The sequence below is a fragment of the Castanea sativa genome, chromosome 2 (genome assembly GCF_040712315.1).
Source record: "Castanea sativa cultivar Marrone di Chiusa Pesio chromosome 2, ASM4071231v1".
Taxonomy (NCBI): Eukaryota; Viridiplantae; Streptophyta; class Magnoliopsida; order Fagales; family Fagaceae; genus Castanea; species Castanea sativa.
In genome coordinates, this window is record NC_134014.1 from 23,500,230 (window position 1) to 23,571,210 (window position 70,981).

Sequence of the window (70,981 nt, forward strand, 5' to 3'; positions counted from 1 at the left end):
CAAGAGAGACCTATATATAGGCACGTGTTAAGAGTGTCATATTAATAATACGAGTGTTGTACGTACAAGTAATATGAGTACACATCAAATAAAGTATATGAGTATGAGCCTATACAAGCATGTAGTCTAATAAATACTATAATAGAAAAAAAATACAAATTAAATTTTTTTTGATGAGAAAATACAAATTAAATTAAGAGAGGGTGAAAGTTACATTGATAATTGATTAATCCTTAAAAAAAAAAAGAGAGTAAAAGATTCACAACTACATAAGAAGCCTTGTTGTATAAGTTATGTGAACGGGGTTGTGAATCTAGAATGTGTATTTGAAGTAAATAGGATTGATTCCCCAATTCTTGTGACAATGTCTCCTTACAGCTGGACTTATTTGTTTTATTTACTGATTGAGTACAAAAACAATTAGCAATGATATTTGTTTTAATTACACACTTTTTTGAGTTATAAAATAAAAAGCTTCCACTCCACACGTTAAGGAGAATTTTCATTTGAGTTAGGAATGATGGAGATTATCTCACATTTTTCTACACCCCATGCCCAGGTGTAATGTACAATGTGATCAAATTGTCCACATTTTCCTCATGGAAGTGTGAAACCATAATGCTGATTGGTGGACTTTTAATAGGACCATGTCGAGAGAGAGAGAGAGAGAGAGAGAGAGAGAGAGAGAGAGAGAGAGGTTAGGAACAAAACAAATGAAGAAGACAAACTAATGTAACTAAGTGTGTTGTAATTGATCATGAATGAGAATGTAATAAACAATTAATGTTGTTTCCAAATTGGTATACTATATTGAACAGGTCTCTATGTTATTCAGCGTGGGAATCATAATCTCACAAAAAAGGACATTGACAAAATGGTTCTAGTTGGTATCCAACGGCTACGAATCCCAGTTGCAATTTGAATATCATACTCCCAGTCCCAGCTTTTTATGGAGCTTTTTAGACTACTGCTACACAAGTTTTTCTTAAGTATACATACACACATACTACAAAGAGCTTATCCCACATTCTTCCTGCTCTGCTCTTCAAGCTCATACAACACTGCAAAACCAGAGAAAGTAAGGTTATACTTTCAACTTCACTCTGCTACTCTCTGTAACCTTTTCCTTTCTTTTTATTCATATTACCATCTTTAATGTAATTTGCTTATGCAGTCAATAACTGGGTTCCCATTTATATAATTTTTTCTCCTTACTATTAAGAGCTTTGAAGTTGGTTCCAAAGATTCACAGCAAATTCTGTACTATCTCTTCAAATAAATGTATCTGTTTTTCTTACTTGTACTACCAATGAGATGCATTTTCTAGTCCTGTGGAGGTACATTGGAGAATCTAACTTCAAAGCAATTTGCTAATGCAGAGAAAATTCCAATTTCATTTTGGAGATTTGTTAGAAAAACTGACATATCTGATATGGGCTACATACCTTTTTCTTTTATGACACTGAAGATTTCTCCACAAAATACATCTATTCTTGTAGCTATTCCTTATACCATGGAAAAAGAGGGTAAAAGTAAAGTAAGAGAATACATTGTGTGTAATTTAAATTCAACAATCTTCCTGTGATCTTAGAAACTTTTATTACTTATGTGGACTAGTTTCTTTTACTTAGTTTGTAATATAGGAATTTATTTATTCTATAATACATTGATGTTTTATTACTTCTCTATCTTTCTTTCTATTTTCAGATCTTTTAGTTTTCTTTTTAGACGCAGTAATTGGAGAAAAAACGTAATGTTGTTGGTTAATTGATTATGTTATACTGACTGAAATGGCAGAATGAGAGTGTCCACTGGAGCAGTTGAAGCTGCAGAAGTAAATATTAGGCCAATAAACTCTGAAGTTGTTTCTCAGGAAGAAGTATCTGGGTCATTGGAGCAAAAGAACCTTATTGATTACTCAGCAGAAAGGAAGAAGTCACTGCAAGCCCGTTATTCATATGGCATTATCTTCTTGGTAACAAATCTTATTGCATGGTTTATCCGTGACTATGGGCAAAGGCTTTTACCTCAGCTTCATTGTAAGTCAATGTTCTTCCTCTCATCTCCTCCATGTTGTAGATACCTGATAGAAACAATTACAAATAATGAAATGGATATCTAATTGCAGATCTAAAAGCTTGTGGAACTGGGGGACATGATTGTTTTCGAACATTGGGAGTTCTTCGCGTGAGTTTAGGATGTTTTGTATCTTTCCCCTAAGAGTTGAAGAAGTAAACAACTTGCTTATTGAGGATATCTACTATATCTGAGTAATTAGACCTGTGGCAATAAAACTACTAGCTGTACAGGAACCTTTTATTCATCAGCTAATCATGATTACCTTTTATTATGATATCTGTCTGAAGCCCAGATTCCATAAGGGTTGCACATAACAGTTTTAATGTTCTTTAATCTGACGTCAATAGCTCAATTTAATTCTCAAAACAAAACAAAACAATGTCTGCTTGAAGTGGTTTGAGCGAAAAATGGATTTATATTCCAAAATCCAGGTTTCAAAATGTCTACTTAGAGTTGAGCCCTTCCTTTCTCTAATCAGAATCTGACCAGAAATCGAAACTGTAAAAGTCCAGTATACTTCTAATGTAATATATGAAACACAGATGATTTCATGCAGGGTAATTATATAGTTTCATAAAGGTATATTATAATATTAAGTTGTATCTTTTTCCATCTTCATGAATCAACATCCTTGACACAATCTCAGATATTTTTCTTTCTTATGTTTCTTAGTACTATTAGTACAAGGAAATTGTTTGAAGCTCGCAATACTTGGCATTCCAGATGGTGGGCATTTAAGTTTTTCCTATTCATTGTATCAGTGGCAGTTCCATTCTTCTTGTCTTCAGATTTTATTCAGTTATATGGTATGTTGAACGTTTTGTTTTGGTCACAAGAAAATTATATTTTGTTAAAATTTCAGTAAGAAACAAAGAATATTTGATTCTGAATCATGCTATTACCATCTCAATTTCTCAAAATAACAATGGTCAAAGAAAAAGTAGCTCTAGTTACTCACTTCAAGCATAGAAACTTACCCTTTGAGCTCTATGAAAGGGGTCTCTAAATCTAAGACAGTTGAATATTCATCTCCTCCTTTAAATTAAAAGCTATAGCAGAATCTTTTCTTGCTCTATATTGAAAAAAAGATACCAGAAATCAATACATTTATTGGTCTATTCTTGCAGGTGAATTCGCTCGCATTGGCGCAGGGTAATCTTCAGTGGCTTCTATCTAAATCAATCAAAATATAGTTGCTTCAATTTTTTTTCACTATCTAGGGTTCAATAGTTTACAATGCATTATCTCAACGTTCTCAGGAGATACAGAATCCACTATTGCAGTCTTAGAAAACCAAATTTCAGGCATCTTCGCACAGAGTAAATGTGCCAGAATTCACATTATTTTTCACCATCTTGCACATTGAAGAAACCTGAATCTTTTTCTGTTTAGAATCAGTACTGCAGTTTGGAACCATTGTGCGTCTATGTTCAACACAATAAGACAAACTTATATTAACTACGGCTCACCTGTTTCAAAAGCATATCCTCATTTTTACTGAAGATGAAAATAGAACCAAATTCTAAGATTTTGATATTTCTGGGAACTGGAATTAACAAAAGCAGTCCCCCAACTTGAGAGCAATTTGTCCAATGAGACCTTGATGGACACTGATAAATAGTGGTTTCACGTATTTAGAGTACTGAATCTGCCATTGTCTAAAAAGATTTTAAAAGAAAATATGGTGATATTTTCCACATAAGAATAGAGTTTCTTCTGACAATTTTAGATTCTGTGTGGATCTCAGAACGAACAAGTGTCTGGAAGATCTTAAAAGAGGACTCAATTTGCTGGCACTTCTTTCCCTTGTACTAGTTGAGAATTGAACAGAAGCAGATAGAAGGAAAAAAAATCTGTTAGATAACTTACATACCCCATATTGAATTTGTTGGAGTTTTTGAATTTACATTATCACTGACACCAAGTTATGATTTATTTGTTATAGGGTTTTTCTCCTCCTCCAACTTGTAAGTGTCATCCAGTTTATCAATTGGTGGAATAATTACTGGATGCCTGATAAGGAAAGAAAGCAAAGGTATAAGCTCTTGCTCAATGCAAATGACAATATCACTCAAGAGTCACTTGGAATAAGATTTATTTTAGGGCTAAGATTTTATTTCCTAGATCTGACAGAGTACAGCCAACATGTTTCTTGGATTTGACATGGCATTGGATACACTTCTTAATTTGTAATATTTAATTTAAAATCTTGAAACATATTCATTGCAAATGGAGAGAATCATATACGAGTCACTATTAGGCAGCATGTGGGTCCATGCCATTCGTATCAAGAACTTAAGAAGATTGGTCGAAACATCTGGACTACAAAAGTGTCTTTTGAACATTTCTCTTTCCAGATGTCTAATAGTGTATTCCATATAGGCTGTTGGTTTAATATAGCAAGGGTCCATCTCTTGATTTTGAGAAATTAAGGCAGGTTAAAATTCTAACAAATCTGCTAACATATTATTCTAGAGGTTTTACAGATTATCATTGTTTCTATAATTTATAGTTTCCATAATAAAATTTTACATATTTACTAAGCTTTTTAAAATTCTATTCTAGATTCTGCATTATTATTATTATTATTATTATTATCATTTTTTAAATTTTTAATTGGATATGTAATAAAACCTTAATATGTTGTTTTGACTTTTAAGTGGAAAAATTTGCCTGTGTAACATGTTATTGCAGCAAACTATTCAGTTTATGATATGATCTATGGTGATATCCTTACATTTTATTTTGGAAGAAAGGCATATGATTTCTAAAAGTATAAGGTGCTCTAGTTTGATGAATTTAACATATTCTCCAGTATAATGACCACCTTCTTTTTTTGGGTACTCCAAATTATCAGTTAATTGTTGATAGAATCTTCTTTTGTATTTTACAGCTGCTCCCTTGGGTTATTCATGTCAACACTTTTCTACATTGCTTCCATATGTGGAATTGTGGTGATGTACCCATTCTATGCCCCAAGAACGTTATGCACACTCAACATATTTTTCATCACATGGACCGCAATTCTGCTAATTGTGATGATGGTTGTATCCTTGCATTCAAAGGTATGCCCTTCAGGAATTTCTTTCAAAAGTACTGTCTAATCCAATCAGTCTTTCAGTTGGAAGTGGTCAAATCATGTTCAGATTTTATATTTATAGATCAGATAAGACCATTATTTTGTGGTATCGATGGTTACAATTATCAAAGTAATAGAGGAATAGTGGATATTATTTAAAAGTACTGTCTATTTTTATTATCAAATGAGGGGAAGAGAGAGGAGGGTAGGATGAATTTACAGGTGTTTGAGATACCCTAGAAAACAAAGTAATCCTCTTGAGGTGGGTTTAAAACTAATGCTTATGGGTCCTAACAATATATTGTTGCTTGATTCTGTGTGACATTCTATGTGTTCAAGCTTTATTGTTGTATCATAGCTTTCATAGAGTGATTGTTCCCCTTTCACCTTCTTTCATAATTTTATTATGTACATGCTTGTTGCAGGTCAACCGAGGTCTTTTATCTTCGGGGATTATGGCTTCTTACGTTGTTTTCCTCTGTTGGTCTGCGATCAGAAGGTTAGGACTACATGCTCATACAATGACTGACTGACTTTGATCAATTAGAATATTTTTGGAGAGGGATGGATTGTATCTCTAACCTGTTTTCAGTATTCTATACTATGCTCTAATGAAATAATATAGGAATATATTGATGTCATAGGTTGATGCATCTATAAGGAAGGCTTTGTCATGATTGCATCAGAAGTTCAAGTGAATGTTCCAAAACATGTTTGACACAGTAGTCCCTCGGACAGTTTTACTTACTACACGTCTCAGATGTGAAACCTTGATAGAGCATCCTGTTTTTAATTTTTTTTTTCAATTCAAGAATACCATTTAATTTTCCTTTTAGAAAGGCTAGCTTGGTTGTTTTGAGATAAAATATGCTAATTTTTGTAAATCATTCACGTCTGGAAACTTGAAAAAGTTAATCAGTTCCTGGAAACAAAAAAAGAAAAGTACTGCCAATTAATTTGTAGACTCTGCAATATAAGATCCTTAATATTCAAATTTTCTTGTCAATTGTCTTTCCACCATCTCCATGGTTTGAAGTACTGCATTAAAATTTTAGAGCCCATCTAGTGAATTCAATCCCCTTGCGTGTGATTTTCTCTAGTATATGCCATGCAGGCATGAGGTCTTGCTGGACATAGACATTTGATCAAGGAGTATCAATTACACATTTTTATGAAAAGTAATAAATTGATTCAAGCACTTGAGATTAATAAGTTCTACTGGTAATAGTAATAGTTTCTTTGAACTTAAAACATGATATTTTTTTATATAAGATTTCAATTTATTCAATAGATTTTTCTAGAATTCTACACTCTTTTCTTGAGTTTTTTAAAAAAAGGCTCATAATGATTGTAGTTTAAGGGAGTATGTCATTTTTTTTTGGCCAACTTAATGGAGTATGTCATTTGATTTTAAAGATCGATGATCATTTCTTTAGCCTCTCATTTAGGGATGTAGCTATTGACATTGCTCACTGCCCTGACATTTTGTTTCTGCAATTCTCATATGAGTTGCTATTATTGTTGTTGTTGTTAACATTTATTATTATTATGGTCAGTATTTAATTAATTGAATTTGTGGTTTTCATTGGCTTAAGTCCTGATCTGGTCATGATTCCAGTGAGTTTGTTAGATCATACATCTTTCTATGTAACTTCATTTTAATTTAAAATTGGATTTTCAGTGAACCTGCCTCTGAGAAATGCTACACAAAAGAGCAAGTGAATGGAAATGGTGATTGGACTACCATACTTGTAAGTGACTGAACCCTGATGCTTGTAATAGTTGATCCTGTCTAATTTCAGTGTGCATTGTGGACAATTGTGCTTTATAATTCTTTAGGCCGTTGAAATCGTCTAATTTCGTTTAGACGATTGCCTGCATTTCTTAACAATCATCATAACCATGATGATACAGCTCTCATCCCAATAAAAAAATACGCCTATGTTGTTTTCAATTATATAATGAAGTCTAAGGGGGTACATAAACACTCATGATCATAATGATCCATCTTGCGTGTTTTGTTGCATTCAGAGAAACAATCCACATCTTGTAGCAGAATCATTCTAAATTGAGCCAACAACATGAATCAAGCAATAAACTAAAAGCTTCATTTCATGAAACTTCTAAAATGATATTGATAGCCTAATGTGCAGAAATTAAAATGTAACTTGTTTCAAGCACTCCATAAGTTAGAATGGAAATTTTTGAGACATCCAAAGACTCCTGCTACAAATGGCTGTCTGATAAGTGTTGGTGATTTAACAATTAAAACATCTGTTTCCAACTATTTATCTTATTGCTCAATGCATCAAATATTTATGCATAGTAGGAAGTGTTACACTCAGAACTTGGAATTTGATTTATCTGGTAAAAAATGTTTCTTTCCTCACATGGTATATTGTCCTTCCAGAGTTTTTTGATGGCAATATGTGCAATTGTCATGGCAACCTTTTCGACTGGGATTGATTCACAGTCATTTCAGGTCAGTTTCTTTTTTCATTTGTTATTACCAACCCTCAGGGTATTCAATAAACTACAAAATTTAGTCACTACTAAAATCTGGTTGGCAAACCCTACCATCTCTCAGTAAAGCCTTTGTGGGTACAGTATTTTTTCACCTGAAAGTGTTAAGTGTTAGAAGTTCAAACAACTGCAACTTAGTTTTCACTGCATGACCTAGTTCAAATAATTTTTCTTATAAACCTTGTTTAATTGTTGAGAAAAGGCAGGAATACATGTATTATTTCAATTTCATGTTTGTTATTTAAGCAACTGGAAAATGAAAACAGTGACTCGTGTGAGTATATAATACAATTATATATCCTGGTTGAGGTAAGATTTTGATTTTCTGGACTTGAGTACAAAAAAAGAAACACACAAAAGAAATCATGTCTTCTTATCCTTGCTATCTTTCAGAGGGCAGACATAAATTACTTATGAATGCCCTTGGGGGCATTCTAATCGCTCTTAAGACTGACCACTATTTCAATTTTTGTCTACTTGCTAAGTTTTATATGAATTTCTCATGCCTTCTAGTTTCGCAAAGATGAAGTCCAGCAGGAGGATGATATTCCTTATAAGTATGGATTTTTCCACCTGGTATTTTCTTTGGGGGCCATGTACTTTGCAATGTTATTTATCAGTTGGAACCTAAACAGCTCAGTGAGGAAGTAAGCAACATGATAACTCACGCCTTTGTCCTTTAACATTTTCCATTTGGAGTCTTTAATATCAGATGTATATACTATATATGCTTATGCCCTTTAGAACAATCAGGTGGAGCATTGATGTTGGCTGGGCAAGTACATGGGTGAAAATAGTCAACGAGTGGTTCGCAGCAACATTATACTGTAAGTAAATCCATAGTTTTGTAATGTTTTTCCATTTTCTCACACAGAAATTTGACTCAAATCTTTTTAAGGCATATTTTTCTTGCTGTAATTACTTTTGCAACATGTTATACTCTTTAAGCGCGTAGAACTGAGTCTATTGAAAGCACCTGATGCAATGCACTAGAATCAGGCAATAATTTGGCCAATATATGAATACTGATGCAATTATGCAAGTCAACTAAGAAATGGTGTTGGTTTGGTTGTACCCACTACATTGAGGTTTGTTCAATCAAACACCTTCAATAGCACTGAAAAATTGGGCTAATATATGAATACTGATGCAATTAGGCAAGTCAACTAAGAAATTCCACCAGTTTCAGCTAAGGAATTCAACATTGACTGCCATGATATATATTAGTGTTATTATTATAATTTTTTAAGAATGTAACACTATTGTGGATTAGCTTGCAAAAGGATTTGATATAAAATTGGGAGCCAGGATTTGATACATGTTTGTGATGTAATTATTGGCTCTTCTTTGCTTAATTTCTAATCCATAATCTTTATGCAGTATGGACCCTGATCTCCCCTGTTGTGATACAGAGCAAGGTCATGGACCATGATGAGCCTAAGCAGCAGACAGATGAATCAGCTATTCCATGATATATATAAAAAAACAGGGCTTGCTTTGGCTTTTTCCCTTGTTATGTTGTAGTCATTCCTTCTTTAATTCGTCATTTTCAACCAACAAAAAGGTCAAACATTCACCAAAGAAAGCAAATCTTAGACTCTTAGTATAGCAAGTAGAGAACAAGATGCCTGGCAATAGAGATTACCTATTTCTTAATTACAGTTTTTTTTTTTTAATTTTTTTAATTTGATCTTACTTTAGTGATGGACTTAAGCATATGAAAAGCTTTGAAATAATTAATTAAGCCAGGAGGCTTCTTTCCTCGATGGGTTCGGTGTCCTGGCAAAGATCATTGTTAGTGAATAACTTGTGGAATACAAGGTTGCACTACCATACAATGACCTTAAATAATGAGTTGCATTTGTTGCATGTAGAAGTGCCAATAGGCTCCTAATGCAGATAGCGTTCAACAATTTTTTTTTTTAATAACGGGAAGGGGGAATTTGAAACTATGCCAACTAGTTAAGTTATAAGGCTCTTAGTGATAATGCACAACAATCATTGCTAAGCTTTTGTTTCCCAAACTAACAACAAGCATGACGGCATTTATAACAAAGAGCAAAATATTCCATTATTAGCTTGAGGCACGTTTTGGTATTACGTAAAAACAAAAAATGGGATCTAAAAAATTATATAAAATGGAGGGGGAAAAAAAAACGCCATGCCAAATTTCCACAGGTTGCAAACACACTGATGTGATATCACGAGAATATGCAAAATCCCCCCCCCCCCCCCCCCTTTTTTTTTAAGAAGGCAGACTTCTTTCCTGATTTCATTTACAGTGAAATGGTATGCCGTATGCCCATCTAATCTTCAGTGGTAGCAACTTAATGCTCAAAAATTATGGGTTCTTGATGGTGTTAGATTTTATTTATGAGCTAGTGTAGATCCAGATAAAGACTTGTAGAATATGCCATGCGCTAGCAACCTCAATATATATATATAAAATCTTGCCTCCAATGGTCAAAGTGATGAGAGGGAAATCCCTGTTTTCATGTGGGCATAGTACAAGATAATTGGTTACAACGTAAACTAATTTTACTTTTGGTCATGAATGGAATGGACATTGTGTAGATTTATATAATTAGTTTTCCTTGACCTTTAAATATATTAAATCATTTCTATGCTGTTCCGGATTATATATGTTATGAAATGGTTTTGGTTTAGTTGTACCCGCTACACTGAGAATACTTTCCATCTCCAACCTCTGCCTAGAAGCAATTCAGCTTCCAGGAGAAAACATGGTAAAAAATTGGATGGTTCTGACACAAACATCAATTAATCCTGAGAATGATCTCTGTGGAACCTACACAAACATCAGACCCCACTAACTCCCTGAATGCCATTAGGAATTCAAAGAAATAATTTCCAACAAATATATACTAAAATGGAATGGTTCACACTCCACTAAGATTACCCTCAAGGCCTGAATGACTACACCAGATTAGCCTCAAAACAACTCCCTTTGAATTTGACATTCTATGATATATATATAGCATGGCTTGTAGCTATCTCATATTCATCCAAAAATCCATAATCTTTTTAATCCTAGAAGACCCTAAATCTTTTTAATAGACAAACTCAAGATGTCATCAGCTTACATTTTCCTCACAATGTTAGTTGCTCTAGTACAAGTGGGGATGGTTTTTGCTGTAGTTGACCCTGTAGCAGCCACTGGAAAAGAACCAATTCTTGAGTTATACATGCATGACATTCTTGGGGGTAGTGGCCCTACAGCAAGGCCAATCACTGGCTTGCTGGGTAACATCTATGATGGTCAAGTGCCCTTTGCAAGGCCAATAGGTTTCCTTCCCCCTCAAGGTGGAGTGGCTATCCCCAATGCCGATGGTGCCATTCCTACAGTTAATGGTCTCAATGGCATCCCACTAGGGACTGGCTTAGCCAATACAAATTTTGCGGGAAAAACAAACAGTCAGAACCAACCTCAAACCCAACTGGGACCTGATGGTTTGGGACTAGGATTTGGAACAATTACCGTCATTGATGATGTGCTGACCTCTGCACCTGAGTTGGGGTCACAGACCATTGGTAAAGCTCAAGGAGTTTACGTGGCAAGTTCAGCAGATGGAACTACACAGATGATGACGTTTACAGCCATGATTGAAGGAGGGGAATATGGTGACAGCCTAAACTTCTATGGTATATACAAGATAGGAAGCACCATGTCATATTTGTCATTGACTGGTGGTACTGGCAAGTTCAAGAATGCATGTGGGTTTGCCGAGGTGCGGTCACTTATCCCACCTGGCCAACATGTCACAGATGGTGCAGAGACATTGCTGAGGATAACAGTGCATCTAAGCTACTGAGAATGGTATGAAAATCTAAGAGCAAATGTGAATTGTTTCTTGAAGGTGAACCTGGGCATGGTTTTTTGTTTGTCAGTTTGGTTGAAGTGAATCAAAATTGATTTTGTAAGTTTCTTCAGTTTTTCTTTCTCTCTTCTTCTTCATTTTTTTTTTTGATAAGTAAGTTTCTTCAGTTTTTCATTTGTAACACTGGCCAAAACAGCGAAAAAGAGTTGTTCCGTTAATATATGGTAATGTAATTGATAATCCTTCATGATTTGTTTCCAGCAGTGTTTTCCTGACATAAAAAATGAAACAGAATGCTCCTATAACAAGGAAAAGTTTATCATCAATACACCATGCACCACGCAACATCTGTATATCTTTCAAGGTGTCATTTCATTGAGCAGAGAAAATTTGTCCCAAGAAAAGAAAAAATTACCAAGGAAAAAGCACATAATATACATCCTTGTCATGAAGTGTAACTAAATATAAAGGCAATTTGGCGATTTCCAAATTACTTGTAAGACTGAGAGCAACTCTACTTTTGCAATTAACAGTGCGCTTGGGAGAAATTGTAGAAGTTTCAATCAACTTACTAGATCTAAGTTGCGGTTATAGTTACATTTGGAACACATCTATGTTTTACAATGAATTCTACAATGCCTCATGGGAAGAACTGGCCAAAAGAGAAGAACTACGTGGTTACTACAATGGCTGTCCAAGATGTTCACAAGTTAATATGGAAAATAATTGGTTTTTGTAGATTGTAAATCCAACACAATGCTAAGAGAATAGTTTCCACAATCACCAACACCAGAAAAAAAGGATTTTCTGAATAACCTTTATTAGTAATGATTCAAAAAAAAAAAAAAACCATTTATTAGTAATGACAAATTACTCCATTTTAATAAAGGGACTTCTGTTAACTCCAAAGTTACCTTCCTCTTATGTGTTTTTCAAAACCTGTCATACCTAGACAAGTCAGCTGTGTTCCAGAAATCTTGCTCTGCACTAGCTTCTATTTGTTCAGCTAAAAAAAGAAAAGAAAAAGAAAGCTTAAATCATATTTCACAGAAGAAATCACTTCTAGAAAATGATTCAATGGAGCTTGGCATGGCACAAGGTGACTTAGAGCAAAAGACGCAGCATTGTTCAAGACTTGATAAAATTGTAGCAATAACATGTTTTTGAACTTTCCCCATGACTTCCAAAATTGAATAAAGTTAAAATTTGAGGTTTACCTGTGCCAAAAGATGTAGCATTGTTCAAGACTTGATAAAATTGTCGCAGTAACATAATTTTGAACTTTCCCCATGACTTCCACAATTGACTAATGTTTAAAAATTGACTTACATTTTATAAAATTTAAGTGGCATACACATCCAATGAGTTTCGAAACTCAATTTTTGGTTCTTACTCTATTCTTATTCAAAGAAGAGTTACCATTTAAAATGGAACTCGTACCATCCACATTTTATTTATTTATTTATATTTTACAGGCATACCTGTAACATTGAAGTTAGTGGTTGGACTGTATTAAAGAAACATTAATTCATAATTACAAATCATTATTGCATGGAACACGTTGAAATTATTTTTGTTATTTTTTATTTTTTTAAAGCCAATAAGCTTTGAGGTGTAGAGTAGAACAGCTGAGTATGTTGAGGTAGCAACATGAGAAAGATTAGGAAGTATATCAGAAAAATAGGAACCTGTTCCGGTTCTTGAAAAGTCTTAGGGCCCGTTTGGTAATGTTATTCTAGTAATGTTATTCTAGTAATGTTGCTTGTATTTTTTGGAAATACGTGTGGGTGAAAAAGTGTGTAGAAATACGTGTAATGTTGTTTAAAAACTGAAAATTGTTGCTCAAAAGCTTATACCAAACGGCCACTTAGTAGCTCATGTTGTGCTGATAGGTGTGATGCAGAATTGTGGTGGAGATGATTTAGGAGAGTTCAAGGATGGTAGCATGTCAGACTGTATGAAAACATGCCAAGAATTATCATAAAATTAAGTTGTAGTAGATTCCATGTTTCTCTAGCATATCCACCATGAAACAAAATTATCCCAGCAAACTGCTGCTTCTATTAATTAAAAGTAAATCTTTATTAGCTGCAGGAAAAGACTTCTAAGTTACACACAGTTGGGATGAGTCAGTTCGATTTTGTCATGAATAATATCTGGTGGAACAAAGCAAACATTAGACCATGCTTCTCAATCCCATCAAACCATTCATGCGTACGTATGTTCATACATACATACATACATACATACATACATATATACATATAAATATAAACCATTCATTCATATATACGTACGTACATATGTACATATAAATATTGAGGTAGATAGGTAAGTATTTTCTTTTCTTCTAAATGGTCAATAACTAATACACTTGCAACAAAACAACTTCAACAGCTTCACCTTCTCCAACAACTCCATCTTAAGCTGGCCATTCCTCTATATATGAGAAGATCCAGAGGCCATTTGCATGATCATCCATAAACCTTCATCTTTCAATTCTTACAGAACCAATAATCCTCCAATATACACACTTCAAGATGTTCAAGCAATCACCACCATCCATTTTCATCATAATGCTAGTTGCAATTGTGCAAATGACAACCGTCATTGCTGCAGTTAATCATGCAGTAGACAGCAAAGAACCAACACTTGAGTTATACTTGCATGACATTCTTGGGGGCAGTAGCCCTACAGCTAGGCCAATCACTGGCTTGTTAGGTAACATCTACAACGGTCAAGTGCCCTTTGCAAAGCAGATAGGGTTTATCCCTCCACAAGGAGGGGTTGCCATCCCCAATGCCAACGGTGCCAATCCAACCGTCAATGGTGTCAATGGTCTCCCACTAGGAACCGGCTTAGGTGGTACTGCTTTTGCAGGAAATAATCAGAACCCACCTCAGACTCAACTGGGACCTGATGGGTTGGGACTAGGCTTTGGAACAATCACCGTTATTGATGACATATTGACCTCCAGTCCTGATTTGGGATCTCAAACACTGGGGAAAGCTCAAGGAGTTTATGTGGCAAGCTCTGCAGATGGGACCACACAGATGATGACATTTACTGCTATGATTGAAGGAGGGGAATATAATGACAACCTCAATTTCTATGGGGTGTACAAGATTGGGAATGCCGTGTCATATTTGTCAGTGATAGGAGGGACTGGCAAGTTTAAGAATGCTTATGGGATTGCAGAAGTACGACCACTCTTATCTTCTGGTCAACATGTCATAGATGGTGCAGAGACACTGCTGAGGATCATCGTCCATCTAAAATATTGAGATTGTTTGATAAAACATCTGGTTTGTTTGTGTGGAAATGAATGTGGTGATGTTGTATTGTTTCGTTTAATGTAATGACTATAAGTCGAGATGGTTGAAAATTTTATATATCTTTTATTTGTAATCTTGTCATAACTTCTAAAGTTTTATGCTTATGGTGATTGCATATGAGAGACAATGTCTTGTTACTCGATTTCCTTATTTAGAAAAGGAATATGATTAAAGTAGAATCTTGATTATCCTAATTCAGATCTCATACTTCACAATCAAAATATCATATAGGATAAAATATTTGCAATGAAAAGTTGAAGTGTAAGCAATTTCGTTCCACATAATGCCTTTAAAATCTGCATTTCACTCAAACAACAATCTGTTTTTTACTTGAAAGTTTAGTGGCAAGAAAATTCAGTAGCTAAGCTCAGAATTGCAGCCACTATCATAAATCAACTACACACGCTTTGGGCTTTAAACTATGCATATAACTTGATAGTTATCAATGAGTTTCCATTCTCGTGGGTATAGAATTTTCTCCCACAGGTAAAAGCCCACCTAGACGCATTTGCAGCCTCCCTAGTAAATCTTATGTTTTACTCCAATACTGGTGTCTTTATGAGGTCTTCCTCTTCTAGTCAGTTTAAAAAGGAACAACTAAATTCAATCCTACAAAGCATATAACTTTAGAAGAATTTACAAGAAATCTCATTCAATCCCTGAACGTGATACATCTCATCAACAATGATAGAAGTTAACCAAATGTTCAACTCTGCCGTCACTGCCTTGAGAATTTTTTATTTTTTGGATGAGTAAGTTTTGGTCCCAAGGGTTGAATGCCTTGAGGGAAACTCTCTGGCAGTGAGAAAATCTAGGATGCAACTCTAATTCCAAACAAAACTGTGTAGCAGTCAACACGCTGGCCAATTGATCTGCCATTTCATGCTCAAACTATGGGTAATATAGTAACAATACACAACTCTAAGAAGTCTAGTGATAGTCAACATACCATACATACAGATCCCATGAATTATGAAAAGCTGGTTATGGTAACGCGAGAATGTACAACAGCATCATCAAGCCCATAGAGAGAATCTATCAAGTGCATTCGCAAGGAAGCTGGACCCTTGGCCAAGTTCATTCCCATCTCACCGGCAACCCCAAATATGGATAATGCAGAAACTGTTGCTTCCAAAGCGTGCAAAGGATCAACAGCAACAAAAGCAGCAATAAGAGCAGTGACTGAACATCCTGTTGCTGTGATTCTTTGCATCATGGGCACCCCATTGTGAGCACCAACAACTCTCTCCCCATCTGTAACAATATCAACAGCTCCAGATACTGCAACTATGGCACCACTTGCTTGAGCCAATGATTTCGCTGCTTCCACAGCATCAGTAGACTCGTGGGAGCTGTCTACACCCTTGAAAACAAAAACCAAGTCTTAGATTGGAAAATAAATGCAATAGACAAACTAATGACTATAAAAACTAGTCAAACACTTGGCAATTGAGATATCTAAAATCAATAAGCCTCAACACTCAAAAGTTTCACAATTGTTAGAGATGGCAAGCTGTGACTAGCATTAATAAAAGTGGTGCCAATAGCGAGTTTAAGTCAAAGTGATGTTTTTCGCAATTGTTGGCACCACACTCACAACAGAAAATCCTTGACAGCTAAATTTTTATTTATAGGGCAAATTACAATTTACCCACCTATGGTTTGGTCGAAATTTAAGTTGTTTACTTGTGGTTTGAAATTTGACACTTTACCGTGAGGTTAGCTCAATTAGATTTCTATCACCCACCTCTATTAAAATCAAAGCTAAATATGTAATTTTACTCAACTTTTATGTCTCTCTTCTCCAAAAACACAATAAACATAAAAATACAAGATTAAATAAGATAAAAAATTATCCATCGGAATGCTTTCATCATGAAATTTCAAACCACTTAAATTTTGGTCAAACCTTATATAGGTAAATATTAAATTTTAATAGACAACTTAAATTTCAGCCAAACCAAACGTCAATAATAAGTTGTAATTTGCCCTTATTTATATTATTGCTAACCTGGACTAAACCTGAGCTAATTGATACATATATACTAAATTAAATTCCTACATGGTATCTAATCTAGAATGTACTGATTATTTCACTGCTTCATATAAGTATAATAAAAAATTTACCTTAGTGGGTCCTAGAGAGGCCTTGGAAAGAGCAATAACCTCGGACGCATTACCTCGGATAACAGTGGGCTTAAGTTCCACGAGTTCCAAACAGGCCTTTAACCGGAAACCGGAAGCCCCAGCAGCAACGGGGTCGAGAACCCAAGGCTTAGCGGACTGAGACGCGAACTGGGCAGCGAGCTTCATGGCCGGTAGCCAGTCGGCAGAGAGAGTGCCGACGTTGACGCAGAGAGCGCGGGCGTGGGGTGTGAAGTCAGGAATCTCGTCTGCGCTGTGGATCATGGCGGGCGATGCACCGGCGGAGAGGAGCGTGTTGGCCATGAGATCCATCGACACCATGTTGGTGATGCATTGGATAAGCGGCGATTCGCTTCGGATTTTGGAGAGAAGCCTCCACGCTCTCGCGGGCCACCCGCTTGCCTCTGCTTTTCCTCTCACCTTGTCTTCTTCCATTCTTTCTCTCTCTCTCTCTATACATATATATATATATATAGCTCACCACTCAGACTCAGACTCAGACTCAGAGTAGGATAAATAATATAATACGCTTCATTACAGTTACAGATATACCAATTCCAACATCTTAGCTTTGGAATTTCAATCCAATAAATGGGTGACATCTGTCCTTAAAAGACACGTCCAACTTATGCTACTAACTCAGATAAGAATAAAATTTTATGCAATCTCTCAACCATTAAATAAATAAATATATAAGTAAAAAGAAAAAAAAAAATAGAGAAGTAAAAAATGGTTGTGAGAGGAATGAGAGTATAGAATATAGTCCTCTTTAAAGAGTCAATTCATTCTCAAAAAAAAAAAAAAAAAAAAGTCAATTAATAAAATTCTTGAATTACATAATGATCCATTCTATTGCAATTTTTTTCCCCTATATAAGCAAATTTTATTAGCATGTGAGCATTTTAACCCCTTGGCTATGTCACTTACAAGGATGGACAGACAGTCCATATCGAAAACATAAGCAAATTGAAAGGACAAGAATGAAAAAATTTAGACCGTATAGGGCAAAAATAAAAACACAACTAATATATTGTGACAAAAATATAATTTAGTCATTTGCTTAAAGGAAAATATTATATAAACAATATTTTTATAACACTTTCACTTAGAAATAAATTCAAATTAGAAGCAATAAAAAATTTACCATTCATGATTTGTTTTTGTTGCTAATGCGTTTTGAAAATTTTGCAATTCACACTTCTCTTTTTTAAATAACCAAAAGTATTTCCATCTCGTGTGCATTTGGCCCATGGCGAGTTTTGGTATCTTGTAATTACGTTGTATGCTTGTACCACTTTATCGGATTAGTACCCGACAAAGGAAAATGTTTGAGAAGAAAAAACAAAAGCAACAATTTGTTGGTGAGGAGAATCAAATACAGTGATAGGAAAAGAAAACAAGAACTTGTAAAATCAAAATGACAGTGAACTCTCTACTCCACACAATCAAACTGGCAAAGGAATTTATTACATCTTCTTCTCAAAAATAGAACTGGCAAATGCATCTATGATCTAACGGCAAATTCCCCAAAACCCAATCCAGAAATTCATTCAAAAAGAAAAGAAACAGAGAAACAATGCAAAACCAATCATCACCTTCATCGTCACCATCGCCATCACCCTCACCCTCACCCTCACCACCAACACAGCACCCCTTCTTCACCACCATTCCAATTCCCAGTCCCAAAGATCACAAAACCACGCTCTACATCATCTTAGCCACTTCTCTCTTCTCTCTCCTCTTCTTCCTCTCTTCCTCTTCCACCTCCACCTCCCAAATCCGACCCGATCCATATCTCTTCCCGACCCACCAAACCTCCTCCGAACCTTCCCCTCCCTCCATCGCCTACCTCATCTCCGGATCCGCCGGCGACTCGGGTCGGATCCTCCGTCTTCTCTTAGCCACCTACCACCCCAAAAACCAGTACCTCCTACACCTTGACCTCACTGCTCCACAATCTGAGCGTGATGGTCTCGCTCTTTCAGTCCAATCTATCCCCATTTTCAAAGCTGCCCAGAACGTCAATGTCGTCGGCAAGGCCGATTACGCTTACCCAAAGGGCTCCTCTGCTATCTCCTTCACGCTCCGTGGCGCCTCTATACTGCTCCGGCTTTCGCAGAATTGGGATTGGTTTGTTACTCTCAATGCCGCTGATTACCCACTTGTCACCCAAGATGGTACTTTTTTCAATTTTCTGTGTGTTGTTGATTCATTTTCTTATGTGGGTTCTTTGTGGTACTGTGTGGTTAAGCTTTTTTTTCGATTTTCTGAGTATTTTTGGTTCATTTTCTTATGTGGGTTTTCTTTGGGCTTGCAGATCTTCTTCACATTTTGTCATATCTACCCAAAAGTCTTAACTTTGTGAATCATTCAAGTTACATCGGCTGGAAAGAGTATGGGTTTTATTTACTTCTCGGATTTGTGTTATTTCAAATTCAACTGCCCAAATTGTATTTGTGTTTTTGGTGGTCTATAGGTCTAGGAAGTTGAGGCCGATAATTGTTGATCCGGGGCTTTATCTTATGGAGAAAAGTGGGATGTTTTATGCTACACAGAAGAGGGAGTTGCCTAATGCCTTCCGGTTGTTTACAGGTTTGGCATTTAATATTTATGCACCATAGGTGTTTGACTGCTTTCCGGTTTATTCAGTTTTAATGATTGTTTAGGAAGTGTGTTATGTTGTGCACTTTGTTGATTGTCCAATGCCAATACTTTGTTTGAGTTACATATACAACGTTGAATTAGTGTGGAGTATTTGAAAACTAATGAATGATAAATATGGCTGAAAGCAAAAATAATATCTAGATTAACTTCTATAGCTATCCTAGAAAGATCTTCAACCATCGAGCTAGGTATTTCCCTGCATGGCCAACTGACAATAAAACCTGTGGACCTTCATCAGTGGGGCTGATTCTGAAGAGCTTGAGAGAGAGAGAGAGTGCTTTCGAAGGATTGGACCTAGAGAGTGAAGTATATTTTGTGGGAAGGGGCTGAGGTTGGCTGACGGCAGGGGAAGGGAGGGGTTGAGCTATGGCATAGATAGGTCTGAGCAACAACTTCTGTTCGATCGTCGAAACAGGAAAATATTAAAAATCAAAATTGAAATCAACTGTGTTAGGAAAAAAAACTGGTCAAAACCGAAAATTTCAACGAGTTTTAGTCAGTTAATTTGAGGAGCCGAGTTTTTTGAATAGTCCAATTGTAGAGCTTTATGGTTGAAGGAAGGAGATAACAACATGAGATTCTACCTATCAAAAAACAATATGAGATTCTACATGGGCTTGTAAATTCTCAAATGCTGTCTAATTTCATTGGCAATGTCAACATCAATGGGGTTGATATTTGGGGGATCAAGAGGTGAAGGAAGGCATCATGTAGTTTTACAAAAAAAATTTGATGAATCAGTATACATATGACTGGGGGTTGAGTGCTTGAACTTCTTACTCTTAATGTTGACCATAGTGTTGGTTAGAAAGATCTTTTAAAGAGTGTGAAGTATATGGATCCATTAAAGAGATGAATGGTGATAAAATATATATATATATATATATATATATATATATATATATATATATATATTTCAGGTCTGGATGGCTTTACCATGAGCTTCCTTTATTGTTGCTGGGTGTGACAAAAGATGATTTTAAGAGAGTAATGTATTCTTTCTATAATGACAGTTTTGTTAATAAGAGCATGAATGCTTCCTTTAGGACTTCAATCCTAAGAAACTAGGTGCATCTAATATTGAGGATTACAAGCCTATCATTTTGATTGGTAGTGCTTACTAGAGTATTGGTAAAGTTCTTGCTTATTGAAGTTGGTCGTGGGTGTATGATCATGAATCATAGCTTCGTTACTCATTTGATGGAGCATTGGGTTTTTTGGATGAAATGGAAGTGAATTGAATTTTGCACTCTGCAGTTATATTCTCTATCCTTAAATGGGAGTCCCTTAGGTTTTTTTGGTAGTTCATAGGGTCTCTGGCAAGGGGATCCTCTTTTCCCTCTTCTTTTTATTTCTGTGATGGAGGCTCTCAGTTGTATGATCAACAGAGTGGTGGAAGGTGGCTTTGTGTCTAATTTTATTATTGGTTCCAATGGAGTTTGTTAATTTCCTATTTATTATTTGCAGATGACACTCATATTTTGTGGATCAAATCTAGAGTATAGATCGGCTTCTCCACATCCATTGTGTATTGCTTTATTTGGAGGCAGTGCTTGACCTCAAAATTAATTTTGGTTAGAGTTAGATTGTCCTAGTGGGGTTTTGTTCCTAATGTGGACAGCATAGCTATATTATTAGGTTGTCATGTGGGAGCTCTTCCTATCCTTATTTAGGTTTGCCCTTTGGATCTCCTTTTAAGGCAAGTTCAACTTGGGATGTTATTGTGGAATGGATGGAGAGAAGATTAGTTGGTTGGAAGAAATTATCTGTCAAAGGGTGGTTGAGTCACTTTGATTGAAAGCTCTCTCTGAAGTGTCCCTACCTACTTCATGTACATCTCATCTCCCCATGCACATGGGAGTGGCTAATAGACTTGAAAAGTTGCAAATTTTTTGTTTTTGTTTTTGTTTTTGTTTTGTTTTGTTTTTTTTTTCGTTTTTGGGTATGTGTGTGTAGGTTTAGGATAAGAGAAGTTGCCTACTGACCACCTATTCTAAACCCGCAGAAGTGTGAGCCTTATGTAATGAGTGCGACCTCTTTGTATTTTAGGTGAAGAAAAGAAATTCCACTCAGTGAATTGGAACACAGTTTGATCCCAGATCATTAGGTGGTAGATTGGGTGTTCAAAGGCTTGGAATCTTTAACCAAGCACCTTTTGGGAAATATCTTTGGCATTTTGCCACGTAGAGGGATTCTTTTTGCAAAACGGTTGTGGGGCTACAAATGGAAAAGGGTTGGGCCAATGGTGCTTAGCTAAGTATAAGGGTGCTTATGGGGTGAGTGTATGAAATTATATTAGAAAAGAATGGAGTAAATTTTCTAATTATGTGAAATTCATTGTCAGGGATGGTAGTGCTATTCTGCTTTGACATGTTGTGTGGCATGGCGATACGCCTCTTATAAATGTGTCTTCCCTGTCCTGCATGATTTGGTGATTGATAAACAAACCACCATCGCTCAATGTATGCATACGCTCAACAATACAGTCTATTGTTTTCCTACCTTTGCTCCTTTAATGATTGGGATCTTGAAACTAGTGAAAGGTTCTTTGAAACTCTTTATTCAGCTCATATTTTAGGGAGTGGCATGGATAAGATGTATTGGGTATTATCTAAGAAACACAGATTTCATGCAAAATCTTTCTATGGGGCTTTACTTTCTTTTATTTATTTATTTGAGATAGTTTCTGTGAGGCTTTACATGGAGATAATAGGGGGATTTTCCTTTAAGAGAAATTTGAATACTAAAGTGCCTAGAAAGGTTGTTTAATTTTCTCGTGGTAAAATCCTCACTATGGACAACTTTTGAAAGCAAAAGATCATCATTGTTGATTTGTGTTTTACATGCAAAAAAAAAGGGGGAAGACAACTATCTTCTCCTTCATTGCGATCTTGCATAGGATGTTTGGTCTATGTTTTACTCTTTATTTGGATTTTTGTGGGGCATGCCTTGATGACAGACATCCTAATCTGTTGGAGGAATGGTTTTAAGGGCTATTAAAGTGCGGACATTTTGAATGCTATCCCTCTGTCTTATGTAGTGCAGTTGGAAGCAAATGTAATTCTAGGTCTTTTGAAGGGATAGAATCCCTTTTGCTTCAGCAGAAGTCCTTTTTTATTAGATCTCCTTGTGATTGGCTTAAGAGCATTGGGGATATTAATGGGTCTTTTTTCAGAGTTATTGTTTCTTTGTAAATTTTACATCCTTGTTGCACGCGCACACAGAGCCAAGAGGTGTAGAGAACTTCGATAGAATACTAACTTACAGAAATTCAAACCATCTATTTTGAAGTCAAATAAATATGTTGAATTGATAGTGATTTGAAAAGAAAAAAAAAAAAAATCAAATATGAGCATATAGGTGAATTCTTTTGAAATTTATTATGATTTGAAGTGTTAGATTTGAATATGCTTTTGCCAGAGTTGCGTCTGATGAATATCATGGTTACATGATGCCATTGGGATGCATACTGGAGGTCTCAAACTGTACCTTAATCCCACACAAAACACCTAGTTTAAAACTGTTAGCTGAGGATTTCACTATCTAGTATTTCAGAATCAATATATATTAGATTTGTATTGTATTGAGGAGTTTTGCTTATGAGCAACATGGCTGTGTATGTGAAATATCCATTTAGACAGACATGCCTCCAACAGTGGAGCTTCTCGGTAACTAGAATGACTAAAAGTCCTCATTATGGAAATGATTATTGCCAGGGCTGTTCGTTAACTTTATTTGCTTCCAATAGTGTAGAGATTTCTGATCTGCAATGCCAAAAATGACAACGGAAGTAACCAAATAGCTCTAGCAATATCGAGACCATTCTTTACTTGTATGTCATTAATTTGTAACTATCATTTGCAATTGTGAGTCATATTGATACCATTTGAAGTTCTGCGAGTGAATAATATGTTATTGCCCTGACCGTTATTGTTTGGATGATTATGGTGCAACTGCAATGTATTGATCTTATGTTATCTAAATTGCTAGTTAAATGTAATTGTGTTGTATTGCACCATTCAAATAATAATTCTGTCTGTATGAATTCTTTTTCATTTTATTTGGAATTTTCCAGTCTCACACTTGGGTATGCAAGTCAGATTCTAATGACCTTTTCCTATATGGCATAAGCTGACACTTTTTTGGATTAGCTTTTGTTGATTTGTTGAAAGTGGTTAAAAGGAAAGTTGTATATAAAAAAAAATAAGTTTCTACAATGGTGTAGATAAGTAAATAAGCTAAAAGAAAAATGCTAATCCAAACGCATGCAATTGCTGCAGTCTTGTGTTAATACCAGGGATTCATTGGGTAAAGAAAAAAAAGGGTAATATACTATTTTGGTTCCTAAATTTTTCTAAAAATGTGTTTTCCATTGCTGTAAGTAAAGGGTTTTTTTAATAGTTTAGAGGCAAAAAATAGAGAGGAAAAGGGAAATTTTTAATAGTTTAGGGATGAAAAACAAACTTTTTAAAGTTTAGGGATGCAAAACAAACTTTTGGTAAAGTTTAGGGAACAAAATAGTATTTTACCAAAAAAGAAAAAAGTAAAATTGTCGCTACCTTGACACTATTAATCCACTCCCTCATGGCATTAGGCACTGCATGCTAGTGAGAGTTTTTAGGAGGACAACTTTATTTTTTCCCAAAGGAAAAGTTGAATAAATTGTTTAACTGACTCATCAGAGTTTGGACTATTTTTATGCAGGTTCATCCTTCTCCGTTTTAAGTCGTAACTTTATTGACTTCTGCATCCTTGGTACGGACAACCTCCCAAGGACTCTACTGATGTATTTTGCAAACACTCCATCATCCCTTTCCAATTACTTCCCTACCATTCTTTGTAATTCCCATAAGTTCAACAGAACAGTCATAAACAACAACTTATTATATGCCACATTTGACAAGTCCTCTAATGACGAGCCTCGCCTGCTCAGTTCTTATGATTTTGAGGTAATGATTCAGAGTGGAGCAGCCTTTGCCACACGATTCAAGTCAGATGATCCAGTGCTTGATCGCATTGACCGTGAGATTTTGGGGCGCAGTCCTGGGAATGTGGTGCCTGGTGGCTGGTGCTTAGGTGAGTCTGGAAATCACACATGTTCAGTTTGGGGAGATTCCAATGTTTTGAGGCCTAGTCTGGGAGCAAGAAGACTTGAAAAACGAATTGTTGAATTGCTATCAAATGGTACATTTCAGTCTCATCAATGTGTAGTTGAATGATCTAAGTCCTGAATCTCACTATAAAGAACCAAAAACCCTCCCCCCAAAAAGGAAAAAATGAGAGTTGAAAGGTTGAAAAATGGCTTGCTTGGATTTGCCATATACCCAAATGAAATTTTAGGACGAAGTTCAATCTGTTGATTTTAGGCGAAACAGGCTTTTTACCTCATTCAAGATGAGATTATTGTAAAGTGTATCTTACAAATGACTTTGCTATTAGGGTTTATCTGGTGTGCCCTTGTGCAAGAGAAATGTGCCCTTTTGTTGTACTCATTTGTTTAGTTTATGATATAAATCTTATATTGTTAGTACAATGTAAACTAAGATTTTTTTTTTCCTCGGTGGAGATCTGAGGATAAGATATAAGCATGTGTGATTTACTGCTTTTTGTGGACGACAGGTCGAGCCGAGTTTGAGACATTGATCTCAGCATCATGTAGTTCTAAAAAAAATAATCTGTTTGAACTAAAATTTGTAAATTTTATTTTAAGTGGACAAAAGGAACCATTTGGGTATTTCTCAACATTTAGGGGTCATTAATTTCAAATTAGAAGAACAGGAAATCTTATAATTTTTAATTCACTAGTCAAGGGGTTTCCCCCCCTTCTTTTATCCATGCATAGAACACATATAGTAAATGAGAGGCAAGAACAAGAACAAGAACTTTAAAGTCTTAAACACTTCTGGTAGACAATATATTTGGTTCACATCTAGTACACCTTAACAAATCCAACATATAGAGTCATACAGTAATTTAACTGGAGGTTTGGGTTCAAGACAATATTATAAAAAAAAAAAAAAAAAAAAGCTTATATTGTAATACACCAGTATAGAATTGAGTAATTTTAGAAATACGACCAATCACACATCCATTTTCACAATTTATTGACTTGTGTGATTGTGAGTGGCGGACAATTTATGCTTTGCGTGCCTTGTGTGACTCACTATTTTATGCCTTAGGTGTCAGAATGGTTGTGCCCTTATGCAGACTTGTATTGAATTTTTCAGTTCTTGCTATTTAAGTAACAAGAATGAGCTGAGATCCAGCATATGCATGCATAAACAAAGTCAGTAACATAAGAACATCGTCCACTAATTGCATTCTTCTTCTCCTTGCAAAACTTGTCACATTTTTCTGATTTGAAGTTGGGGTGACAAAGTTTACTGCTCGGGCGCTCACAGAGTTAGGCTTGGCCTTCCATTAGTGCTATCACATAAAGAATCATTGAAAGAAAGTCAGAATGTGCACCAAATCTAAAGAAATTTGGAAATAAAGAATTCTACTAATTGAAAATTTTCTTATAGTACGACATTTATAGGGATCTAATACATATAGACTATAGGTATTAGATCCTAAACAAGCTCATGACCTGCGTAACCCGATTGATTAGTTTTGGACTGATTGGCTAAGGTTTTTAAATAATATTTTATTGAATTTAGAATTACTATTAAAGAGTTGAACCTTTTTCCCCCCTCAAAGAATCAACGAGTTGAAGGTAAGACAGCATTTTAATTAATAAAGATAAACACAATTAAGCTATAATGGTATATCTCATGCATGCCCGTAGGGTGTAGGGACTATTTCTTTAAGGGTCTAGTTAACAAATGTCATCAAGATATTTGCTAATAAAAAAATTTTAAAAAGTTTTGATACTACTTTTATAAAAATATAAAAAATTATCAAAAAAATTAGTTGTCTTTTTTCTTTTCTTATAAAAAGTTTCTAAAATATTTTCTAAACCAATGACCACTAACTAGGGTTGTAAAGGAATGAAGAAGTTCATGAACAACTCAAACTCGGCACGATAAAAAGTTCATTCATATTCATTTGTTTACAAATAAATCAAACTTAACCCTTAGTTTTAAGCTTGTTTGACAAACAAGTTAAGCCCAAGCAAAAACATGACGAGTTTAGGCTCGTTATAGCTTGATATATGTTTACTAAATAAGCTCATTATCATGACATTACACAGATGTTTTGGAATGTTAATTTATAGCTTATTTATTCATATATGTTTTGGAATGTTAATTTATTTAGATTTGTGAACATTATAGTTGCACGGATGACAAATGTGGATGTAAAAATTGTATTTTGAACAATTACTCAAGCTATAGATAATGAATGATAAATGGATGGATTTAATTATTTATAGTTGTAATTTGAACAATTTTTAATCATGGATGGAATTAGAAGCATGATAAAATGAGTATATTGTTTTTTTTATTTTTACTTGATTTTTGGTGATATAAGCATTTGATGATGCAATTTTTTTGGATCCGAAGCTAAAAAGATTGACTTGAGCTTGAGCTTGACTTGACTAATTAATCGAGTTGAACTCAAGTTTTTTGGCATTTTCATGAGCTCGAGATCAAACATTATTTTAGGCTTGTCTCAAGCTCAAGCTCAAACCAGGCTTGAGTATTTGATTTTTATTGACGAGTCAAGCTCAAACACGCATCACTCGGCAAAACTGAGCTCGTTTACAGCCTCTTAAGGTGTAACATTGATTGAACCATTCTTTGAACTGAAAGATTGATTGAATAGCTATTACTATCTTCTAACATTGATTGAACCATACGGTAACCAATGCGCTTAATTATAAAAAAAACGCTACTATTTATATATATTCTCAACAAGAATATGAATTTGGCATCTAATATTTTTCGTTGGCTTATATGCTATATTGTGAGATAAAAAAGGACTTTAAACGAATAAGTTGGAAAAAAAATGCCAAACACTCTGAATGAAAAGTTTTGAAGCTGAACTGTGGGGGAACCATGTGAGAAAAGAGTAAAGCTATGAAAGGAGGATGATGATGAAGAGTAAAGACGAAGGCAACAATTTTGAGAGTCTAGCCATTATTTACTGATTCTAAATATGAGAATTACTTGGGGTATTACTATTTATAGCATTAATTACTTGGTGCTTACTTTCATGACCAGCCGAGGATATACATGTATGATTAGTAGACAGCTTTATTCAACTTGTAAGACTAACCCCTGAGTTATTGGATATTTGGATGCATAAAAATGTTTGATTGGGATTTGAGGTTGATAACTGCGAGGACAGAAATTGCATTTACTAATTCAGTAGGCCACTATAATTGATTTTTAAACTACTTTTCTTTCTTATTAACCTAAAATATTCAAGCTAACGTTCAGGCCAAAGCAAGAGCTATTAAAACTTACTGAAAATTTTACTCAGACTAACAAAGATAAAACAATTAGTTCTGCAAGCTTGATCAACCAAACAGCAAATTAGACTGGAACCAAGCATTAACAATATGAAAATTTTACATAGATATTTATTATAAATGGATGGAATAACCATTTAGGGAGTGATTTGTCCGCCAAGGGATATCATTTTTTTTTTTTTGTTGCTAATGTGGGTGTTTAGACTTCAGGCTCTCCAAGCACCTAACTATTCTACCAGCCACAAGATATCTATTTAAGTTGAAAGAAATTAAATTTTTGGGTAATTACACTATTCTCCCTTAAGGTTTGAGAGAATGACACTTCACTCCAAACTTAAAAATTAAAAACATTCCCTCCCTTGATGTTTAAAGAAATTAATACTCTCCCCCGCTTTTGTTTATTTCGGTAACGAAATATTAAATTTTTATGAAAATTTCTTTATAAAGTTTAAAAATAATTAGTAAAAAAAAAAACTAATAAGTTTTTTTAAAATATTCAAATTTATCAAGCACCAAAACACTTTCAATGGCAAATCTTTCCATAACCCGTTGAAAAAAGAAAAATATATAATAAGCAAAATTTACACTTAATATTTTAAACTTTAATTAAAAATTTAAAACATTGAATTTTAATTATGAAATAAGATAATTTTGGAAACATGCCCTTAAGCAAAGAGCATATTAGTACACAACATTTTTAATATTAATTTAATAAAGTTTGGTAAATTGGATGTCAAGAGGGGAAGTGTTTTTTCCCCCCTAAAATTTGGAGTGGAGTGTCATTTCTCCAAATTTTAAGGGGAGTATAATTACCTCTTAAATCTTTAATATTGCGTAGTATATACTCATATTAGAAAAGCTTATTTCAATCTTTTTTTTTTTTCTTTTCAATCATTTTTTTTTCTCTAAAAGTTCGTTTAGTTGGGAATGAAAAAGTATAAAGATAGAAAAATGGTAGGGATGTAAAAGTGGTGGGATAGAAAATATTTAATTTTCCTTCATGTGTGTTTGATTGAGGGGTGGAAATGTGGATGGGTAAAAAAACTCTTTTGTTTGATTAAGAAGGAAAATGAGATGATAGAAAATTGTGTTTGTTTAAATTTACTCTCATGCTCCTATAGCATAAAAATAATTTAATAATTTATAATAATAAAAATATGGACGTTAACTTGTTAAGCATGAAAAAAAAAAAAACGTTGAAGGTGGAGAGGGGAAAATGTGTAATTTTCCATCTTATGTCTACTTTCTCCCTTATTTTCTCCCCAATTTGGTGAAAAACCCCACTTTGCACAAAATGTGGGCTCACTAAAAAAATTATTTTCTCCTCATTTTTCATCTCTCCAACCAAACGCACAAACTAACTATTTTCTCTCTTCCATTTTCTATCGCTCTTGTTTTAACTCCTACTAAATAGAATCTAAAGCTTTTTAGAATGGACAAAATTTAGTTACAATACATTTTATTTTTCAATTAATTTTGAAAATATTTGTGCATTTGGGTATCTCATAATTTTCAGCAGCTTATTTACGTAGTGATTATATAAAAAGATATAGTTTTTGGTAACTTTTATACTGGGAAAATGTTGAAAAAAAAGTAAAGTTTTAAAAAGGTGTATATAAAATATAAAAGCTAAAAGTTGAAACTAATGCCAAATAAACTCTAAATATGTAATAAAAGTTAAAAGCTGTCTTTTTTTTAAAGCTAATTTTATGTGTATATATATAAATTTAAAGAAAGCTAAAAACTTTTAACTTTTAGCCAAACCGATTACATTGACATAATGTTTTCATTTCAGATGACAATTAAATTCAATGACGTTAGTGTTTGAATATAATTGGGATCTCTTAAAGTATTGCACGTGAGTTTAATCCTTATGAGATAATTTAGTAATAGAATTCATAAATATCTAGACATATGCTAATAAACAGTGGAGAAGTCAAGATTTTAGTTTAACCACCACGCACCCTTGGTGTGGTGGTCACTCTACAAGTATAAAAACTTCTAGGGTGTAAGGGGCAAGGATCGAGGTTCAAGTCTCCAAGAGGGAGTTTCACACATATTTACACTTAGATTAGACTAGAGTAGAATTTTATCTTGTATAAAAAAAAAAAAAAAAAATTTAGTTTAAGAAAGAAGTTCAAAATAAAAGGTTGAAGACAAAATTAATTTCAAAAATATTAATTAATATAGGTAAAAATGACATTGTTTTATTTTTAAAAATAGTTAAATATAAAAAATAATGTTAATATTGGTTATGATTTAAAGTTTTCTCAAATATGAATCATTTTTCAAAAAGTATAAAAGTATTAAAAGTCTAATAAAAAACTTGATTGTTAAAAAAAAGTTCTATGTATGCCTTAATTTTTTAAAGAGACTATATTCAGTTTTTATTCTTAAATAACATAGAGGTACCAACATTTATCCCTTCCCTTGCATCTTAGCTTTCATTTTCAAATAATCCAAAGGTGGGGTTTGCGCAAAAAAATCAAATCAAATCAAATCAAATTTGACACATTGGTTAGGAGATGTTATGATATACGTATATAGGATAATTATTTTTCTTGACTACCTTAGGGTAATAGAAAAATATTTTAATACTGCGATTTTTTTTAAACTACATTAGGGTAATTGGAAAATATTTTAATACTATGGTAAAAAAATAAAAATTGTGATTCTAGAATTGAACCTCCCAAGTCCCAATTCTCTTGCTGTCTTTCTTTTCTCTTTGAATACAGAAGTGGGAGACTAAAGAAAGTGTTTCTACACCACTTGAATACTGATCAAGAAAAACAATCTTCTTCTCAAGTTCCAAAGTCGTGATGCCATGGCCTAAACATGTTTCCACACATTCTAAACAAGAGACTCGAAAACACTATTAACATCCAGATGTTCACAGATTTATGGGTACTCATACCACAACAGAGAATGTAAGAAACAATGGCTAAGATTTTTTGGATATATTCAGGTACAAAAACTTCTTTCTGATATCATTCTAAAGATCTAACTATTTTACAAATACCTCTATTACAACAACAGGCACAACTACAAGAGATCAATATTGAGCCCTGTGAAGTATGATATATGCCTCTCATACACAGCTCCAACAGTTAAATGTTGGATTCCTCATTCTACCTCTTTCGCTATTGATTCATTGTCTGGTCTTTGTGTGTGGCGGTGTTTTATTGTGGTTGTGCAAACAATGCTCTCTCTCTCTCTCTCTCTCTCATGGACGTAGAAGACTTCATCAGAAAACTCCAAAAAGTGTGGCCAAGGCAAAAACTAGGAACAGCACTCCCCCCAAATAGCCAACCTGATTGAGGATTGAGTGAGTAGCACAGAAATCAAAATGCAATTTCTGGTTCTTAAAAGCAAGTAATACTGTAATAGCACTTACCATTTTTTCAGAAATGTAGTTGGCAAGAAAAGCTCCTCCTAGAATAGCAATAGATGTAGCAACTAGGTGTCCAGCAATGGCTCCACTTGCCACGCCCCATGGGGACTGTAGAAGAGGGGGGAAGAGGAAAAGGGAGCAAGCTATGATTTATATTTTGTAAAATATCAAAGTGTCATACTTTTTTTTTGGAAATTTCAAAAATCATACCTGTGCAGCACCAAGAGCAATTGTTGCAAGCATCGAGCGATCTCCCCATTCCTAGAAGCAATCAGAAGACACAATTTGTAATGTGTGCTTGAAGTAAAACTGGTAACACTTGATACACCCAGATATAAAGTTTGTTATTTTTCTACAATCTCTGTGTACATCAAGTTTACCTAGAACTGCTGCCATTTTACCAAAACAAGTGAACATAAAATGTGATGAGGCAATGCTAGGTTCCAGGTGAAATGACAGCAACTTTTGCAATGATGTGATGCTAAAGGTTGGGAACCGCACAATATGAACAGTCTGAATAATCAATTAAGTTTCCTATGTTTTCCAATTACTAAAAAATAATTAAAATCCAAGAAAACATCTCCTACACTATATAAAAAGTGACTGCAGATAAGGACAAAAATGCTTACAGCAAAGAAAACAAGGCTGAAGGACTTCCAGACAATTTCAAACGGATTCGAGAGCCGTTTTGACACCTGAGACAAAAAATATCAATATCATCAATTTGAATAATCAGACAACACATGGTCTGCCAAAATGATTGGGAAAGAAATGAAACCAGAACTAAAGGTCCATCATAGGCAGGTTTTGAAATTATAGGATTACCTTTTCTTTGACAAGCTCCTCAGCTTCAACATACTCATCAAGTTCATGGCTACTCTTGTCACCACTTTTAATTGCTTTTGTTGGAAGGTCCCATGCGTCTTTTATGGATTTAAGACCGAAGAACAATAAAAGAGTTACAGCTGCATATTCTCCAATTGGCAATGCTGTTTGGATGACAACAGAACGAAATTTTCATGTGAAAAATGACTGATAGGCAGTCCATCAGGACAAAAATATTATATTTGAAAGAAGAATATTCAAGGATAAGCAATTTGATGTATAAAACACTGTAAAAAAAAATTTCAAATATAAACAAAAAACATTTAAACTTCCTCTTGGTGGATATGCAAGTGAAGCTCTTCCACTATGAAGACTTAACCACAGAGGAATTTGTCCAGTATTGAAACTGGAAACAATCATTTGTAGTCACCTAGAAACTGGTTTGTCCAATATCTCTCCCAATGACATAGTAGCGTGTTCAGAAGGACCAAAACAGCAAACATTCATAAAGAAGAGACATCTAGGTCCATTTTGGTTAGTGAATCGACATTTATTTTCTGGTTTAATCAATTCAGATATATACATTATCAGACAAACTTGTGTCATTGATCTAGAATCTATTATTCTATTCATAAATAAAGAAAAAGATAAATCCACCTAGATACTTACATCTATAATAGATAACAACTGTAGTGTAGGGGTGTTTGGGGCCAATGCACTGACAGATATGACTATATGAGACATTTCTAAATTGACACGTGTAGCTTAAAGGGGCCTCTTATTCATGCAAGTCTAGGACTTTCCAAATCAATTCTTTCTTAAAATGAGATACTGTATCAAAAAATGCCTGCTACTTTTTTAAATATTCAACTGCAATTTGAATTTTTAAACAAGATCTTTCTAGGTATTAATTGAAAGGGATACAATTATTCCTTAATTGGCAATGTGTGACTGGAGGGAATGATAAGAACTAATGTACAACAGGGACAAATTGCACCATCCGGAAGAGAGAAAATTCAAGAAAATTTCACATGGACAAGAGATACCATAATCTGTTGAAGACATGAAGAAACAATGGCCTAATAAAGATATAGTGCAAGATGAAGTGAAATGCATAAACTTGGGGTCTTATATAGTTTACCCCAAAAAATTTATATAAAGCTTTTTTGTCTGTCAAGCTGAGTTGAATTGAGTTCACAGACTATAAAAATCAATAATGTGATTTGATAAAAAATCATCACATCCACATGTTTTTTATTGTATGTTTAAGAAAACAATATGTGTTAGGAATACAATTTGACGGCCTATATGCTCATATTGTTAGCTGTTTAGAAATATTATGCATGTAAGCAAACTTGATCAAGATGACAGATGCCAAAAAATAAAACTTACTGGTCTGAAATTGAGCAGGCACAGAATGAAATATCCGTCCAATTACAACTGATAGGATAGACATAAGTCCAAGAGCACCCATTGACCCCAACAAAACCTGATCAATGATTAAATACATGTGAGAAAAACTAACTCTCAAATTTATTGCAAAATCAGTTTGTGGGCAGTATTAAATGGCATCTGCAGTGTAATAAACATTTATTTGATCTCAGAACTTGTTTCAAGGGTGATACATTGAATGTTTAGTATTAGAGCGCATGAACATCACAACATTAATGCATTACACAAATGCAGCCATTCCAAACAATAATCAAGGAATTAAGATATTGGCATAAATTAATAACAGGAATATTATTTTCTAAGAAAATTTAAACTACTACATTTGCCCATGAGCTAGACTAAATAGGAAGTATAAAATGATGAGAGCACCACTTAGAAATTTTCCTCAGGAGAGGAAAAGTTTGAAATTTGACTTGTTTCATTTGATTTATCAGTCTTACGAAACTTATTAATATTTGGTTGACCCATTAAAGCTCCAAGACTACGTCTCAGTCCACTTCTGAATCACAGCCTAGTTTTGAGTCCCAGCCCACCATGGAATAAAACCTCAGAAACCATGATTAAAACCCTCCAAGAACTATCCACCCTATAAAAGTCCGTAAAGGCTTCCCTTGAAAGGAGGAATGAGGGCGAAGACCCATACATGAGAAGCAATAACAAGGGGCGAGAAGGCACAGTATCCCATTCAAGGTAACCTTCATAAGCTAGATCTTCAAAACTATAATGACTTTAGAGAGCCTAGTAATTTCGGGCAGAGTGATAGGATGTGCAAAAGTTGAGGCACCCATTTTTTTATGGTTTCCTAGACCTACAGATTGGTTGTGTTAGACGGACCACATCTTTGAGTGGTACAACTTATCTAAGGACAAGAAAGTTATATTTGTAAAAATGAAGCCAATAGGTAGTCTAAAATTTTTGGGAAAACATCAAACAAATCCTCATTAGGAGGAACCGACCTGCCTTTACAGACTGGATAAAAATGGAGAAATTTAAGAAGTATCTTCCTTCATCCTATGGAAGCACATTCCTAGACTAGTAGAGGAATTTAAGAAGCATCTTCCTTCATCCTATGGAAGCACCTTCCCAGACTAGTAGAGAAATTTAAAAAGTATCTTCCTTCATCCTATGGAAGCACCCTCCTGGACTAGTAGGATAACCTAAGGTAGTGTAATAGACCCATGGCTAACTACATCACCCAATTAGAGGAAACCAAAGATGCAATGCAACTGGTGGAAAATTTGATAATGACATTGTGTTGGTTTAGAAGAGGCTTGAATGACAACCACAGGAAAGAGTTAATTCTCAGTGAGGTCATCACATTAGACCATGTCTAAGGTCTAAACCCTTGTCCAGAACTACGGAATGGTAAGCAAGTCACAGCTTGTTAAGCAACCTGACACCCAATATTCGAGTAACCTCAGTCTTCGAGTAGTACACCGCCAATAGTTCCTCCATAATTCAAGCCTAAGACGAATAATGTGTCAACTAGTAAAGATGAAAAGAAAAATCAGATGGTTAGTGAATCCCTCACTTTGAAATCTTGAGTCAAATACTATAAATTTCAAGGCCTTAGTCATGTTGCTGCCAAGTGTCCCCAATAAAACCCTCATTGTTTATGTATAAAGGCAGGAGAGTGATTAAGAAGATCTAGAAAAACGAGTCTATGAGCCTGTAATTGCTTTCTATTAATGTAATTTTATTATAATTGAGGATTATGTGGGACTATGTTTATGGTTTAATTATTTTCCTTATCAAAACCTAGCTGCTAAAAAGGCCAATCATTTTTTAGTTCTATTTGCATCCCTCAATTTCTTTTGAACTTGTGCTGCACCAACTTGGTATAAGAGCAAAGCCCGATCCAATTCACAGTATCTACTCCCTAAGCAACCACCACCAAATCATAAAAGCCCACTAACTACAATAACCCACAATCTGTCAAGCCACCATCACCAAACCACTGTGACTCAGCCAACAGGCACCACCATTCAAATCTCAAAGCTAACCAGATTCACATTTCAACAACAACCCAAAACATCCAAAATATAATAAATAAATAAATAAATAAATAAAAACTGTTGTCATCAAGACTTGGTTGGACAGACCTTTTGATGAGGATGAAGTTTTTGGAGTGGTTCAAGACTTCAAAGGTGATAAAGTGCCAAGCCCGGATGGCTTTACAATGGCATTTTTTCAGTCATGTTGGAGCACGGTGAAAATGGATATTATGAATGTGTTTCATGTTTTTCACGCCCACGCTGTGTTTGAAAAGAGTCTTAATGCTACTTTTCTTGCTCTCATTCCTAAGAAATTTGATGCTGTGGATGTCCAAGACTTTTGGCCTATTAGTTTGGTGGGTGGGTTGTACAAGATTCTCGCTAAGGTGTTAGCCAATCGAATGCGAAGGTTGGTTCATGGTCTTATTTCAAAATATCAAAATGCCTTTGTGAAAGGGCGTCAGATTTTAGATTCTGTCCTTATTGCTTCTGAGTGTATAGACAGTTGTTTGAAGGCTGGGGTTCCAGGGGTGTTGTGCAAGCTGGACATCGAAAAAGCGTACGACCATGTGAATTGGGAATTTCTCATGTTTTTGTTGTAGTGGTGTGGATTTTCCGAAAAGTGGAGAAGGTGGATCAGGTGTTGTATCTCAACTGTTAAATTCCCCATTTTGATCAATGGTTGTCCTTCCGGCTTTTTTGGGAGTTCTAGAGGGCTTTGGCAAGGTGATCCCTTATCCCCGTTTCTCTTTGATATTGTCATGGAGGCTTTGAGCCGTATGTTGGATGCAGCTACTACAGCTGGTTAGTTTTCGAGTTTCACAGTTGGGAATGCAGCTGGTTCCTCGATGATGGTGTCTCTTTTATTGTTCGCGGATGATACTCTTGTTTTCTCTGACGCTGACAGCACTCATATCACAGCTCTGCGTGGGATTCTCTCTAGATTCGAGGAGATGTCAGGGCTAAGGATTAACTTAGGAAAGTCTGAAATGGTCCCAATTGGGGTAGTGCCTAATCTTCATGAGTTAGTGGAGACTTTGGGCTGTAGGGAGTCTGCTCTTCTACTGAAATATTTAGGTCTTCCGTTGGGTGCTTCTTTTAAAGATAAGTCAATTTGGAATCCTATTTTGGTAGAGCGAAAGCTGGCTGGTTGGAAAAGGTTGTATTTATCCAAGTGGGGTAAAGTTACCCTTATTAAGAGTACTCTTTCTAGCTTACTTACGTATTTCCTTTCTTTTTACCCTATTCCAGTTAAGGTGGCTAAGAGGATGGAGAAATTACAAAGAGACTTTCTTTGGTCTGGTTTTGGGGATGATTGTAAAATCCATTTAGTAAATTAGTCTAAGGTTTTGTAGGCCAGTTAAGAATGGAGGGTTAGGCATTCAGTGCTTGAGAAGGTTTAATTCTGCCTTATTAGCCAAGTGGTTGTGGCGTTATGGTTTGGAGAATGATGCCCTTTGGAGAAGGGTCATTGGGGCAAAGTATGGGAATGAGTGGGGTGGTTGGTGCAGCAAAATTGTATATGGTGTTTGTTTATGGAAGTTCATTAGAAATGGTTGGTTGAATTTCTCCAAGTTCCTTCAGTATGATATGGGTGATGGAACTCGTGTAAAGTTCTGGGATGATGTGTGGTGTAGGGACCGTCCTCTTAAGGAGGAGTTCCCAGATTTATATAATATTAGTAGGACAAGGGAGGCTTCGATCTCTGAGGTTATGTGCTACACGAATGGGAGAGTTTCTTGGGACATTCAGTTTCATCATTTAGTGAACGAACAAGAGTCACTTTCTTTGGATTCGTTTTTGGTCTTGATTTATTCCACTAAGGTGCGAGGTGTTGGAGCTGACAATCTTTGCTGGATGCCAGCTTGCAGTCGAGGTTTCAAGGTGAGTGGGTATTATCATTCTCTTTCCCCCTCTACCGGCATCCCCTTCCCTTGGAAAGTGGTGTGGCAATCGAAGGTTCCTATAGATAATCTTCGGAAGAGGCACTTTGTCGTTCTTGAGTGGTGTTTTATGTGCAAAGGGTGTGGGGAATCTGTAGATCATCTCCTCCTTCACTATCCTTTCGCTTATGAGATGTGGAGTATGATCTTTTGCTTGTTTGGTATTTGCTGGGTGATGCCGCGAAGGGTAGTGGATTTGTTGGATAGTTGGTCTTGCAATTTTAGGCGGCATAGTAATTTAGTCATTTGGAGGATTGTGCCGCACTGTTTGATGTGGTGTATCTGGCGGGAACGGAATTCAAGAAGCTTTGAGGATTGTGAACGATCCAGTCTTGAGTTAAGTCTTTCTTCTTTTTTACTCTTCTCGAATGGTGTTTGGTTTTACCTTCTTTTTCTTGTATTTCCCTTCCTGTATTGCTTGATTTTTGTACTTTGGTTTCTTGATGTTTTTGCCTCTTTCGTACATTTTCTATGTACGAGGCTATTTCTTTCAATATATTTTCTATGTTACTTATCAAAAAAAAAAAAAAGATCCCATGGGCACAAATCCCCCTATCACTGCCCAAAACCCTGAAAACCACCACTGAATCCTCAACCAACATCACCAAACTAAAACTCAAAAATTAAAAAACCCACCCTAAGCTTCACCACCTAGAGATATTCTGGAATCACCACCAAGCTTAATGAAAAAATTCCAAATGTAATATTGTTCATAAAAAATTCAACATGTCCCACAATGTTCTTATGGAGCTTTTAAGTAGAGGTTCCAGGGTTACAATTAATGAAAGAAAAAATGGGTACAAACCAAATAAAATCCATCAGCATTAATTATAGTTGCATTCTCTGCATCATCTCAAGCTATATAGAAGCTCAAACAGAGCATTTTTCTTGGGTATGAACCACATATTTCTTTAATATAACAAGAATTTCTAGTTGGCATTTGGATTAGGTGAAGTGGCTCCAAACCTAGTTCTCTCTCTTATTCTCTCATAGCATGCATGCAAACATGGGGTTGGTTAGGAAAGTAATACTCAGTTCCACCTGATCAAGAAGTATGACAATCACACATGATTACAACCATGTTACATTGATTCTATATGGGAAGGGGAATGCACTGTAGTTTCTAAATACATGGAGGACAATTATATCTATTTTTTCAGATGAATCACTTATGCAAATCTGACATTTACTAAATTGATCTATTTCACTGATTAGAAGGCATGCCAATCCCACATGATTACAAGCCAATTTACAACCAGAAGGGACCTGATTGATGCACTGTATTTGCCATATGGGCAGAGGAAAATTTTCAAATTATTTTGCTTCAAAGGGTACACACACATGCATGTTTCATTCATAGCTCTCTCTCTCTCCCTCTCTCTCTCTCTCTCTCTCAAATAATTTAGTGAGAGCTCTGCCATGGCAACACAATGAAATCAAGGCAACCTTCTTGCTAGTCTTCACTCCCACAGATGGTAGCTGGATTGCATCCCAAATGAGCCCACTACTTTCTTTTTTTGGATAGGTAATAGAAGTTTTATTGATATAAAAACTTAAGTAAATGTATCTACCAAATTTTCCTCAATACAAGTCCACTATTTAAAAAGTGAGATGCTGACCAAGGCATTCCCACCTGAAATTTGAAGCAAATTGTACAGTACTCCATCCCATCTCAGAAATTGTGATTATATATACCTTAAACCAATGGCAGTGCAAAGTAACGTTTAGGATTACTTTAAATGATAATTACACAATTTTTTTTTTTTTGCAATCTAAGAGCATATTCATTCAAGTGGATATTAAGGAAGACAGATCAAAAGGGAATTAAAAACAAGTGTGAAATTACTACAAAAGACAGCGTTCAGAAAGAAAAGGTTTGAGCATCTTCATGTTTTCCCATTCTATCTTCTCCCAGAAAAAATTATATCTAAAAAAAAAAACTTTTATCTCCTACATCCCTAGCAAATGGTTGGCAACAGAAATATTCAGAATTCTTCATACAAGTTTCATGCTTGTCACCTTGTTCAGCAACTCTTTCTATCCAAGCTTTTTTTCAATTCAAGATACATCAAAATCAAATTTTAAATAGATAAAAGATAAACAATGAAGGATTTGCAGTATAATCAAACAGAAAAGATTCATTCCAAGTGTGATGAATGATGTTCATTATCAATAATCACTTTGTAGAGAGAAAAAAAATAACTCCATTTTAGATAGGATGCTATACTGTTTTTGGAAGATTCCAATCTCCATTTTTGATCCTTGAGTTTCCATTGGTTTACTGTTTCCAATAGGCAGGTTGATTTGTAAATTCTTGTTTGTGTGCTTAAGCTGCTTGTATTGTTTATCGTCATGCAATAGAAGTTTCTCATTCATTAAAAAAATAAAATTAATAACTAAACAGGGAAAGAATGTCAACTCTATAGACTGTCTTGAATGCAATACAATAAAGGGTTTGTAGATACAGACGCTGAGAGAGAGAGAGACAGACAGAGAGGGAGAAATCATACCAGTCCTTTCTTGTATTGCATGGCCAAGAGTGCAGCAATGAAGAATGTCTGTTTAATAGGGAAAAGGAAAAAAAAGAAGAAAAAAAAGAAGAAGAAGTTAGAGGCACAATTTTGATCCTTTACATGAAACTAGCTTCAATAGTAACTTTTTAGGTTCCAAAGCATAATACCATCCCATAACAATTAGATATGGTCAAATAAAGTCATTGACAAGAAAATAAAATCTGATATATAAATACATTAGTATGCCAAACAAAAAATAAATATTCCGATTACTTAAATAAGCCAACTCAATGGAGAAACCTTTCTACTTAGAAAACATCTTTAGTATTAGTAGCAAATAAACAAAGGCGCCCTTATTTTGTAGATTTTCAGGATTCATGTTTATGAATCAACAACCCATTTAATGAAACTTTCCACAGCCTCATCCTAGGTAATTGTGTAAAGAACAAGACCCGAAATGGGCCAGCATGTTATAAAACTTTTTTTTTTTTTTGAGATCTTTGTATGACTGGATGACTGCTATTAGCAGTATCCATTCCTCCTTTTTTTTAGATTTTTTTGACCGTTTCAGTTGCAAATTGTAATTTTTTTCAGGAGTAGTTTTGATACACTTCCTGTGTATTGGAACTATACCCTCTCTCTTTTTTTTTTTGGATAAGTATGGAACTAACTATTTCCTCTCTTCTTCTTTTTTGGATAAGTATGGAACTATCTCCTCTTTTAAAAAAAGAATTTTACATATTATAAAAACATTTACAAAAACTGTGGGCCAGTAGATGAGCTTAAAAAATATGTTCCCTTTTTACCCAACAATAATAATACACCCTCCATTCTACAATAAATTTTGCCAAATAGCATACATTTTACTGAAAAAAAATAAGCATTACATTCTTTCAAAAGTTCTATTAGGTAGGCCATGCAAGTTTGACATTATCCCTCGCTCGCATCCATCACTTGATCTTGGATGGTTTTTACAAAGATTATTATGTTTATCTTGGGTCTTCATCACTAAAAATCTCAAACAACAATGGTACCAAAAGGAGATCAACTATGCGTTTCCATGTTTTGAAAACATGAATGTAAAATGGTAAAAATAGATACACTAGCTTGCAACAAGACAAGCACATAGATATGTACCGTAAAACAGTTGTGACTTCCACAAATCCTTAAGATAACTATCATTTTTATGTTTGGGAAATCACTTTTCACTTGTTTGCTTTTTCCTCATAAACTAAATCCAACGTGGTCTTATACTTGCATATGAGAAGGTATACTCCTCGCTCAAGGTTTCTACACAACACATCTATAACCTCAAGAAGTATTCCCATGGTCCACTAACACTGTTTAGAACCTAAGACGTGTATTTTTATCTCCATATAGCAACCTGATGACTAAGTCCAAAAAGAAAAGCCATCTATCTATAACGGGGTTGAAATAATAGAAAGTAAAGGAGGAGAAAATTTACATTAAAATAGGAAGGCAAGACATGGAGATGAGAGGTCCCCCAACATATAAGAATGATAGGGATAAGAAAAGGAAATTTTAAGTTTAGGCAGTTATAAGTGCATATCATTTTTCTTCTTTTGTAGCAAAGACACATGATAGTTTCAATTGATCATGAACCAAATCCTTCACAAGTGGAATTAAGGGATTTCCAAGTATTCTCTAGAATTGCATTATCTAATAGAATCTATTTACCAGAAAATAAGAAGACATGAGCACCGATAGCCATACATAAATTGAACTAGCTCCCAAGTAGCATGAATCTAAAACAGTAACAAGACATGTCATTTATTCTATGCTATTTTATTTACCTTGTCTCCAATTTCAGACACAAATATCAATGTGAATGCAGCAGTGAAGCCTGACTTTGCAATTGCTGCTAAGAGTGATGAAGGTCCTCCCTTCATAAAGTTAACCAGTGAAAACACTGAAGCACATCCAAACAGTACAAGAGCTATAGAGAGAGGATAAGGCATTCGATTAGGAGGCTTCTCACTGCCAAATCATGAAAGATATATAGATTAGTATGGACTGAGTTAAGCTGACTATTATGGTCCATAGACAGTTGAAATAGATATTTTATAAGACCAATGAACAAAATTTCAGATGCATTGAAATAGATGAAATATAAGACCATTGAACAAAATAGAAAATGATATACCTATATCAGCAAGGTTTGAACCATTAAGGGTCTTTAAATATCACACAGAAATTTTGGTTTTTTAAATTCAAGCTTACAATTAAATTTTTATCAGAGCAAACCTACAATCAGATCTCTAACATTATTAAATGTGATGAGGTGCCCCAACATTTAGAACTTCACTTGATGCTTTGCAAATGTTCAATCCACAAAAAAGGGGGGGGGGGAGGCCAAAAATTATGCTGTTTATATTTCCTTTAATTACATTCATAAGACATATTTCTCTTTAGAGGGGAGCTCATTGGAAAAGCTGTTTGTCTACTTGTTCAAATAATGTTCAAATACTTTTTTATTTTATTTTTAAAAAAACAGATTAAAGTAACTACTACAAATTTCAGAAGGTTACTAGCTTCCCATTTTTGGAATTCAAGTTAACATTTCGGGAAAAAAAAATAGTAAACCAAGGTAACTTAAAAATCTTACTTCTATTCTAGCATGCAAATTGTTTCACTGATTCTTACGCAAAATAAATGCATCTCAAAACTTTCATAACATCCTTATGCACTAGAAATTGTAGAGTGCAGAATCAGTTTCACATTTTCCTTCTGGTTTAAGTTTCACATCAAAAGTTATATACTGGCATGTTTCTAAGACAAAAACACTATCGTCTCAAACTTATCTGGAAAAAAAAACAAAAATAGAATAATAAAAAAATAAAAAGAAGAAGAAGAAAGAAATATGTCATCTCAAAAATTTGAAAAACAGTTACTGAAATTTACAATCTTCTAGCATCTTTAATATTAACCAATCTCATATAACTCACATTTCAGATGAACTGTCACTGGGTGGAACACTGGCAAAGACTTTCTGGTCAGATTCTCCTCCCTGGCCTTCATAGCTTCCAGATCCGATACTAACATTTGATGCTTGGGCTCGGAATTTGCCACACTCCAAGTTCAACCTTGGTATCTCTATACATCTTACTATCAATCAGTCAGGCAATATGTTAATTAAAAAAAATGCTATATACCCATAAAGGCAAACAAAAATTATGTCAAATGATAGATAGAGAGACGTAAGGGCAAAGATTTGGAAGAAGTTACAAGACTAGAAGGAATAATCAACTCAAATATAGTAAAATATGCTGTAATGTGAGTGCATCATCTAGCAGTGAACCCAACACCCATTTGATCTAAATTAAGTAATCCATGCCAACTGACTACACCAAACCCAAGTTCGTTTACTCCACCCAATTAAGTTTACCATAACCGAGGTGATTCATACCCAAATTTACTCAAAATTCTCCCAACCCAGATAGCTCAAATTCCAACTAATTTAACAAAAACACAAAAGAACTTCAAATTCTACATACCCAGTTAGCCATCTCAAATTCCACATGATGCAAAATTAATTCTAAACTAAACCATATGAAGCAACTTAATTCTGTATAATAAAAAAGAACTTTCAACTAAAAATGAAGAAAAAATTGAGGAAAACTTACACGGGGGCGAGATGGTCTTTCTAGATATAGTGGCAGAGCATGGTAGAGTGTCAACCAAAGCTGTTAACAAAGGAAGTTTCTTCCCTCTTGAAATGAATGGTGAATGAAGCACCAACCCCTTCATTCTTTTTCTTTTTTTTTTTTCTTAAATTCTTAAACTTTTTTTACAATTTCATCTCCACACACTTCATGACCTCGACTCTATCACTATGCTACTTTTTTCTTTTTTTCTTTTTTGGTTTTGTTTATGCTTTTGTTTCTGTTCTGCTTTTTATGGGTTTTGGGTTTTGCAAATCGAAGCAGAAGAACTGCCAGTTCGAGTAGAGAAGGACTTGCAGGCTGCCACGTCTGTAATGCCGGGGATGAGGTACACAGCCGTATTAAATTGGTTTAATTGGGCCGGGTTTCCGACCCAGTTTAATCCAAGTTTTCAGCCCGTTCTACTCTTGTTTTGCCTAGCACTTGTCCTCTATGCTGGGCCTGGCTGGGGTTGGATGAGGATGCCACTTGCGAAAATTTGGCCTTGAAAGTGTTTTTTTTTTTTTTTTTTTTATGGTCTGATTAAAAACGAAAATAAAAATGGTAAAAAAAATACAAGGTTTGTGCTGCTGCTAGACACGGCCAAAATAGGAAATTAATATTATTTTTTAAATATTATAATTAGTAGCTACTGTTTACAAACTATATTTTTTACTAGCATCTCGAGTCTAAGAGACTCGATTTTGGGGGCCAAAATCGAGTTTCAAATACTTGATTTTCATGGTCTGATCACGTCTGATGTGGCGTTTTGTTCACGTGGTGACCACCTAGAAATCGAGTCTTAGAGACTCGATTTATAAACCAAAAAAATCTATTTTATGCTTTCATCTGTTTTAAGCCTGCATCTCTCTCTCTCTCTCTCTCTCTCTCTCTCTCGTTTTATCTCTTTTTGGTGAAGCCTCCATGGCCGATCGGCCTCCATGACTAGATTTATAAGCCTTTTACAAAGCAAGTATAACCCTTTACACATTCTCATCTTATCACTATCAGAGAAGAAAGAGAGGGAAAAAAAAAAAAACCCAAAAACAGAAACAAAATCAAGTCGGCGGGGGTGGCTTCAGATTAGCTTCAGCTTGGCGTGGGTGGTCATCGGTGCTCGTGGCTAGCTGTGGGTCGGGTTCAGATTGTCGTGGGTCGCCCACTTTGCTCCGTCGCCCACTTTGCTCCGTCACCACAGCCTCTAGATCCCCTTCTCCTCCGTCGCCACAGACTCTACATCTCTTTGATTTTGCCACTATTGCTTCGTCTTCCTCTTCTGGCGTGGGCCTTGTGCCGTCGGTGGTCATGGGTGATTTTTTTTTTCTCTATCTTTCTTCTCTGGTGGCGGATCCGGTCTGTTTGGGTTTGTGGGTATGGATTTGGTGGTGGTGGTGTTGTTGGATTTTAGGTGGTGGTGGTGGTGGTGGCTGCTGTGTTGTGGGTGATTTTTTTTTCTCTCTATCTTTCTTTCTTCTTTGATGAGAAGGTGTAAGAAGGTGTAAAGGGGGTTTTTCAAACATTATAAATCGAGTAGACGCCACTTGGACAGAATGCCACATCAAACCATAAAAATCGAATCTTTGAAACTCGATTTTGGCTCCCAAAATCGCCTCTCTTAGACTCGAGATACTAGTAAAAAATATAGTTTGTATACAGTAACTACTAATTATAATGTTTAAAAAATAATATTAATTTCCTATTTTGGCCACTAGGGCACTACCCAAACTTTTTTCAACTTTAATTCACTGTGATATCAAATTTCAAAGATGTCCAAGGGAATTTCGTTGCAATGTTGCACTAGATCCCATTATTTTCGTTATTGAACTCTCTTTCAATTTGTGTTTCAAAGTTTGTAGATTTAATGAATTGGTACATTGGTTATCTAACTACGGAGAAAAATGTTTAAATTAGTTGAATAGGAGGGTTTTATTGTTTTAATACTTAGGTTGGATTTTGATCTGTAATTTTTTTTTTAAAGTAGACAATAATCGCTAATGATTAATTTTAATTTTTTCCTCTAGGTGTTTGTGTTTATCTACTATGGAATTTGTTAACTCACAGATTCTTCAATTCTTCATTCTCATCTATGACACTATTCCGTTTCTTCTCCACCAGTAATTTTTTTTTTTTTCACACTCAAGTACTAAAGTTGTGAGAGAGTAAGATTGGTGTAATTACTTTACCTGATAGTATAAATTAATGGACCCAATAGCAATTTACGAGAAAAATATATACTAATGTGGATTTTGTTTATTCATGCATCATTGATTGTGATTTAAGAAGTGAAACTAAATTAATAGAGGCTGCTTACTGATTTCAAATTTACATCACCTTCATTTCTTTTGCATTTAAACTTTTCATTTTTATTTAATATTTCAACTCTTTCACTTTATGTATTGATTATTTATACTTTACATAATCCTTATATGTATGTGGTTAATATTTTATTTTATCTTTTCATTGTAGTTTTCATTTTGCATCTATATTCTACCACGTTGATTCACTGAAATCATAGTTTAGATGTGACACAACTTCTGTTTTCATGGTTTTTAATAGGTTAGAATTTGGTATTTTTGCATTTAAAGTAATAAGGTAAACATACTGCAACAATGCAGCAAATGAATTTCACCAATTAGGTTCACCTCTTACTATTTAAACGATTCTTAGCTTATTTTACATAATTTAGTAGGCCATTGTGTACAGGATGAAAATAAGCTAAGCTTGCCTGCTTTATTTTTGGGGCTAGGAGTCAAGAAATTGTCTCTTCAGATATGTTCTACATTGTCAATTTCAAGGCATGACATATAGGTAGAACCAAGTTAGTTTCTTCAATACTTCAAAAATGAGCAGTTGCATTGATAAATTATAATATGTTCGGGTTGTTTGCATTTAAAAAAAAAACAATATATGTTTGGATTGTTTGCAATCCTGTGAACAAACTTTATTTTTGTTAAGAAGAAGCAGTAGAAGCACAAAGTTTATTAAAAGAGATTTTTGATATTACATTATTTTTAGCCAACTTGCTTTAGTAGCCTCACTTAGAATTACAAGATTTCTTTTATAAATGATATCAACAAATCATATACATTTAAAAAAAAATAAAAAACCTTCTAATATGCAATTTCCATTGAACATGATCTATGTTCTTGGCAAAGAATGCGACATATGCTACATACACATGTAGACATAGATAGGCATACATATTTACAGTGTTATGTAATTAGGACGCATCAAAAAACTCAGGATGCTAGGTTATAATGATAAAGAGCCATTGCTTTCATGTAACAAAGATAAAGGATGTTTAGCATATCTTGCATGGAGTTTCTTAGATTATAGTTTTTTGTTGCGATTATTTTATGTACGGGATATACTCCCAGGCCTATTGGATCCTAGGCCCTATCCCTATGGTACAGTGCACAACCCCGCGCCCATTGGACCTTGGACCTCGATCCAGACACTCTTTAAGGCCCAATCTCAGCCCGAAAACCATACTAGGTTTGCTTAGCCTTGAGCGTATTAGACGCAAGCACATGCCGATTGTTGGGGTTTATGCCCTAAAATCTAATTTATTGGCATGTCATAAATAATTAAATTGTTTAATTATATGAGACTATTTATAAATGAACTAATGAGACATTATCTTAGTCCATGAGATGCATTGTATGTGATTTATGTGATTTAGTCACAGAAGATGTAGGTCACAAGTTCCTTGTAAACTCAAAATATAGTTCGTAGTCGGTGATGAAATTGGGCGTTTAATCTGCGAAAACTATAACATATCAACTAAGATGATTTGTCTTGATCATGAAAGTGGAGACTTTTAGTTGGTATGTTGATATGTTTTAAGAGTTAAAACATATTGAACTAGACTGCTGTGAGATTTTTTATTCTCTTAACGACTGTCAAATGAATAATAAATCTCATGACTTCTATTTACATAAACTCTTAATCCTAAGAGAATAATGGACATGATCATGAGATGTAGGTTGCTTTGATATATCAGGAGTGAGATCTATTAGTCACGGTCAAAACCTTAATATGTTGGGCAGCCACATTTAGTGTTGATGGAACATATATTCTCAAAATGGAATTCATAATCTCTTAACGGAGATACAAAATATTCCCTGGAGATACAAAATATTCCCTTGAGATAAGTTTAATGGGTTTGGTTATTTAGAGAGTTTGGCCTAACCACTTTAGTAAGGAGTTACTAAAGTACATATTTATGGAATTGGATTTCATAAATATCTAATGAATAACTTAAAGGATTAAACCGGGTACTCAAGGATTAAGATGTAGTAATCTTCAAAGTGGCAGTCTACTTTCATGACTTTGTATTACTACGAATATTTTATGAAGAGGTTGCATGTACAATGAAGTCTTGGGATATAATTTATAGATAAGGCCTAGCGTGCAACTATATTTATATAGTGGTACTAAATATAGTTAATGGTAACTTTGGACTAATCAAGAGTTTATAGAAATGCCCAAGGTCCATTAGAGCTAGTGTCTTATTGGTCCCTTTTGGTCCCACTCAAAGCCACACACAAGAGCCCAATTGGATTGGCCCAAAAGGCTAGCCCAATTAGATAATTAGTTATATATAAGGAGAGAAACATACAGAATTTTACAAGACGGTTTTTCATAAGTCTTTTTCATGAGTATTTTCATTTTAAGAACATACAAGGAATGATATTATTTGTATGTGAGTGTTGGACACTCTCTTATTCTCTCCTTGGAAATTGATTGAGAGACCACACATCTTGGGCATTAAGTGGAATTGGAGTGAAGATTAAAAGTGTTCCTAAGTACTTCTGATCTTCGGTTTTGAATTTCACCGCACCAAGGTACACTCTCTTATTCTCTAATTCTGAAACTTACATAGTACATGTTATCAATTGCGAGTGAAGTAGATCCGTTAATTTTTCGCTGTGCATGATTTGTATGAGATACAAATACGTATTTTCCATGCATTTTTTCAACACCAATCAATTTACGACTTCATCGGGAATGCACTTACTTGAGACGGTCTATGTGTTCAGCAGACCGGTACTGCCTTGGGAAGTATCGCTGCCGAATAACCTTTTTGGAGATTGGGCCCAGTTCCAATGCCATTAAACCACCGTCCTTAACGGAACATCTTTTGTTGAGAAATGATAAGATTGGACCACCTCGACACGAGTCAGATTAGCAATAATCATAACCCCTCCACTCATCTTATGCTATAAATAGGAGAATAGAATTAGAAGAAGGGGTTGGCATTTGGAAAGAGAAAAACAGATAGAAAAAGAGAGAAATAGTATTAGCACCTTTAAGAGGGAGACAACACATAGAAGAAAAGAGAGGGAGTTTGTGGGAGAAAGGGTGTCGTTGGGTGAATTGGCCAGGGACTACCCATAGTAGAAAATACTCAACCCACTAAACAAATAAGTTGTGAACCCAATCCTAGGCCCAGCCCATCGAGGGTAGATTGGGTACGCATAATTGGCGCTGTCTCTGGGAATCTCCTACACAATTGTAGTTCTGCCGGGATTCGCATACAGGGAGAATGTCTGGGAGGCAGTCAAGAAGTTATGCTTAGAGTGGCTCGGGAGGATCCTCAAGGGGATCCAGTTGGCAGGAAAGGAGGCAAAAAAGGCGCGAAGATAGGGAGTATGAACAGGGGGAGGATCAATTTGGCCTTGGAGAATGGTTATTTCAAACACACCGGACATTGTCAGGTGCCTCGGGGTAAGAGCATTTTGACAGAAAGGACGAGGAGCTCGAACGCTTGCGTAGATTGGTGAGGGACTTGGAGTTGGAAGCAAGGGGTAGGCGTCGAAGAAGAGAACATGAAGAGCATGCAGAGGAGTTGACTAGTGTGAGAGGTGACTATAGAGAAGCGTCCCATTAATCTGGTTCCCATCAACACCGAGATCAGTCTTAGGAGTATGCAAACCGAGAATCAATCTCCCCAGAAGGGCACCTACCTCGCAATGCTGCCATGGATGCTATGAGTTGAGCATTGCGTAAAGCTGCTCGATCACCGTTCTTGGGAGATATTGAACAGGCACCGATGCTGAATAGATTCACTAGACCGCCGTTTAACTCCTATGACGGGAAAACAGATCTAGTTGAGCATGTAAGCCATTATATCTAGATGATGTCTTTGCATAGCCATAACGACGCATTGATGTGCAAGGTGTTTCCTTCAAGTCTCGGGCCTACCGCTTTGAGGTGGTTTAATGGGTTGAGGAAGGGCTCAATTCATAATTTTGCCAAACTGATTCAAGAATTCAAGGTCTGGTTTATGACCTGCAGCCGGGTACCGGAGCCCGTGGATGCATTACTATCAATGAAGATGGGAGCTGGGGAGATGCTCCGCAGCTAAACCAGCCAGTACTGGGAACTGTACAACGAAATTGGGGGGGGGGGTAATGAAAAAATCGCAGCAAGCACATTCTGATTGGGATTGCCCAAGGATTCTAAATTACAAGATTCGTTGACAAGGAGACCTCCCGATGATATGAGGTAATTAATGAGGCGCATAAAAGAGTACAAAAGGTTAGAGGATGATCAGCAGCAGAATAAGGGTAAGGCCCCGACCATGAGCTAGCCTCGATAAAGGGGGCTTCCAATCAAGGCCTCGGAAGGATTTGAGGATCCAGGAACCAAGCGCGCAAGCAGGGGAAGTAAACGTGACGTTCAGGGAGCTAGTACACAAGATTGTTGATCGAATTAAGCACAAGTTGTACTTTCGATGGCCGAACAAGATGGGGTTTGACTTATCAAGGAGAAATCAAAACTTGTACTGCACTTATCATAAGGACAAGGAGCATACCATCAAGCAATGCAGGGTGTTAAAAGACCATTTGGAGCAGTTAGTAAGGGCACGGTACTTAAAAGAGTTTGTTGTGGACCCAAGAAATCAGGGAACTGGGCAGGGTGCGCGCCCTCGGGGGAATCCTCTTCTGCCTCCTTTAGGAGTGATAAAGGTCATCCATGCCGCTTCAAAAGGTACCCTAGTGATCGGAAGGAGACGAGTACTAGTAGTGGTTCCAGTAGAAAGTTGTTCAGATGATAAACCCCCCGAAAAGAAGTTTAAGTTCACTCGAGAGCCCATTGCCTTCAATGATGAAGACCTAAAAGGGACGATCCAGTCGCAGGACGATGCTTTAGTGGTTCCAATTTGGATAAATGGTTTTATAGTGAAGAGGGTACTGGTGGACCAAGGAAGTGGTGCTAAAGTGATGTATCCCGACTTGTTCAGGGGGCTGGGATTAAAGAAAGAGGACCTGTCTAAGTACGACACACCACTGCTAGGGTTTGATAGCCGGATGGTGATCTTGGAGGGGCAGATTTTTCTCCCTATGAATATGGAGGGTAAGGAGGTAATGGTGGTCTTATAGTGATCAATTCGTTTTCTCTATATATGGCAATTCTTAGAAAGCCGTGGATTCATGCGATGGGGCAGTTCCATCCACTTTGCATGTTAAGGTCAAATTCTGCACCAAGCACGACATTGCTATAGTAAGAGGAAATCAGCAAATGGTTTGGCAATGCTTGGTGGCTGCTGTTAACCAGGAGATTAAACAAAAGGAACCAACCGAGCAGGTTCCCTTATAGCAATTACAGGAATCCCAGGAGGGAATAAGGACTAGCTGTACTGAGGACTTAATAAAAGTGAGGATACTCCTAGACGTAGATAGGAGTTTCAAATTGAAGCTGGTGTGAAGGACGAAGATAGGGTGGAGATGTTGTTATTGCTTGTACAGAATGTTGATGTATTCGCTTGGAGTCCGTATAAAGTGCCCAGGGTAGACCTCGAATTTATAGTTCACAAGCTTAACGTAGATCTATTATTTCCCCCTAAGAAGCAGTAGCCGAGGAGGTCGGCTAAGGAACACGTCGAAGTAGTTAAGCAAGAAGTCAAGAGGCTCAAGGAGGCTGGGGCAATAAAGGAGGTTTTCTTCCTGGAATACCATGGTTGTTAAGAAGAAGAATGGGAAATTGAGGGTTTGTGTGGATTTTACCGATTTGAACCGGGCATGCCCAAAAGACGCCTTCCCTATGCCGAAGATTGATCAACTAGCAGATGCAACGTACGGGCACCTGAGGATGAGTTTTCTAGATGCTTTCCAAGGTTATCATCAAATTGCCCTAGCCGCCGAGGATCAGGAAAAAACAGCGTTAATTTTCCTTGAGGCCAATTACCACTATACCGTGATGCCTTTTGGGCTAAAGAATGTTGGGGCCACTTATCAACGCATGATGACGAGAATGTTTAACGATAAGATTGGGCGCACAGTGAAGGTGTATATTGACGACATGGTGGTCAAAAGCAAGTAGGAGAAGAGGCACATTGATGATCTTAAGGAAGTGTTTGGAGTGCTTCGGCGGCATAAGCTACACCTCAATGCCGATAAATGTATTTTTGGAGTGGGGGCTTGCAAGTTCCTAGGGTATATGATCACGTACCAAGGAATCGAGGTCAACCCCGATCAGATCAAAGTCGTAGAGTGCCTCAAGTGGCCGAGTAACCCAAAGCAAATCCAGGTGTTGACTAGCATGCTAGCTGCCCTAAACCGGTTCATTTCCAAATTTGCAAACCAGTGCCGTCCATTTTATTAGTTGCTGAAAAAGTGGAAAGGGTTCCAGTGGAAAGAGGAGTGTGAAAGGGCTTTTCAAGATTTAAAGGAATATTTAGTACAAGCACCTATGTTGTCAGCCTTAGAGCCAGGTGAGGACTTGTTCATGTATCTTTCGGTGTCCGAGCATGCCATGAGTGCCATGTTATTGAGGGATCAAGGTGTACAGCAGCCAGTATAATATGTCAGCAAAACTTTGGTCGATGCCAAGGCAAGGTATTTACCCTTGGAGAAATTGGTGTTAGCACTGGTTCATGCTACATGGAAATTGCCCCATTATTTCCAGGCTCATACCATCTATGTCTTGATCGAGTTTTACCTATAGTTATTGTTGAAGGGATCTAATTTCACGGGCCGAATAGCCAAGTAGGGAACTCGGGTGGGCTCTTTTGACATCAGATACAGACCAAGAAGTTCAGTGAAAGGTCAAGTTCTTATTGATTTTGTTGCGAAGTTTTCCCCGAGGAAGGAGATGGGGATAGTTTATCATATGGAGGCCCACCCGTGGAGGGTATTCGTGGACGGTGCGTCTAGCGCACTAGGGGCTGGGGCTGGAATCGTCATCATCACCCCAGAGGGGATAAAGTTGGAGTATTCTTTTAGATTGGGTTTTAGGGCTTCCAACAACGAAGCTGAATATGAAGCCCTACTTGCTGAATTGAGAGTTGTTTTGGATTCTCGGTTGGTGGTTAATCAAGTGCAGAGCAGTTTTGAAGCAAAGGATTCCCGGATGATGGAGTACTTACGGTTGGTGAAGCAAATTATGAACCAGTTTTTGAAAGCAAAGGCAATTCAAGGGGCCAGGGGACAGAATAGGCATGCCGACTCTCTAGCCATTTTGGCATCGTCACTAACTGAATAGGTACATCAATTTATCAAAGTAGAGCTGGTATCAGAACCAAGTACTAATGTGACGATAGTCGTCTCAGTGGTGGTAATATCCGAGCAGTGCTGGATGGATCCAATCATTGACTTCTTGGCCGAGGATCGAGTGCCAACTGATGAAAAGGAAGCAGATATGGTACGCTAGGTAGCTGCTCAATATTGGTTATCGGCAAATGGTAAGCTGTATCAGAGGTCTTTTGGGGGACCTTACCGTCAGTGCTTACCTCCTCACAAGGTTTATGAGCTCCTGACCGAACTCCATGAGGGGGTGTGCGGCAGCTATGTTGGAGGACGATCATTGGCCCACCGAGCAATGACTTAAGGATTTTGGTGGCCACAAATGCACAAGGATGCTTTTGAATACGAGAAGAAGTGTGAGCAATGTCAAAAACACGCCACGTTGATCCACCAATCGACTGGAATTTTAAATCCTATCAGTAGCCCATGGCCCTTTGCGTAGTGGGGGTTGAACATTGTTGGTCCGTTCCCGCGGGCTACCGGCAACTAGAGATTTGTTCTAGTGGTCATGGACTACTTACTAAGTGGGCAGAGGCTGAGGCATTGGCCAATATTCGAGACGTAGATGTTAAAATTTTTGTGTAGAGAAACATTGTAACAAGATTTGGAGTGTCCGAGTCCCTGGTATCTGATAATGGGTTACAGTTTGATAGCAAGGCCTTCCACAAGTTCTGTAGCGATCTCAGTATCAAGAACAGGTATTCAATCCCGGCATACCCACAAAGTAATGGCCAAGTTGAGGCCACTAACAAAGCAATCGTGAGCAGGTTGAAGAAAAGATTGGAAGGTTCCAAGGGTAAGTGGGCCAAGGAGTTGCCCAGCATTTTGTGGGCATACCGGACAACCCCCAGAAGTTCCACGGGAGAAACTCCATTTTCTTTAACAAATGGAGCAGAAGCAGTCATACCGGCCGAAGTGAATTTGTGTAGTGCTCAGGTTTCGAAATTTGCCCTCCCTGAGAATGACAAGTTAATGATGAACCGGCTGGACTTATTAAAGGAATACTGGGAATTAGCAACCATACGGCTCACAAAATACCAGTAGAAACTTGCCCAGAGGTACAATAAAGAGGTGAAAAGGAGAGAGGTCAACACCGAAGATTTGGTGTTACGGAAAGTAGTAGGGAACACTCGAGACATCAATGCGGGAAAGCTAGCCCCGACTTGGGAAGGGCCATATAGAGTTACCGCCATTGCTGGAGTGGGAGCATACTACCTAGAAGATTTGGATGAGAGACCACTTCCCTGGCCATGAAATATTCACAACTTGAAAAAGTTTTACCACTGACAGTATGTGGAAACTTGGGTTGAGCATAATGTTGTACGTGTATAATGTCATTCAGCATGTAATCAATGTTTATGAGTGCAAAGACACTCACGCTCTTAACTGCATCATTATTAATTTACTAAGGACAGAAGCCCATTCCCCGTTCGATCCTATTCACCGAACGGGTGGAAGCCTCATATTAAATCTCTTTTAAGGATGAAAGCTTGTGCTTGGTTCGATCCTAATCACCGAACAGGTGGAAACCTGAAACTTATTTTCTCTAAGGACGGAAGCCCATTCTCGGTTTGATCCTATTCGCCGAACAGGTGGAAGCCTTATATTAAATCTCTTTTAAGGATGGAAGCCTGTACTCGGTTCGATCCTAATCATTGAACAAATGGAAACCTAACACTTATTTTCTCTAAGGACAGAAGCCTGTTCCTAGTTTGAACCTATTCACCGAACGGGTGGAAGCCTCATACTGAATCTCTTTTAAGGACAGAAACATGTTCCCAGTTTGATCCTAATCACCGAGCAGGTGGAAACCTTATTCTAAATATATTTGAAAGAAACTTGTTCCTGGTTCGATCCTAATCACTAAGCAGGTGGAAACCTTGTATAATTTTTCTTCAAAAGCCTGAGGTGACGAATTCTGAGTCCCCTCTGTGCTCAGGGCAATTACCCTTGGTCAAGACAAATCACCCTTTAGGGGCGAATCTTGTTTCAATCTCATGATAGCCATAAACGAAGGAATAAAGTTTAACAAGGATAGTTCAATCACAACACGAAAATTATTTATGAATGTAAGCGGAACAAGTGTCCTGTCACCCTATTACGGTGACCAAATAAACTGAAATGAAACTTAAAGCAATTGTTCCGTCACCACATCCCGGTGACTCTAGGCAAACCATTTAAAGTAAAAGTAAAGATAAGACATAAGAATAACTAAAGAAGGACGTTCATGATTGGGCGGCTGGGTCAATTTCCACGGCTGATAAGCTTCGGGCGTCAGCGGTTGGCTGAGCGGCGGAGGATGGCGGAGCTAGCACGTTCCCGGCAGATTGAGCTCCAACATTTAACAGGGGCAGTGAGGCCACGTGGTGTACGATATCAAGAGTGCTGGTGATATCCACGTCGATGGCCTCCACGTGGGAATCGATTTCCTGCACCAACTCCTTCGTGCTAGGAGTGTCCTCGTCATTAGCTTCAGTAGGGTTTTGGACAAGCGAAGGCTCAGGGAAAGGTATCTGCTCATGATTCCTCAATAGAGAGTTGTCTGGCACCCCCATGGCTTGAAGAGTAGACATCCAACCCTCCTAAAAACCCAGTTTTCATGCTTCATGGACGATCGGCTCGGCAAAATTTTCAGCGTCCTCGAAGCCAGTGTTGTAGCACTTGTCCTCACATGCTTCTAGGGCTGGCTTCAAATCTGTTATCTCATCTGCTTGTGCTAAATCGAGGCTCTCTGCTTTCGCCAGCTTGAGCTTAGTGCCACCCAGCTTCACATCCAGCTCAGTTAGCCTCTTCTCTACTAGCACCCGAGCCTTCTCGGAATCCTTAGCCTTTTGCTCAGCGGCTTCCACGTGGGAATCAATTTCTTGCACCAACTCCCTCATGCTGGGAGTGTCCTCGTCACTAGCCTCAGTAGGGTTTTGGACAAGCGGAGGCTCGAGGAAAGGTATCTACTCGGGATTCCTCAGTAGAGAGTCATTTGACACCTCTATGTCTTGAAGAGTAGCCATTCAACCCTTCTGGAAACCAAGTTTTCACGCTTCATGGACGATCGGCTCGGTAGAATTTTCAGCGTCCGCGAAGCCAGTGTTGTAGCACTTATCCTCATATGTTTCTAGGGCCGCCTTCAAATCTACTATCTCATCCGCTTGTGCTAAATTGAGGCTCTCTGCTTCCACCAGCTTGAGCTCAGTGCCGCCCAACTCCACATCCAACTCAGTCAGCCTCTTCTCTGCTAGCGCTCGAGCCTTCTCGGAATCCTTAGCCTTTTGCTCAGCGGTCGCGGTGGCCTCACCCTTCTCATTTGTCATGGACACAGCAACGTCTTTCAGTGCCCTTTCCCGGTCAACATCCTCGACCGCTAATCCATTATGTTAGCTAGTTGCGCAACCTGAGAACACGGTAACACCACATGTGCTTGAGCTAAGCAAAAGTATATCAGTCCAAAGGGAAACAGGTGAGGAATGTTATCGCTATAGTGTGCCATTGCAGTCAAGTAGATAAAAACTTGTCAGCGGCCTCTGCAAAGAAACGCATGTCCTCAAGCAAGAGAAGGCCCTAGGATAGACTCTGGGCAACCCGGCCTCCCTCACCTTGGGCCCAAGTCTTGACGCTGGCCGTTGCAGGAAGGGACTCACTCCTGAGCTTGAAGGCAGTCTGCCAGCCCACCATCGAACATGAGGAGGATGCCACGCTTGACCCCATCTAGACGGCAGGTTGAGTGGCACCACCGAACTCCCGAATAACTATTCCCCCCACTACCCAGTTTGGAGGAGTTTTTGGCGGAGCATCCCTCGGGCCCTTAGATGGTTGATTAGTTGTTCGCTGCCCTTTCTAAGAACTAGCAAGAGGGGGGGGGGAGGAGGAGTTTAACTTCTAGCTTGAGGTGGCTGCTACTGCCCTAGTGGATGGGCGCCAGGCACAAAATGAGCTAGTCCCATCTTCCGCCTGACCACCATTTCATTTTCTCCTTGGTTGGCTTCTGCTTTCGAGGAGTTCATTGACTCGGCTGCTACTAGTTCGGATGTCTGAACTGGGGCCTCAACTTCTCCAATGAGCACGTGGACTCTACAGCTCTAAGACACGAGGTCTGTCGAAGCATCCCTTATAGGTACCAAAGATTCTGCACTAGTGAACCGGGGGCTGAAATCTCGAGCTTCACCAATAGTTAACTGAGGAGGAAAAAGGTTGGAGTGTCGCACGTCTATGTATGACAGCAAAGGACTGTCCACCAGCAAAGCTTGCTCGAAAGGCTGCCAAGTTAAGTAGACGGGAGTACAGCCAAGTATAAGGCAGGATGCCCAAAGCTACCCATCAGAATTTACAAATAGTTCTGATCGGAGCACAAAATTCAAGTCTCTCACGTGCACTACTCTAATGTAAGGCTTAAACCTTTGTATCGTCTGCATCAAACAATACAGAAATAGGTTAGTGCCTGTCCGAGCAAAACAATCACAGGTAAAACATGACAAAAGTTAAAGGTGCTCAATACCGACCAACGTCACGCAGTGAAAGTAGGTAGGTAAGCTTGTCAGCAAGCCAATTGTCGTTCACCCAGACGTATTCCCCCTCTGCTAAATTTCTGTTAGAATTGGGAAGGCATGATATGAGTCGTACCCGTACATCCCTAACCTTTAAATAATAATTAGACCTAATATTGCCACACAAACTATACATAAAATTTATATCATGGTGGTTTAATTGTAGCCCGTGTGTCCGATTCAATCTACTGACACAACTTACGACTTAGTACAAATTAGGAGGAAGTTGATCAGGACACAAACCATAGAACCTAAAGGTACTAAGTATAAGAGGGTCTACTGGAAACCTAACCCCTTCCTCTAGAATAGCCATCAAAGGAAAAAAAATGTTGTGTTGGGCCTAGAGCGTTGCTGGAAAGCAATGTCGCCCTCGTGACAATATGCCACATCCACATCCCCAGGGATGTCAAAAACTGCTCTAAAGTTAGCCAATGATGCCTCAATAGAAAGAAGGTGAGAATATCTCATTCTTAAACTCTAAAGAAGGAAAAAGAAATTGAAAGAAGAGGAAAAGGTAGAGAAACTTACTGTAGACTGTAGAAGTGGGTGATCTCGACTGAAGAATTTATGCACGGGAGAAAGATGCTTGGCAGAGAAGGAGTTGAATAAGAGAAGAAGTAAAATGTGGAATGGAGACTCAGAAGGGACTATTTATAAAGCTGAAGCATTGAAAAGGAAGGCGGGAAAACTTCTTGAATTCTTTTTGCAACTCCCACATGCATAGCCTCGGTTCATGAACTGTCAGGTAATAATTACAATTAAATACGACAACCTGGCGCAACGCTCCTTTTGAGAAGGTGTTAATGGCCATCTCATTCGCTCAGAAGCTAACGATTGAACTTTCCGAGGATCCAGTAGCCCCATCCACGCTATCCTTGATTCGTTCCCGGTAGCTGGACAAGAATCAATGGGGGCTATTGTACAGGCTATACTCCCAGGCCCATTGGATCCTGGGCCCTAGCCCTATGGTACAGTGCGTAACCCCGTTCCCATTGGACCTAGGACCTCAATCCAGACACTCTTTAAGGCCCAATCTTAGCCCGAAAACCCTACTAGGTTTGCTTAGCCTTGAGTGTATTAGAAGCAGGCACATGGCGATCAATTTATGACTTTATCGGGAATGCACTTGCTCGAGACGGTCTATGTGTTCGGCAGCTCGGTATTGCCTTGGGGAGTATCGCTGCCAAATAACCTTTTTGGAAGTTGGACCCAGTTCCAATGCCATTAAATCACCATCCTCAACGGAACATCTTTTGATGAGAAATGATAAGATTGGACCACCTCCACATGAGTGAGATCAGAAATAATCATAACCCCTCCACTCATCTTATGCTATAAATAGGAGAATAGAATGGGAAGAAGGGGTTGGCATTTGGAAAGAGAAAAACGGACAGAAAAAGAGAGAAAGGGTATTAGCACCTTTAAGAGGGAGAGCAACACGCAGAAGAAAAGAGAGGGAGTCTGTGGGAGAAAAGGTGTTGTTGGGTGAATTGGCTATGGACTACCCATAGTAGGAAATACTCAACCCACTAAACAAATAAGTTGTGAACCCAATCCTAGGCCTAGCCCATTAGGGGAAGATTGGGTACGCACATTTTATATAATAATTTCAACTAAAAAAAATTATATAATTATCATGCAACATGCATCCATATTAAAGAAAAAAAATTAAAAGTCTTCATGGTTTCTGTCCAATATTGATCAATTTGCTTAGGAAGTTATTGAATACAAAGCATGATTTTATAAAATTTTCTTGTCATGAACTGAGCTTCTTTGATTGTTTTTTCAAGTTGGATTTTGTAGAATGTAAGTGCACAACATCTCATTGGAATTTACAACAATTTTGTTCTTGAGGATATTTTCTTACCATTGGTCTGTATCTTATATAACTGTAATTATCTAGTCAAAATTAGTGTTAAAATTTGACGTTTGAATTTCTAGACTATTTACAATTTTATCTTAGCTTCATTTGATCAATGTCTTTGGATGAGGGAGTATTAAGATCAGTGACATGCAAATGACAACAACCATGTTTCTCTGTCAAATTCCTTCCAAGGATATTCTCACCATTTCTTTTAGCTAGGCTTTTTTTATGGATGACATTCTTCCCGACGGGTATAGAGTGAAGACAGGGAATGGGGTATACTACATGGCCTATGCCATGGGCAAGATGCCTTTTATTTTGGGAGAAGATGGAGAGGAATTTTGTCCCAAAAGTTGGCTAAAGAATGGAATTTTTCAATCTAATTCACCATTCAAATTTGTAGCATTCACATTTGTATCATCATTTAGTTGAGTAAATAAGTTGTGACATATTCCATGTTTTAGATATAGTGAATTATTTTACAGTTTTATCTGATATAAATATTTCAGTTTTCTACATTGATTCATCAACTTCTCTATAATAGCTTTTGTAAACATTTTCACATGTATTTTGTAAGTAGTTTTATAATTAAAATTTCATTATGCATTTTCTATATATGTAAATTTATAAGATTTATTCAAAGGATCTTTTTTTTCCACCCCCTATAGGTTAATACTAAATTATAGCATCGTCTTCCAATCAATAAAACTTTGATTACTACATAAACAAAATTGCCAAAACCGGATGATAATTACGGAATATTAGCCTCTGAGGTTCTTCTATGTTTTGGGGAAAAAGTTAATAATTTGCATGATTGCATCCATTATAATTTGGGATTAATATACTTTTCAATCACAAAAAGACCTAGAGGTGTGATGAGTGTTAAGCGTTTGTGGGTGAAATAATTTTTTCATCACACCTCTAGGTTTTTTTTTTGTAATTGAAAAATATATTAATCCTAAATTATAATTTATGCAAATTATTAACTTTTACCAAAAAAAAAAAAAAGACCCTAAGCACGTGCGTGAAAGCTTGCTCAGAGGCTAGTGATTTTTGAAAAATCTAGGTGTGTCTGACATTAGCCCAAACCTAAAGGGTGGATTTTTTTTTTTCACCCTAAAAAATAATTATTTCATCCCTCTTTTTATTAAGGAAAAAGTCATCCTTTAAACTAGTTCGTAGGAATCCCCACTAGCCCACTACATGACAATTCATAAAACTATTCATCCTCATAGATTATTTCAAAAAGTCACACGGCTAATTAAAAAAAGTCATGCGATTTAAATTACACAAGTCATATGATGATTCATAAAGCTATCCATCCACATATATTATTTAATTAGGTCACATGACTAATTAAAAAAGTCATGTGGTTTAAATTACACAAGTCACCTGACAATTCATTAAGCTATATCTCAAATTACACTTAGCATCCTAAACTTTCAAAATGCATTTTTTTAATACCCTAAACTATAACACAAGTAACACTTTGCACCATATCGTCAATTCCTTAAAAACAAATGAGAAATTACATTTTATCAACTTAAATTATACTCTCAATTACACTTTGCAGCCATAAACTTTGATTTCTCATCCAAGATAACGACAAAATTGATGGCAGGGTGTAATGTGTAACACAGGTTATAGTTTAGGGTGCTAATCATACATTCTAAAAGTTTAGAGTGTAAAGTGTAATTTGGAGTATAGTTTATGGTAGTAAAATGTAATTACTCCTAAATTTTTCCATTTATTGAATAAAAAATAAAGAAGGAAAAGGTTTCTCTTTAAAAAAAATTTGAAAATAAATCCTCCAAACTCCTCACATATCTTTTTATTGGATGTGAATTTTAAAAATCTAACTGTTGGATTGTGTATTCTTATTATATCCTTCATGCTTTCAAAATTTCAAAAAAATCAAATATCAATAGCTATGTCATCAATTAAATGTTTAAATTTCAAATTTTTGTAGTTTAAAATTATGCGTTGTCGGAGCATTTTAATATTAATTAATTAAAATAGATTTATATTACAACATAAATAAAAAGATGTGGGAGTTAATATGGAAGATGAGAAATTAATGAAAATGTTTAATCCCATATTGAAAATGAGAGCAACTATTTTATTCTTTTTAATTATAGTAATTAATGGACTAATATGAATTGACTCAGATATTGGGCTAGATACATGCGCAAGAGAGAGGTGAAGGGTAATAATTTCATGAGGTCCATTGAGTCTATAAATAGACTCATTCAGACCCAATACAAATTACAACATTAGTACACCAAAAAATCCAACAAATTGCAAGCATTCTTATACACTAAAAAATAGAGAGGTTCTTGGCAATGAAGGGTGTTCTTTCTGAAAGAGATTTGTGTTTGAACACTGTTCAAAAGTTGTTCTAGCCATATGACATTTGTTAGGCTGTTGTATCTTGGAGGAGACAAGTCAAAGAAGGTTTGCACCGATTACAAAGTTTAGCCAACCAAGGGCTTAAATCTCCTTAAAGAGAGCAAGTATCGTACCTCGGTTCAAATAGTGTTATGTATTTTCTCTCTTTAAATTAATAATATTTAAACGTATTATTCAGTTTCTCTTTGTGTTATTTCTATTATTATTGTGTTTGCACTAACATGCGTAAAAAATAAATTCATTAGCAAATATTAAATAACATCTTATTTGAGCGAAATTTGACATGTGTGTTAAAAACATAAAGAACACGCAATCTGATAGTTAGATTTTCAAAATTCATATCCAACTAGAATATATAAGAGGGGTTTGAAGAGTTTCACTCCAAAATAGCTTGAAGAGAAACCTTGTTCAATAAAAAAAATAATAAAAAGGGAAAACAAATTCAAAAGTACGGCTAGACAAAGAAAAAAAACAACAGCAACAACAACAAAACTAAGCATTAAACAAACCTATATAAACCAATAAAAACTTTTGATGTTAATAGGCTTCTTGCACCTCAAAAATTTGCTAAAAACCATTTAAAAAAAAAAAATAGTGAATTCTTGATGTTGGAATTTTTATACATCGAAATTAAGCATAATAGTATTTGCACGACCCAAATTATGACATGTTATTTTGCAGTATTTTTTTTTTGAGATAATTACAATACACTACTGACCTCGTAACTCGAACCCCTTACCCCAAAAACACTTTGTGCATGGGGAGATATCAATTAAGCTATAAGGCTCTTGGCTATTTTGCAACTTAGTATTTAGTATAAATGGGTTGTGTTATAGTGGGTTTATGCTTTGACATGATTAATAAATTGATCAATTTCTTGCTAACATGTTTAACCTACATTCAACTCAAGATGACCCAATTCATTATTCGTGTCAAGACGAGTTGACCTATTTGATAGGATTTAGTTTAACTCGTATAAATAAATATCATTATTATCCAATATAAATTTAAATTGTAAAAATAAAATTGAGTAATTAAAAGAATTCTAATGATTATATGTTCGTAAATTCTTAATTGAAACTCTAAAGTTCTAACTCTTTTACCCTTTTCTTACCAAAAAAAAAAAAACATTTCATTCTTTCTTTTTTACATTTTTTTTTGTTTAAGTTAAGATTGAATTCATTGGGTTGAAAAAAAAAAGCTTTGAAATTGTATGTTATTAATACTTTAATTAAGGTTGTTATGAAACATAAATTGTGTAAAATTCATTTGTTTATAATTGATGTAATTATTATATATAATTTTTAAAATATTAAAAGTATTTTTTGAGAAATAAATATTAAAAGTATGTTAAACATTTCAAGATATGTTCTTTAAATGTGTTGAATATGGGTTTATTTGTGTCACTTGTAAAATATTTATTAAATGGATTGAAATATGTCATATTTCTAGCAACCCAACATAAACTATTTATCAAGTGTGTTACATTACATAGGGTTGTTTTGTATCAACCACTTAATAAATTGGTCTTGTTGAGGTTAAAAAGCTTTGACATGACTGTTAAATGTGCAATGACTCTATAAAAGTGCTAGTCACATGTGTGCTAATAACCTAAAAGAATTAGTTAATTTACAATTGAGGCTTACTGTAATTACTTATATATCTAATCCACCTAGTAAACCTCTAATGTCAAACTCACCACACACCCTCTCAACCCATACTCATACAATCCAATCCAATAAAACCCACACAATTTAGGGTATCACATCCTCCTGCACTTAATTTCCCAACTTCCACATTAAGTCCAATGTTGTGCTACAATGTGTCATAGTGATCCCAAGTCACATGGTGTACCTAACTTTGATACCATTTTGTAAGGACCCAAGGAAAGCGACGTGTTTATAGTTCAAACAGACTAGCCTAGTAATGATTAAGACTCATTTTAATCACTTATATACCCAAAATCCACCTAGTAAACATCTAATGTAAAACTCAACATACACTTGGACAACCCATAATCATGCAATCCAATATAATCAAATCCACATAATTGAGGTATCACAATATTGTAATACTCAAATTAGTCATTTTGGGGTATAACACAAATGTTTTTCTTGGATTGTTACAAATGGTATCAAAGTCAACTTGGAAACCCCGTATGGCTTGAAGACATTGATCTATAACATGACCATTGGCAAGGATATCAAGGATTTAAGTGATGCCTAAATTTGATTGGATATTTAATTAAATTAGTTGAGTTAGTGTTGTGTAGGTGCATGTGATGAGTCTCACATTGGCATATATTGGTTCGATATGAGTTTCATAAACAATCAAAGCAACCTTAATTATTACATGAGTAGGCCTTTTGGGATATAACGTAAATGTAGCTAGCATTTTTCTTGAAGTCATTATAAAATGAGTCAATTTACGAGTGATCCATGTAATGGAATACCCTAAATTCGACATGACATAAACATGACTCACCATCACGAATTGATATTCCTAAAATTCAAAACCAATCAAAGCATTCCTAAATATGGATTTATTATTATTATTATTTTAATGTAGGTGCATTTCCTTTTTTAAGTTCTTGCTCACCCATTCCCTTAGATGGATCCCTCTTCATGAAAAATGCCTTCATGTTCCCTTTGAATCTTGCCATCTTGTGTACTTGTATCCATTGTCTTAAATCAGTGAGTTTTTGACACCTAATCAATTTTTACTAACTATTTTTGTGAACCAATCGTAATGAACTACTTATAATCATATGTGGTTAACTCTATATTGCACAAGTGCATTTTGTTTGTTAAAATTTGATGTGATATGATCTTTTGATTATGTGATCTAATCTTTAAGCTTAAGGTGTCATTTTAGTTGTTATAAATTTAATGATGTTTTTATTTAAACTTTTATTAAACCATTTATAGGGACAATGATCGAACTTTAGCCCACCAAGAACAATGGGCAATAGCCCAAAATAATATATTTGTAAGAGAAAGAGTTGTACAAGGTAATGACTCCACAAGTATAATATGAACCACAGTTGATAGGATTCAAGCCAATAAGATTAAAGACAAAGATTGATAGAAATAACGCTCCTCAATCATGTCCGATGATGAGTTGTACTTGTATTAACTCGAGTTTAACTAAATATAGAATACAATGTGATGGTGAACCAAAAATTGAACTATCTCCAGTTCGTCCATAGTGTCGTCCAAGTCCAGAAAGGATGTCCCAGTATAAAGAGGTCATCCAGCATAAGAAGGTCGTCCAACACGAAAGCACTTGGACGACCTCCCAACACTTAGAAATTTTTAGGATAAATTTATATTCAAAGGCTTATAATCCGGACCACATTCTACTATTATGAAGTTTGAGTAAAATCCTTATTTATCACTCTAACTTCCCACTAAGTTCTTAAATTCTAATGGCAGTTGTAGAAGATAAGTTTGAACCTTCTAACTCCTATAGCAATTGTAGAAAATAAGACTGAACCTTCTAACTTCCATCCACGTCGAAGAAGTTATTAAACAAGTAACCACTCCAAAGCTCACTATATAAGGACTCATCCACATCAAATGAAAGTAAGTTTCCACCACTCCTAAAGTTGGATTTCTTGAGTTCTAGAGAGAAAACTAACTTAAACATCGGAGGGTTCTTGGCCGGTTCACCCCAGTTGCTTTTGATCTTGTGTTTCTTTCTTTTTAGGCCTTCCAAACAACCTCAAACTCATTGAAGCCCGGAGCATTCAGCCTACTGATTTTCTATGCAATCAGTTGGCGCTATCTGTGAGAATGTTAAATTTGTATTTTGCAATTTATCTTTCTTAGAAAAAAGGATGTATGGTCTGGACAAGGTCAATGGTCACTAGTCCAAGCCACCAGGAGAGTGGAAACACTTCCAGCCATCCCAACCGCACTCACTAGTTAGCACCTGTTATGCAACTGTCTTCCGTCCAACAAATGCAGTCTATGGCAACCGCCATGGCAAAGCTAACCCGTCAAAACCAAGAGTTGACTCGGGAGATCAATTGAAGAAGGCAATGTCATGAACAGTGTGTGGAAGGACAAGCTCAGAGTCAAGAAGTTAGAGAAGGAGAAAATGTGGAGCGCGAGACTCACTCAAGGGGTACCGCTTCGAGTAGGGTGCCACACTTGGAAAAGAAGATGGATCAAATGAGGAAAGCCATGGACGAGATGAGGGAAAATATGAGAAGGACAAATCCTGTAGATGACTTGGTTCATCGAACTAATTCTCCTTTCATAGCTTCCATCAATAGTCATCCCCTGCCTTCCAAGTTCAAGATGTCTTCGTTGGATTCGTATGGCGGAACACGTGACCCATGTGATCACATTGCCATCTTCAAGACCACAATGCACTTTCAAGGGGTTCCAGATAAGATAATGTGTAGGACCTTCCCAACCACCCTTAAGGGGCCAGCAAAAGTGTGGTTTAGCAAGATACCTCCAAACACTGTTGTTCTTTTGAAAAGTTGAGTAAGTTATTTGTCAATAACTCTATTGGAGGTCAAAGGCATAAGCATTCCTCGTCCATCCTACTGACCATAGAGCAAGGAGATAATGAAAGTTTACGGTCCTTTGTCACTTGTTTCAACAAGGAAGCCTTGACAGTAGACGAGCTGGATGACAAGCTGGATGACAAGTTGTTGTTAGCAGCCTTCCACAATAGAGTTAGTTCAGATTTATTCATCCACAAGCTCTATGATCAAGAACCACAAACCATGACTGAACTCGTCCATTCAGCCTAAAGCTACATTAATGCAGAAGGCGCGATCATTACTAAGAAGAGGAAGAGAGCAGAACGGATGGAAGCAGAGTTCCCTCATCATCTGGAACAAGGCCTTCATCCAAAGAAGGCCCGAACAGGAGAGAAGAAGGATAGAGATAACAAGAAGGCAAGTTCGTCTTCAGGACGAAGTCACCATTACACACCTTTGAACGTTCCACTTGACCAAGTGCTTATGCAGATCAATGATGACCCATCCTTGAAGTGGCCAAAGAAAATGAAGGGGAATCCTAATAAGCGCAATTAGAACAAGTATTGTCGCTTCCTTAGAGATCATAGGCACGACACGGAAAAATGTTATGATTTGAAGCAGCAGATTGAGAAACTCATTAGGCAGGGAAAGTTGATAAATTTTCTTGGACGAGATCACAAGGACGAGAAGTTAAAAGGAAAGGTAGAAGAGCCATCAAGACCCCCACTTGAAAAATTAAGAGTTATTATAGGATGAATTTCAGCAGGGCAGTATTCCAAGTCAAGGAAGACCTACTTGAAGATGGTGCAGAATGTCCAACTCTTTGGACGAGTTCCAAGGACAAATGGTGCGGACGAGCAAGCTATTACTTTCATGGATGAAGACGCTGGAAGTGTAACACCTCGACCCAACTTTATAGTTAAACTATGTGTTTAAGTGGTTAATTATTATTTTAAGCCACTTTCTTTTTATAATTAATAGAAGAGTATTTAATAAATATATTATTTTATAATGCTTTTGGATAATAATTGTAAAGATTATAAGTAATTGAATGGCTAATCATATTATGAATACACACACACACACACACACACACACACACTAAGTATAAGCATGTACAAAACTATATTAAGTAGTTAAGTTATTAGATATATAGTTGTTGGTGTTTAGTTAAGTGTTTAAGGTAAGGGTTAATATGCAAAGTTATTTTATAGTTTGGGCCTTTATAGAATATAAGCTTGTGAGGGGGGTGGAAAGTGAATTTTTTTAAAAAAAGTTGCAAAAGGTGAGTCATCAACTCACTTTTTCCTTAGCAAATATGTATCCCACCAAGTTAATTTCCCTTGACTTCTTTGGCTGCACCAGAAGGTTCAGCCCTTATTCTTCTTTCCCTATTCCCTTTTCTTTGTTCATATCTCTTTCTTCTTCCCTTGTTCTTACACAGCAACACCTCATCCATTCTTTGACTTTCTCAAAGCAACTAGAAGGCTCAAGAAGCTCTCTCCCTCTTTCATACCCATGGTGTCCAACACCAAAAGAAAGAAAAGCCCTCAACTCTTCTCTCCCTCTCACACCTACGGGTCCAGCAACAAGGTAAAAGATTTCTTTCAATTCTTCTCAAGCTTTTGTTCTTAATTTAAAGCTAGAGTAACTCTAGCTCTATCACTCCAAGAACCATGCTTAGGGTAAGGGGAAAATCTAATTCTTTTAGTCTATTGTCCATTTTAAATTTGAGTGATGGTTATATGATTTTGTATATGGGTGTGTTGGATTCTAGAGATTGTTGATTGCCCAAATATGAAATGAATCATTGCTATGCTTGCATGTGCTCCTAGATGATAAACTAAGATAAAATCTGTTATGGGTAAGTGTTAAAAGGAGTAAAATAGCTAGATAAACTTTATGAAATTGCTATTTGAGGTGCTGAATGTGTAGTTGATTCAGTAATTGAAGCTTGTTGAGAGTTAGTTCATGAACTTGTTAAGAGTTGCACTTATTGGTTAACCTGTTTAGTCCTTATAAATCCTATAATTTTCTAGGACAGCTATGGATAAAAGGTTTGTTAGAAATTATTATATGATATGTCTAGTATGTGGGTATTAAATTTCATATGAAAATACCATTGTTTGATAATTGTTTGTGAATTTACAAGGAAATGTTGCAAAGCTGTCATTGTGACAGATTATGTGTTTACACATGGTAAATTATGTATTATGTTCATCATTTGGTATGTCGGGATCATAGCTAAATTTTGTATACCTTGGTTGAAGATTTAGTACTCAAAGGAGGGGTTCTAAATCATTCTACTGCTTTTTTCATGTTGCCATATGAGTATATATGGTTATATGACCATGCTTAAAAGAGTTTATGTTTATGCATGCATTATTGCCCTAATCTCAAAACACCTTTTGAAATGAACTTGGCTCTTCTAGAGATATGATATTAATGTGAGAATGTTGGTTTCTTTATGATTTGGTACATCATGTCGTTTGATGAATGTATTTTGTGTTTGTGGGAACCTCGTTGAGGTGGGATTATGATTTCTTTGATTCTAAGAGATAGGCTTTGAGATGAATGTGTAAGTTTATGATAAGGAATAATGGCTAGTAATAAGCTTTGATTTTGGTTTAGGTGTTACCAGTACCCAAGTCTGAACTCTTTCAACTTTAGACTCTCGGTTCCTCTGCTTTCAGGTAAGGGATAAGTTATATGAGCATTTGGTAAGTCATGAGGTTATTTTAAAGTGTATTATGCATTGAAAGGTTTTTTATTAGAGATATGACATATAATCATGTTTCAGACAAAGATATGTTCGTGAGCTTTCGAAACGTTATGTATATGATTTGAACATATTGATGCTATTACTAATTCCACGAACATGATGTTTAAAGAAAACAATGGAAATGCTTTTACTATGAAATGTTATGCAAACTATGAATTTCAGTATGATGTATAAGTATGAAATGTTTTTGAGTTATGTCCTCTAATTATCTGAACTCGGCCAGTAGGGGTTAAATTACTGGTTTTCCCTGGAAAATGTTATATGATTGGCCATTAAAGTGTGACTGGCTTTGCTGTACCCGCCCTTGTTGGTAACGACCAACTTGTGGAGGATGCCAACCAACCCCCATGGTTGAAGATATGGATTATAATGTGATTCCAGGAATATCTAGTATTGTGGGGAATGCTGGATGCCTAGCACAATGGTACTAGAAACCTCCCAAATAAGTACAGATTTATCAGATATGGACTAACCAAGATGTTATGAACAACTATATTATTTTATTGATCATGAGAGAATGAATTGTTTAAATGCATTATGAAAAGTTAAAAGCTCTCATGAAAGGAAGTTTATGATGAAAAGAAAAGCTATTCTTTAAAGATAAAAATTTCTGAAGTTCTACTGTGTTTTAAAGATAAAGAATCTAATGAAAATGTTTTAGTGTTCTATAAAGATAAAGCTTCTGATGATTGTGCTAGTTTATGTTAAAAAGTCATCAGATATCTATTCTTTATGAAGCGTTAAGTTTTACGATTATGAAAGTTATAATATTTTAGGAAAAGAAGTTTATAACGAAAAGTATTCTTATTTGTCAAGATGTTTCTAGTTTAAGACAAAGTTACTAATTATCTGATTTAAGTTAAAATGATTATTTTGTAATAAGACTATATATATGTGATTTTAAACAATCAACATTGTATTTGGTGACTTTGTAAGAAATAAAAGAAATTCAGCCTGAAAGGTTTTGATAATATTATTCTGATAAGAAAAAGGAGAACAATATTTTCCTACGAAAAACGTATAAGTTATTATTATGAATAGTATAAATACTATGCATGGAAAGATATTCTCCTATCTGAATAATTGTAAAATTAAATGATTTGATTTACATGCATTCTTATTAAATTCTTATGTATCTTACCCTTACTGAGCTGTGTAGCTCACCCCTTCCACTCTTTCAGTCAACAGATTTTAGTATCCGTTTGGATACAGATTAAATTTTCTGCGTCTAGCGTTTTCACGTTTTCTTCCCCTTTTTTTTTTTTTTTTCTTCAATGTTGCTGCATGCGTCAGGGACAGATGCTACTGTTCATGAACTGTAGCATGAACAGTAGCTGCATATGTTGACTTTTCAACCCTTTTCAGCTCCTTTTCACTTTTTTTTTTTTTAGGATTTTCAGCTTTTAACCGACAAATGGCACTGTATATTACTGTTCATGTACTGTTCATGGGACCCATAAACACTTTATTCAGAAAAAAAATATTAAAAATGGGACCCACAATACT

The 70,981-nt window shown here is 36.1% G+C and overlaps 7 protein-coding genes across 11 annotated transcripts; 5 read left to right on the top strand and 2 right to left on the bottom strand.

The window, feature by feature from the left end:
- Positions 1-722: 722 nt before the first annotated feature.
- On the top strand, positions 723-9,823 carry LOC142623944 (uncharacterized). Of its 5 annotated transcripts, none has more exons than XM_075797431.1 (13): positions 723-1,083; positions 1,798-2,039; positions 2,129-2,205; positions 2,726-2,885; positions 3,207-3,231; positions 4,025-4,114; positions 4,973-5,144; positions 5,584-5,657; positions 6,840-6,909; positions 7,569-7,640; positions 8,195-8,328; positions 8,435-8,508; positions 9,062-9,822. In XM_075797431.1, the coding sequence occupies exons 1-13, from the start codon at positions 950-952 to the stop codon at positions 9,151-9,153; spliced, it is 1,416 nt and encodes a 471-aa protein (XP_075653546.1). In that variant the 5' UTR covers positions 723-949; the 3' UTR covers positions 9,154-9,822. The 5 variants fall into 5 exon arrangements, with proteins under 5 accessions (XP_075653546.1, XP_075653547.1, XP_075653548.1 ...); XM_075797432.1 differs by having other exon boundaries at positions 726-1,083; positions 9,094-9,823; XM_075797433.1 differs by having other exon boundaries at positions 943-1,078; positions 9,062-9,821.
- Positions 9,824-10,569: 746 nt separating this feature from the next.
- On the top strand, positions 10,570-11,599 carry LOC142626487 (dirigent protein 16-like). The gene has a single exon (XM_075800316.1). The coding sequence runs from the start codon at positions 10,768-10,770 to the stop codon at positions 11,509-11,511; it is 744 nt and encodes a 247-aa protein (XP_075656431.1). The 5' UTR covers positions 10,570-10,767; the 3' UTR covers positions 11,512-11,599.
- Positions 11,600-13,916: 2,317 nt separating this feature from the next.
- On the top strand, positions 13,917-15,846 carry LOC142623424 (dirigent protein 16-like). The gene has a single exon (XM_075796835.1). It carries the CDS (start codon positions 14,058-14,060, stop codon positions 14,799-14,801), a length of 744 nt encoding a protein of 247 aa, XP_075652950.1. The 5' UTR covers positions 13,917-14,057; the 3' UTR covers positions 14,802-15,846.
- LOC142623423 (hydroxyethylthiazole kinase) lies at positions 15,139-17,495 on the bottom strand. Its single transcript, XM_075796833.1, has 2 exons — positions 16,980-17,495; positions 15,139-16,215 (listed from the first exon to the last, which is right to left on the bottom strand). The coding sequence occupies exons 1-2, from the start codon at positions 17,430-17,432 to the stop codon at positions 15,823-15,825; spliced, it is 846 nt and encodes a 281-aa protein (XP_075652948.1). The 5' UTR covers positions 17,433-17,495; the 3' UTR covers positions 15,139-15,822.
- A 764-nt stretch (positions 17,496-18,259) lies between these two features.
- LOC142626113 (beta-glucuronosyltransferase GlcAT14A) lies at positions 18,260-25,215 on the top strand. Its single transcript, XM_075799900.1, has 4 exons — positions 18,260-19,174; positions 19,315-19,390; positions 19,474-19,589; positions 24,366-25,215. Exons 1-4 carry the CDS (start codon positions 18,574-18,576, stop codon positions 24,878-24,880), a joined length of 1,308 nt encoding a protein of 435 aa, XP_075656015.1. The 5' UTR covers positions 18,260-18,573; the 3' UTR covers positions 24,881-25,215.
- Positions 25,216-30,925: 5,710 nt separating this feature from the next.
- LOC142625821 (protein PAM71-homolog, chloroplastic) lies at positions 30,926-44,191 on the bottom strand. Its single transcript, XM_075799545.1, has 10 exons — positions 43,837-44,191; positions 43,159-43,318; positions 42,007-42,190; positions 40,190-40,237; positions 33,683-33,779; positions 32,291-32,454; positions 32,095-32,160; positions 31,676-31,726; positions 31,469-31,573; positions 30,926-31,384 (listed from the first exon to the last, which is right to left on the bottom strand). Exons 1-10 carry the CDS (start codon positions 43,958-43,960, stop codon positions 31,319-31,321), a joined length of 1,065 nt encoding a protein of 354 aa, XP_075655660.1. The 5' UTR covers positions 43,961-44,191; the 3' UTR covers positions 30,926-31,318.
- Positions 44,192-50,606: 6,415 nt separating this feature from the next.
- Positions 50,607-51,459, top strand: LOC142625089 (uncharacterized). Its single transcript, XM_075798796.1, has 2 exons — positions 50,607-51,224; positions 51,280-51,459. The coding sequence occupies exons 1-2, from the start codon at positions 50,607-50,609 to the stop codon at positions 51,457-51,459; spliced, it is 798 nt and encodes a 265-aa protein (XP_075654911.1).
- The last annotated feature ends 19,522 nt before the right edge of the window (positions 51,460-70,981 follow it).

What these genes read in the sequence shown, in the direction of transcription:
- LOC142623944 (XM_075797431.1), top strand. Translation starts at nt 950, where the DNA reads ATGGAGCTTTTTAGACTACTGCTACACAAGTTTTTCTTAAGTATACAT. An exon ending in GCGTGAGTTTAGGATGTTTT is followed by an intron (nt 2,206 to 2,725) that starts GTATCTTTCCCC and finishes ACACAATCTCAG; the next exon opens with ATATTTTTCTTTCTTATGTT. An exon ending in GTGATTGGACTACCATACTT is followed by an intron (nt 6,910 to 7,568) that starts GTAAGTGACTGA and finishes TTGTCCTTCCAG; the next exon opens with AGTTTTTTGATGGCAATATG.
- LOC142626487 (XM_075800316.1), top strand. Translation starts at nt 10,768, where the DNA reads ATGTCATCAGCTTACATTTTCCTCACAATGTTAGTTGCTCTAGTACAA.
- LOC142623424 (XM_075796835.1), top strand. Translation starts at nt 14,058, where the DNA reads ATGTTCAAGCAATCACCACCATCCATTTTCATCATAATGCTAGTTGCA.
- LOC142623423 (XM_075796833.1), bottom strand. Translation starts at nt 17,432, where the DNA reads ATGGAAGAAGACAAGGTGAGAGGAAAAGCAGAGGCAAGCGGGTGGCCC. An exon ending in CCTCTCTAGGACCCACTAAG is followed by an intron (nt 16,216 to 16,979) that starts GTAAATTTTTTA and finishes TTTGTTTTCAAG; the next exon opens with GGTGTAGACAGCTCCCACGA.
- LOC142626113 (XM_075799900.1), top strand. Translation starts at nt 18,574, where the DNA reads ATGCAAAACCAATCATCACCTTCATCGTCACCATCGCCATCACCCTCA. An exon ending in AGTTACATCGGCTGGAAAGA is followed by an intron (nt 19,391 to 19,473) that starts GTATGGGTTTTA and finishes GGTGGTCTATAG; the next exon opens with GTCTAGGAAGTTGAGGCCGA. An exon ending in TGCCTTCCGGTTGTTTACAG is followed by an intron (nt 19,590 to 24,365) that starts GTTTGGCATTTA and finishes ATTTTTATGCAG; the next exon opens with GTTCATCCTTCTCCGTTTTA.
- LOC142625821 (XM_075799545.1), bottom strand. Translation starts at nt 43,960, where the DNA reads ATGAAGGGGTTGGTGCTTCATTCACCATTCATTTCAAGAGGGAAGAAA. An exon ending in AGGAGCTTGTCAAAGAAAAG is followed by an intron (nt 32,161 to 32,290) that starts GTAATCCTATAA and finishes TTTTTGTCTCAG; the next exon opens with GTGTCAAAACGGCTCTCGAA. An exon ending in TCAGCCTTGTTTTCTTTGCT is followed by an intron (nt 31,727 to 32,094) that starts GTAAGCATTTTT and finishes GATTGCTTCTAG; the next exon opens with GAATGGGGAGATCGCTCGAT.
- LOC142625089 (XM_075798796.1), top strand. Translation starts at nt 50,607, where the DNA reads ATGGGGTTTGACTTATCAAGGAGAAATCAAAACTTGTACTGCACTTAT. An exon ending in TGAATATGGAGGGTAAGGAG is followed by an intron (nt 51,225 to 51,279) that starts GTAATGGTGGTC and finishes GGCAATTCTTAG; the next exon opens with AAAGCCGTGGATTCATGCGA.